At 33.8% G+C, this 72089-nt stretch overlaps 3 protein-coding genes and 1 long non-coding RNA gene across 6 annotated transcripts; 2 read left to right on the top strand and 2 right to left on the bottom strand.

The window, feature by feature from the left end:
* Positions 1–17209: 17209 nt before the first annotated feature.
* LOC120087305 (NADP-dependent malic enzyme 4, chloroplastic-like) lies at positions 17210–23145 on the bottom strand. 2 transcript variants are annotated; one of them, XM_039044260.2, is made up of 20 exons: positions 23123–23145; positions 22554–22686; positions 21922–22042; positions 21750–21824; positions 21241–21392; positions 21046–21151; positions 20850–20915; positions 20511–20606; positions 20355–20426; positions 20178–20261; positions 20002–20100; positions 19866–19913; positions 19674–19727; positions 19474–19572; positions 18589–18678; positions 18422–18499; positions 18244–18318; positions 18060–18150; positions 17628–17756; positions 17210–17546 (listed from the first exon to the last, which is right to left on the bottom strand). In XM_039044260.2, the coding sequence occupies exons 2-20, from the start codon at positions 22649–22651 to the stop codon at positions 17458–17460; spliced, it is 1722 nt and encodes a 573-aa protein (XP_038900188.1). In that variant the 5' UTR covers positions 22652–22686; positions 23123–23145; the 3' UTR covers positions 17210–17457. The 2 variants fall into 2 exon arrangements, with proteins under 2 accessions (XP_038900188.1, XP_038900186.1); XM_039044258.2 differs by lacking the exon at positions 23123–23145 and adding an exon at positions 22975–23105.
* A 7511-nt stretch (positions 23146–30656) lies between these two features.
* LOC120085824 (protein SAWADEE HOMEODOMAIN HOMOLOG 1-like) lies at positions 30657–35750 on the top strand. Its single transcript, XM_039042035.2, has 9 exons — positions 30657–30847; positions 31009–31094; positions 31198–31243; positions 31319–31511; positions 32100–32160; positions 33151–33202; positions 33401–33544; positions 35175–35294; positions 35382–35750. The coding sequence occupies exons 1-9, from the start codon at positions 30785–30787 to the stop codon at positions 35442–35444; spliced, it is 828 nt and encodes a 275-aa protein (XP_038897963.1). The 5' UTR covers positions 30657–30784; the 3' UTR covers positions 35445–35750.
* A 73-nt stretch (positions 35751–35823) lies between these two features.
* On the bottom strand, positions 35824–41300 carry LOC120085823 (casein kinase 1-like protein HD16). 2 transcript variants are annotated; one of them, XM_090317598.1, is made up of 16 exons: positions 40462–41300; positions 39099–39230; positions 38931–39004; positions 38780–38849; positions 38626–38681; positions 38480–38551; positions 38304–38398; positions 38159–38222; positions 37911–38040; positions 37534–37752; positions 37272–37414; positions 36911–37085; positions 36673–36763; positions 36409–36566; positions 36133–36321; positions 35824–36048 (listed from the first exon to the last, which is right to left on the bottom strand). In XM_090317598.1, the coding sequence occupies exons 1-16, from the start codon at positions 40897–40899 to the stop codon at positions 35989–35991; spliced, it is 2166 nt and encodes a 721-aa protein (XP_090173724.1). In that variant the 5' UTR covers positions 40900–41300; the 3' UTR covers positions 35824–35988. The 2 variants fall into 2 exon arrangements, with proteins under 2 accessions (XP_090173724.1, XP_038897962.2); XM_039042034.2 differs by having other exon boundaries at positions 37272–37402; positions 40462–41294.
* Positions 41301–55097: 13797 nt separating this feature from the next.
* Positions 55098–56432, top strand: LOC150033564 (uncharacterized). The gene is made up of 2 exons (XR_016532408.1): positions 55098–55404; positions 55846–56432. It is a non-coding gene; the product is annotated as an uncharacterized LOC150033564 (long non-coding RNA).
* The last annotated feature ends 15657 nt before the right edge of the window (positions 56433–72089 follow it).

The following is a 72089-nucleotide window of genomic DNA, read 5'->3' as shown; positions in this document are numbered from 1 at the left end:
TGTTTTAACATTACAAACTACAAGTTTTCTAACATACAATCCAACAAACTCCCACTTGGACTAAAACTCCAGAGGATTTTACATATATATAGATACAATATTGAGTAATGAGGGAATAAATACAATAAATTAGGGCATCAAATACCCAGTATTTCTCCCACTTACCCTAGGTCTATCTATCTCACAATCCTAGTCCCACTAGGTGATCTTCAAACACTTTAGCTGGGAGGGCCTTCGTAAATGGATCAGCCAAGTTGTCTTTTGAGGCCATCTGCATGACGATCACGTCTCCTCTAGTACAATCTCCCTGATGAGATGGTACTTGCGCTCGATGTGTTTTCCGCACTTATGGCTTCTAGGTTCTTTTGAGTTGGTAACTGCTCCACTGTTATCACAGTATAGGGTGTCAGCAGATGCATATTTGGAACTACTTCTAAATTAGTCAGAAACTTTCTGAGCCATACTGCTTCTTTAATTGCTTCACATGCAACGACATACTCAGCTTCCATGGTGAAGTCAGCAATACAACTTTGCTTGATACTCCACCATATTATTGCTCTTCTATTCAGAGTGAACACTGACTGCAAAGTAGATTTCTTAGAATCTATATCGGTCTGAAAGTCAGAATCAGTGTATCCAGTAAGGATCAGTTCCTTAGCACCATACACGAGCATATAGTCCCTCGTTCACCGAAGATACTTGATGATGTTTTTAATGGAAGTCCAATGATCATATCTAGTGTTGGACTAATATCTGCAGAGGATTCCAACTGTATAGCATATGTCAGGACGAGTACACAACATGACATACATTAATATCCCTACTACTGATGCATATGGAATTCGTTTCATAACCTCAACCTCTTGAGGTGTCTTAGGATATTGTTCCTTAGACAAACGAATTTCATGTCTGAAAGGTAACATTCCTTTCTTGGTGTTTTGCATTTTATATCTAGACAACATCTTGTCTATATAAAATGCCTGAGGTAATGCTAAAGTTCTATTCTTACGGTTCCAAACTATTTGAATCCCAATAATATATTGTGCTTCTCCCAAATCCTTCATTTGGAATTGCGTAGCAAGCCATCTCTTAAAGTCAGCCAGAAATTCTACTTCATTTCTTATTAGTAGAATATCATCAATATACAAAACCAGAAAAGCTACAGTTTTGTTAACAATCTTCTTCTAAACACAAGGTTCATCAACATTCTGTTCAAATCCATAAGGCATGATCGCAGTATAAAATCTCATATTCTAGGATCAAGACGCTTGTTTTAACCCACAAATAGATCTATTAAGCTTGCAAACCTTTTGTTTTTTACCCTAATAAACCCCTCAGGTTGAGACATATAGATACTCTCATCGCCATTTAAAAAAAAAGTTGCTTTGACATCCATTTGCTAGATTTCATAATCATAAAAGGCGACAATGGATAATAGTATCCTAATAGACTTGATCATGGAAACCGAAGAGAAGGTTTTTTCATAGTCTGCCCCCTCTCTTTAGGTAAACCATTTTGTCATGATTCTAGCTTTTTAGGTATGTACCTTACCAGCTTGGTCTCATTTTCTTTTGAATATCCACTTGCAACCAATGAGTTTTATTCTTTCTGGTTGATCTACAAGATCCCAGACTGAATTAAAGTACATTAACTCCATTTCGAGGTTCATGGCTTCTATCCATTGGTTCTTATCCACATTTTTCATTGCTTGTTGAAAGTCAATGGATTTTCTAAGTCATCATCAGGGATGACGACTTGAGTTTCGGTTAAACTCATGTACCAGACAGGCTGTTGCACAATCCTCCCACTACATCGAGGCATTCTCAACTCTTAAGAAGGATGTGAAGTACTAGTTTCATCAACAACTCTTGTTGTAAAACCTGCTCGATCAACAACTCTTGTTGATTTATCTGTAGTTTCTTTGGACATCTCACTTAATACTAGCTTACTGCGAGGTTGATGATTTTTAATGTGGTCTTCCTCAAGGAATGTTGTATTTGTCGACACAAATATTTTCCTGAGGATCATAAAAGTAACCACCTTTTGTCTTTTTAGGATAGCCTACAAATAGACATACTTTTGAACAACATTCCAGTTTCTTTGGATTTTGCACCAACACATGTGTTGGACATCCCCAAATCATGAAGTGATGTAAACTACCTTTGCATCCTCTCCATAACTCGTAAGGTGATTCCGAAATACTTTTCAAAGGAATCATGTTCAATATATACACCGTAGTCTCTATTGTGTAACCCAAAAAAAAAAAAAAAAAAAAATGACAACTGAGCATAAATCATTATAGAACGAACCATGCCTAACAGGGTTCTATTTCTCCTTTCTGCTACACCATTCTGTTGAGGTGTGCTAGGTACAGTGAGTTATGACTGAATTCCGTGTTTTATCAAATAGTCCTAGAATTTTAAGTCCATGTACTCACTACCTTGATCTGATCGAAGTGTTTTAATCTTTTTATCTAATTGGTTCTCAACCTCTGCCTTATATTCCTTGAATTTTTTAAATGTTTTGGACTTATGATGCATTAGATGAATGTAGACATATCTTGAATAATCATTGATGAAGCTAATGAAATATTTATACCCTCCTCCCACTTTAACATTCATTGGACCACAAGGTCTGAATGTACTAGCTTTAAGGGTTCTTTGGCTTTAAGACCTTTTCTAGTAAAAAAATTTTTGGTCATCTTACCCTCAAAACAAGATTCATATGGTGGTAAGGAGTTATCTTTTAACTAGTTTAGAAGTCCATTCTTAACCAATCTCCCAATCCTATTGAGATTAATGTGACATGGTCTTAGGTGCCAAAGATAGGCATTTTGAGAAATTTTTCTTTTCTTGTTATGAGTTTCAGCTGTTTTAAACATCTCTTATTTAAAACAACTTTTGTCTCAATCGGTTTTAACGCGTACAAGTTATTTTCTAATTTTGCAGAACAAATCTTAGTATCTTTCAAAGTAATAAACACTTCATTATTTTCAAAAAAAGACTTTGTAATTTTGTTCTAGCAAACATGAGACCGATATTAAATTCCTTTTCATAGAAGGAATGTAATAAACATTTACAAGTAAAATGTATTTATCTCCTATAAATAACTTCATATCTCCCACTGTTTTAGCTGAAACAACCTCTCCGGTCTCTACCTTAAAGTTTGCTTCGCCTTCTGTAAGCTATCTCTAGGAACTAGTTTCCTAAGCGAAAGCACTTATATAATTAATGGTACCTGAATCTACTATCCAGGTATTTTTATCATTTTCCACTAAGTATGTCTCGATAACAAGCAAATCATATTTACTTTATTGTCCTACTTTCGTATTGTTATCTATATTGTTCAAAACTTTTTTATTTTTAGATGAGTTAGGAGATAGAGGACATTCCTCTATTAAAAAAAATTTTGAATCATCACCTGCTAGTATGTTTAATTTGCATGTTGAATGATGAAAACCGTTAACTAGACTGGAAGCGTGCGATTTTGAAGAATTCGACATGCTGAAAATTTTAAACACATTTTAATTAGTAAATTGCAATTAAATCAATTCAATTTTTTTTTTATAGAAAAAGCAACAATGTACTCAAATCTTATTATTTATTTGCAACGATACTATAGTAAGTCAGAATAAGTGCTACCAAGGGGCAGCCAAATACTCTTTCACTAAAGTAAGACATTTTTGACTAAATACTATCTCTAGAATAACTTTTATTCCTATAGTCATTTAATTATCCTTTTTTTTGTCACGAACTTACTAACACTTAGTAATTCTGTAAGTGTAGCCCTCCATTTTTAGAATTTAGAGGTTGGCCCCAACGATGCTACCGAATTGGAGAGTCAAAGTTGGAAATGAACCTAAGAAATCCTATCCATTTATGGAATTTGAGTTGTTCCGAATCCTATATTACAGCCCTCTGAGGGGATAGTCGTGGTTAATGACTAGCTAATTTCACCTAAAAACGACAACAGGTGCAACATAGGAATCTTATGGTCTAAACTAACGAAAAAGACCGTAGGACACGTTGACACATATCCTTCACCTACTTACTATGAATTACTTTCCCTATTCACCTTGCTATTGACTCATGCAAATACTTTCCGAATGGAGATCACTCCCAGGGTGACACGAAGTCAAACATGAATCTCACGGTGTGAATTCTTTAGGGATGTGAGAGCTAAAGATTAATACATCGTATATATTTTAATTTTATTGTGAACTACTTCCTCTATTCACCTTGATATTAACCCATGTAAACACTCTCCGAATGGAGGTCACACTCAAGGTGACACGAAGCCAAACATGAATCTCACAGTGTGAACTCTTAGGGACGTGAGAGCTAAGAACAACATATCATATATGTTATTAATCTCCCACTGAAGTGTTTAAACAACATATCATATATGTTATTCATCTCTCATTGAAGTGTTCTACTTGTTTGGATATATTTTTACTTAGGTTTATTCCAACTAATTAACCAACCTAAGTCTATGTGGTTTATCTAAGTATGACATTTATAATTGGATTTAACATACGGTGTCTAAGTGATAAACCGATTTTATTACCTCACATCGCTCATGCATGCTCATAAAACCGGTTAATAACGCTCAATTATGTGGTCATAATCCCCATGTAGGAGGTGTTCCATAGACTGCCAACTTAAATACCTTCAGCCTTAGACAAGATTATATACCAGTTGAGTTTGAAACCGTATTTCATAAAATAACGACCTACTTTAACTATTAAAATAAGTGGTTAACCTACGTGAGCATGCAACTTATCTTTGTTATGAATTTTAATATCTAATCCAATTTTATAACAACTTATAAAATAATAGGCATGCATTGCATCCATAATATTCATCAAAGGCATTCAAAATTTAATAGAACACTTATATTAAATTTTAGAAACCCTAAGCATGCATACTATATATTATAACTCTTTATAACATATATCCAATGCATGTAACATGCTTCCTGAAGGGAAAACCATAGAAGGTTTTCGTAGCAGGATGTGGGGATCGATCCCAATTTCGTTTTTCACAGAATTTATGAAATTACAAAATTAAAAGAAAATAGATTATGCATTCTAACCTAAACTTACATCATGCTTTTTAAATAAAAAAGGGAGAAAAACAAATACCTTTGAAGAAATTCTTCACGATCTCCCTCGAACGGATCACGATCTCTTATTCCAATTGGGACACCACCACAATAGGAGCCTCTTGTATTCTTTAGGGTTGAGAATTGGCAGGAGTTTTGGCCTTTGCCTTTGATTTGGACGATGGAAATGAGAGGTTGAGAGGGAGGAGTAAAGAAAAAAAACTCAGAGAACTACTCTTTGGGATTTTTCTATAGAAAGCATCAGGGAGAGTTTTTTTCAGAACCACAAATTGTGGCAAGACGATTAACCCACCATCCCTTTCACACTACACGCATTAAAATGGAGAGAAAATAGGGGAGGAAGTTACCTTTAATTAAATTTAAAATAATTTAATTAAATTAACAATAATATATAATAAATACTTTATTATATATACATGTATATTATATGTTATATAAAATATAACATATAACCCATAGTTTTATATTGTATCAAATACAATATAAGCTATATTTTATTTTCTCTCATTAATGCATGACATATAAATCATATTTATATTAAATTCAATCATATGAATCTCATCCATATAATTAGTATTTGAATCATATTCAAAGTTCTCTAAAAAATTATATACTATAATGTATCAAATACATTATATATTTAATTAATTATATCATATATAATTAATTCTCTCAATTAATTTGAACACTTCAAATTAATCCAAAACTAATTATTAATTAAATCCCAATTGAGCTACAGAGAAGACCTTATGGACCTGTAGATTGAAGCTCCAATGGTACTTGGATAATTAATTAAACTCTTTAATTAAATTACCTAACTTCCATGAACTGTCATCATTCCACCAAAGACGGAGAGTTGCACTCTTTGCACTACAAATATATTTCTGTGTCCATTGGATATAACTAATCAATAGTGTAATTACCCTTCATAAATTGCTCGTAAATACAGCTGGACCACGTTTTGCCCCTGTAATTACATCTAACTCCTTACGTACCATGAATTTCTCTAATGAACAATGAGTCATAGTCCAACTATGACCAAGTCCCTCTCAGGCCAGGAGAGGGTATGATCACTATGTTCAAACCCCGGAATCAGTCCTTAAGAGAGCAATTTATCTACTTACCCCGACATCAGAGAATGGGTGAATTCTGTCTTGTGTAGTTGTGTTCCTAGCTCCTTAGTCAGACAAATCCCTAAAATTGTAGGCTTATTGAGTTGGCAATTTGGCCACTCTCACCCATACAAATCAAAAGACCGCCTTCATGAGCAAAAGTTCACAATTCATTCAATATTCAGGTCATATCACCTATGGTCATCCTAGTGAAATGTATGTCTCTATTATTAACGGTATTACATAATGAGACTAATCATTTTGTGGTCCGGTCTTATACAGACTCTTTGTATAGGATACTGATAACGGGCAGAAATGCACGCAATTACAGTGCAAAGATATAAAACAATGCAAGATTGTGATGGTAAAAATATACAATATTGTGTCCAAAAGCATTAAGTTCACAACATTGTGATCGCATGCGTCCATCACATTAAAACAACTAACTTATATATTTTGTGCAAAAATGCATTGGCGCAAGGCAGAAATGCGATCCGAAGAAATTAACGTTCGAGCGCATTAAGAGATTGCGACCGCAAGGCTATGCGATCATATGCGCTCATGAAAATCTGCTCGAGAAGGTGGCCGTATAAAGCCGGCGCATCAAGGTGAAAGTGTAATAAACCATGATGGGACAGAAAGCTGATGACGGTCGATTCCGAATTAAGTTAACAAGCCGTTAACGACATACTGTAACAAGTACACTCAACTTTTCGGTGAAAAATATTCGACGCATCAGACAGATAATTAATGACATCCCATCAGTGCAATCATTCGAGAGAAAAAGTTCTTCACCCTAAAGCTCTATAAATACCAAAGGTCACCTTCATTGAAGGAGTTCGGTTTTTCATTCCAGCTGAGCCATATAGAAGATAGTTAGCCTTTGTTCTTAGTTTCCTTATACTTCAAAGGTGAAAGCGAGAGAAGGAAAAAGACGTCAGAAGATCGCCCTGGTCAACTCGAGAGAGTGCCAAGGAATGTGAAAAACAGTGAGAGGGCCGACTCTTGCGAGAGCAAGAATATCTTTTGAGCAGGGTAAAGAAGAATAGTGTAAAAGCCTTGGGAAGCAAGAGATTGCTACCAGACTCTTTATCTTTATTTCACATTATCATTCAGTATTTTGATTTCATATATAGAATGGAACTTGCATTTCTACATCTATTCACTCTCTGTACAATTCGCATGAGTAACTAAACTTTTGAATGGGTTGAGAAGTACTTAGCTAACATGACCTAGGATCTTCATTGCATGCGATCATCTTGTCTTATGTTGCGTCCATCACCCTTTTAGAGCTACTCGAGAGAAAGTCTAAAGAAAGAACCTAAGACTTGAGAGAGCTAGGTTAGAATCTAGACTTGAGAAAGCTAGATTAGATTTGCATAAGCAAGAGATAGAGACTTAGAGATAAGCTCTATTGCCAACATGCATCGCATGCACCCTAAAGATAGGTTATGGTAGTATACGGTTGCCTTGTGTATGTGTGTGCCATTCATCATTTCATAGACAAGAATAGAGGCTTAGATTTAAGTCCTATAGACATCATCGCATACATCGCATGCATTCTAAAACTAGAAGCCGTACCATTTGCATTGAGAGATGACTTGCTGTTGTATGTATGTAGCGTGATCACATAACATGAATGCAATCCTAGGAAATGTTAGCTAAATCCCTTCTCAACCCGTTCCCCCACATACTTATTGCATCTTTCGTATTATTAACTCTTTTCTCAACTCCGCCGCATAAACTTTATACTTCAAACATACCAACCAACCCCTTGATTTATTTGTTATCGCAAAGTGATCTAAAATTACCATCGTATACTATTTTCCTTAGTCCCTGTGTTCGACTCTGGGCTTACCAGGTAACTCAGTAGGATTTATACTTGGATCTTGCTGAGAAAACTTACATGCACAACGCAAACTCCACCATCGCATTCTACACCATTATTTCATCGCATTAAACAACACATCAGATACCCCCACTCATATGTCTTCACATGGATTATCAATATCAGATCATTTGTAGCACTTTACAACACTTGTAACATCTACAAAGCGGGTTGTATCCATAGTGTTATCAGGATAAGGTACCCAACCTTATCCATCTACTACATACCGTTTAGGTTATTATTTAAACAAGATCCACTTGTATGTCTCTACTGAAGGAACTCTTAACGAAGTGCATCCTTGAGCGCATTCAGATCTTTCTGATTTCATTGTGATCGATATACAACAAATACATTCCAACAAATAGTTATGCAAATTAACACTAATTAACGGCATGCTTCGGACAATAAAACACAAGGGAAAGAGTTCTCATACTAGTTGAAGACTCTCTTCAAACGTCGAACTCAAAGCAGCGGAAGAACCTCTACATGCTCTATCGCCTAGCAAATCAGTTGGTTGAGACAACGTCTACATGAACGGCAGCAACATAAACAGTCACGAACAAGTAAGAAGCGGGGACGAAACCACCAGTTGGAGCCCTTGGTATTCTCGAAGTGAGAATCCAAAGTGTGGTCTTTAGTGAATCTGGTAGAGGTAAGAGAAAAGATAGATCGTGTAGACAATAAGCAAGTCGGAGAAAGAGCTATCGTATAACAGGGATGCTTATCGTTTAGATGAAGTTACACAATCGTGTAGGTTTTACTAAGTGATCGTTTAAATAAAAGGGAGACGATTGTTTAGAAAACGCGACACGCTATGCAATCATTTAGGAAAGCTAAGCGGTCGTTTAGGGAAAGGCGTGCGATCATTTAGACGCTGGTGTGCGATCGTTTAGATGATGAGATACTATCAAATAGGCTTTCAAGCTAGGTGATCGTTTACGTTTCCACACTAATTGCGAATTTTCGAACTCTTTTTGCCAAATGAAAACAATTTTCATTTTATTCATCAGTTACCATAACCGAATACGATTACTCCCACTAACGTAGGATTGAGGAGAATAATACAGCCAATTATCTCATAATTAACCAATTTAATAACTAATGAATATAATCATATTATATTCTTACCCTATAATTTGATATCACATATCTACTATAATAATCTCTCCTCTACTTGATATAAATCATATTTATATCTAATTTCCTCCAAAATAATGTAACTCATACATTTAACCAATTATATCATATATAATTAACCAGTTCAATTATATCATATATAATCAAACTCTCTCTTGTTAATTTGAACATTTCAAACTGACCCAAACACTGATTCTCGACTTTATCCAAGCTACCTAAGGGACCTAATGGACTTATGGCTCGAAGTTCCAACGGTCTGTGAATAGCAGACTAAACTCTTTAACCACGAGATCCACCATCCATTAACTGCCAAACATTCTACTAAAGACCAACCGCTGAACTCTTCTTACCATAAATATATTTCTGTGTCCATCGGATATAACCAATCATGAGTATGGTGACCCTTCACAGATGCTCATAAGTACAACTGGGCCAATTTACCGTTTTGCCTCTGTAGTTACATCTCACTCATTAAGTACCACTGATTCCTCTAATGAACAATACAACATAGTCCAACTATGTGTGAACACCTCTCGGGCCAAGAGAAGGTGTGTGGCGCCACATCGTTCAAGCCTTGGAATCAACCCTTAAGGGAACTATCTATCTACTTACCCTTGCTTTGGGGAATGAGTGAATTTCATCTTGTGTAGCTAAGTTCCCAACTCCCAAATTTGACGAATCCCTAAAATGGTAGGTTTGAATCAGTGACCTGGCTACTCGCACCCATACAAATCAAAGGACCGCCCTTAATGGCAGGAGTTCCCAACTCACTCAGGATTGAGGTCATGTTACCTATGGTCATCCTAGTGAAGTGAAGTCTCTGTTATGAACGGTATTATATAACGAGATGTTAACACTTCATGGTTAGGTCTTATACAAACTGTTTGTATAGGACTCCCTCACTCGCATATCCCCTACACAAATGATCAAGATCAGACCATCTGTGACAAGTCATAACACTTGTGACCATTCCATAAAGCAGGCCGCATCCGTAACCTTACCAAGATAAGGTTTCCCTCCTATATCCATATACTACAGACAATTTTGGTTATCACTCAAGACATGATCCACTTGTATGTCACCACATACATGCTTAAGTTATATACAGATAACTAGGGATTTTATGTTTATTGGTTTATGGTGAAGCAAATAAAACATACAACTGAGTAAAATCAAGATGTGAAGTAAATATCATATATTATACAACACAAGGATTCGTACAAACTGTTTACAAACTATAGGACACGAGACTTTAGGGCATTAACCTCAACATCCACGTACTTGTTTAAATTACATAAAATAACCTAGGATCTTTAGTTTATTGGATCGAGTGTATGCTTATAATATAACAATTATTTTATTAATAACAACTTGTTTATACAATGTTTACAAACTATGAGAATATATGAGATTTAGGACACCAATCCCAACACTTCCTATGGTGGAATTTTAAATCTACATGGCATATATTATGCACATACATGTTTAATTTAAATATAACATATATCACATGCATAAATATTTAAACACCACTAATATGGTTCAACTTTAGCATCCTAAGCAAGCAAGAATAACTAATTATTATAAATATAACTCAAAATCAACTTCAAAATGAATCTGGACCACTCGAACTGACTGAACCCAAATCGCCCGAATCGACCCTCCAAGGCTCCAAATGAGGTAAACAGACCAAAGTGGGTTTAATCGGACTCGGAGGTGGCTAAACAGAACCAGAAACCAACCAAACTGGTCAAACCGGCTTCACCCACATGAACCGGTTCACGAACGTGCACATCTTTCTAGGTTGAAATGAATAGCATCATGACACTGCATCCCATAGTTGCAACGCCATGGGCTCCATGATGAACAGTGTTGTGATGCTCCATGAGCAGTGTCACGACGCTACGAGGGTAGTAGCTGAACTTCCAGATTTTGCAGCTCACCAAGTTTGCTTCTATCTTCGATTAAAGCCTAATTTTAACTTTATTGACTTCAATAAAATTACAGACTCTAGAGCACACATATAAGCTCATTAACCAAGAGCCAACTACGAATTAAACTTCATAATCATTTTATGCCAAAGTTGAAATTCAACCATATCAGTCAACCAAACATGCATCCATAGAAATTCACCTACCAAACTCAAATTAACATTAATTGAGTGCTTAAATCATGCTCTGATACCAATTAATGGAATGTACAAGTGAAATGCAGAAGCAATCAGAAACAATAAGCATTATAATTACACTTATTTTGAATTCTAAAAGCATGCATGAAATCAATTTCAAAGAAGAAGTTTCGAGAAAAGATGCCCAAAAAACCCATGGGATCGGGGCCCCGTGGGAACCCGCCCCAAATGGGGCGGGAAATCCTTGAATATGTGGGAAAAGGGGAGGGAGTGGAGATTTTTTTTTTCCCCGTTTGCAATTGGGGAATATATTCCCTAACCCCGCCCTCACCCGGATTTTTGTATATAAATTATATATATATATATATATTATAGACTTGTTAGGATAATTATGGAGGTTTAATTATTTAAGTTTAAGACTTTATTACTTTAATTCCTTCGATGTTGTAATATTTAAGATATGATGTTCTTGTTGGATTTTATGTCCTAAAACTCGTAGTTTTTAAATTAATAAACATATTCTGTTTTGTTTTTCGATAAAATTGTTATTGAAATTGTAATCTTGAATCCAATAAACTAAGGTCCTGAGGCTATTTAATGTAGTTTGAACTTTATGTAGTGACATAAATGTGGATCAAGTTCAAATATATAGCCAAAATGGTCTATAGTATATGAATAAGGTTGGCCGTCTTATTCTGGGGACACTATGGATGCGACCCATTTTGTAGTTAATTCAAACGATGTGATCCTAAATCGTTCATGTGGAGACATGAAAGTGGGGGCATCCTATGTAAAGAGTTTACATAAGACTGAACCATGAAATAGTCATTTTTTTATGTTCTAAACGCCGTTTTAGGTATAAAACTGACTATTTTGTTAATTGATCACCTAGGTAACTTAAATCTTAATCTTGAGCTAACTATGAACTCCTATTCACTCGGAATTATCCTTAGATCTGCATAGGTGAGGGCAGCTCATTATTGTTGGCCCAATAAGCCTCCCATTTCAAGGGTAAGATCAGGTGGATAGCTGGGAACATAAGGTGCAAGACGGAATTCACTCCTACCCGTTATAAGGATAGTATATAGGTTGTTCCCTTTAGTACTGAATCCAGGTCTTGAACAAGGGGCCCCACCCTTTCCTTTTCCCAAGAGGGGTTTGGTTTATAGGATGGACTTTAAACCAATTGTTCATTAGAGGATCAGTGGAACTTAAGGAATAAGATGTAGTCTCGGAGTAAAATGATTTTTATGACTCAGCCGAGATTACGAACAACCTGTGAAGGATTAGCTTACTAATTATGGTTATATCATATGGACACAAATATATCTATAGTGAGGGGAGTGCAACTACGGAACTATAGTGGAATGACTTGTGAGTTAACAAATGTTGATTAGCTCCATCTAAAGAGTTTAGCTAGCTAATCTCGGATCGTTGGAGCCCATAATCTAGGTTCATTAGGTTCCCCTACTAGCTCATATGGAATAAACTTAGAATAATATGATAGAATAATTCGAATTGTTCGAATTAGGTGAAGAGAGAGAAACCGACAAGTATATGTGATATAATGGTCGGTTTTTTCAGTTTAGAGATACAGTTTTAATATTTAAATATGATTTAAATATCAAGAATATGAATACGTTCATATTTGGAAGCTTGAAAATAATGGAAATGGTCAAAGATGTAAAAAGTCAAAGAGTTGACTTTTGACTTTAAAAAGTCAAACTTTGACCGACTTTATATTCAAATGTGATTTGAATTTCGAGAAAATGAATGCGGATTCATGCTCGGGAGGCCAAAATTAGTTAACACGGAAAAAATCACAAAAAGTCAAAATGTTGACTTTTTGTCAGAGTTTAACTTTGACAAAATGACTATTTTGCCCTTTGACTAAAGTTAATGGAAAAATCCAAACTTTTGTTGGATAATTTCACTAACAAGATAGTGGGCTAGGTGTTGGCTTATAGTGGAGACATTAAGCCCACTTAGATAATGGATTCTAGGTGTTAGGTTTTTATGAATTGGTTTCATGTAATTTTTGCAGGGAAATTTTCTATAAATATGGGCTTTCAATTTAGATTACAAACTTTTGCCACTTTTGCTAAAATAGTTTTCAAAATTAGGCTGAAAAATAAAAACCCAAACCCAACCCAAAATCTATCTTCTAATTCCATCTCTTTCTCTCTCTTGGGTTCTTCATCCATCGGGTCCCACAACCTGGTTCTGAGTCCAGAGAATAATAGGTCAGCTCTAGTGGTGGTTCGTTCGTGTTCCGGTGGAGATGAAAACGTTTGGGGAGCTTCAAAGGTAATTTCTTCAAAAAAAAAACCCTAATTAATTAAGTAGGGTTGCATGCTATTTTCCTTTTAATTAAAAGCAATTAGAGTGTAATTAGATTCTTATTCCGCTGCGTATGTCTCGTGTTCCATCAGTTCTAATTGTTGAATTTTAATTTATAAAAATTATGAGAATTTAGCATTTTAATTACATATTTTAAATTGAATGTATATTATTGCTTTTATTACCAAAATTGATAATATTTTATTTAAATGAAAGTTGTATTGGATATGTTTAAGGAATTGTTAAAAATATATATTTAATTGAAATAAAAAATTATTAAAAAAAATGATGGCAGGGAAATTTTTCTCGCTGGAAACCTGATCCCTGTGAAATCCCTACAGGGTCTGCCCCGTTCCCCACAAAAAAATTCGTGGGGATGAGGAATGGAATAGGGGGCAGGGATGGGGACGGGGAGCTGTCCCCGTGCCACTCCTTGGACATGTCTAGTTTCAAGAACTAATACCTTTGAAGAATTCCACGAAATCCAAGCTGTTCTTCATGAATTTGAGCTTCAAAACAACAGTAGACCACCAAGAGTGTCTTCTCTACTATTCTCCAACTTGGATTTGAGTGGTGTAACTCACAATTGAGATCAATCAGGTGAAGGAGGTGATGGGTTTTTGAGATTTCAGAACTTCAGCAAGTTCTTCAGCAAAACCAAAAATCTCTCTCCAATTTTTAATAAATTGAAGTATTTAAGCACTTGATACATGCAAGCACTACCTCTTCAGCCACTTTGATACTTCAAAGGGTACTCCATTGAAGAGCTTAGGTGTTCAAAGGTGGATTAATCCACCAAATGCTCAAAGAATGTGGATTTCTCCACTTTGTCAAAATAATTTTTAACTTTTCAATTGATTTAATTAAAAAATGATTAAATACAAAATTCAATTTCTAGAGCTGAATTTTAAAATTGAAAAGATTTGATTTTAATTAATTAAAAAAATTAATTAAATAATAATTTAATATCAAATATTAAATTAATTATACACCTATATCATACATGAATCCTATTCATGTAATTAATTATTTAAATAAATATTTAAATATATTTTAAACTCTCCGATTACGTTTAATTTTGATAATCACTCCTCACTGTAGATATATTTCTGTCCACTTGATTTAATTGTAATTAGTAAGTCGACCCTTCACAGGTTGTTCGTACTAACGGTTGAGTCAAATGTCATTTTACCTCTGAAATTACATTTTTCTCCTTAAGTCTCATTGATCCTCTAATGAACAATTCGTTTGCGATCCAATCACTAAACCGAGTCCCTCTCAAGCCAATGAGAGGGTGGGGCCTCTTGTTTAAAACCTGGATTTAGTACTTAAGAGAACAACCTCTCTACTATCTCTAAATTAGGTAGGTGTGAATTTCATTTTGCACTCTATGTCCCCAATTATCTACCCGATCTTACCCCTAAAATGGGAGGTTTATTGAGCCGGCGCTATTGAGCCAACCCTCACCTATGCAAATCTAAAGATCCCGAAGAAACAAAAGTTCATAGTTAGGTCAAGATTAAGGTCGAGTTACCTAGGTCATCGATTTGAAATAGTCAGTCTTAAACAGTAAACAACGTTATAAAGTAAGAGTGATTTATTTCTTGGTCCGATCTTATGCAAACTCATTGCATAGGATGACCCCGTTCCTCATGTCACTACATGAACGAATCATAATCACTTTGTTTGTAGTACTTTACAACAAATTGTAACAACTACAGCGTGAACTGCGTCTGATAGCCTTACCAGAATAAGGCACCCAACCTTATTCATATACTATAGACCATTTTAGCTATTTACTCGAACTTGATCTATCTTTATGTCGCCACATAAAGTTCAAGTATTCATATAATAGCCATGGATCATAGTTTATTGGATTTAGTCTTTACAAGTGCAATCTACATATTCAACAACAGTTTCATTGAATAAACATTAATAACATCTTTATTGATAATAGAAAATGTTTAACATTACAAATTGCGAGTTTTAGAACATACAATCCAACACACCTTTGCCGAATTTCGACAACCACCAACTCTAGCCACATCCGACCACTACTGTCGATGACCAATTCCGACGACTACCTCCACTAACTCTAATGACCATTATCTTAAATACTAGTTCATAGTATTTTATAGTCGTCTTTATAATAATTTTACATTAATAGAAACACATTTAACATATAACAGCCCAAACAAACTTGTAAATAAAACACTATTGAGAAAGAGTTGTTATACACATGATTATTTTTATTTTAAACATTTTTTAATTAGAAGTATTTAAATGAAAAATGATCTTTTGAAGAACTTTTTTTCCAAATTAATCCAAAGAGAAGCTTGTACCATGACAAAAAAGAAGTACGAACTAGACTTTGGGAGGTGGAAGAAAGTTATCAAATATATCTATCAAATGGAGGATTTTGATGAACGTTTATGTAATTTTTTTTTTATGTAAGTGAACTTGGCCATTTGTTGGCCCATATCGTATAATTGGGCCAGAGAATAGGGTCATTTTTTTTACATATTTTTGTGCCAATCATGTAACATGACTATTAATAAAGTCATTATAGTACAATTACATTTTGAGATATTCCACTTATAATATATAATCCAAATTTGTTTTTTTTTTTCAATAAATTCAATATAATTTTGTCTAACTTATTTAGGAACGTCATATGCACAAATGTATAAAATGATTGCTTAAATTAAATTTTTTTGAATTGCATGATCCAAAAGTAAACCAAAACTCCATTTCCCAAAACTCCAAACAAAATAACTGTACTAAAAAACAATACAATAAAATGAAATCCTTAGTTTATTTAAATAAATATGTAGTATTATTAAATAAAAAGTTTTCAAACGAAAATAATCCTCATACAAACAGATTAGGCTATTTTAAAATATAAGAAAATGAACAAAAATATTTACGAATAATAGCAAAATATCACAGTCTATTTGCAATAGATAACTAGACTACTATCTGTGTCTATCATGATACATATAGACATAGATAGTAGTCTATCACGAACCATCACGATCTATCGTAGATAAACTGTGATATTTTGCTATTATTTATAAATATTTTCAGCAATTTTGTCTTATAAAATAATTTTCCAACAAATTTTTTATGTTAGAAAAAACTGCATCAGATACTACTGACATATGAACTTAACTCCGCATCTCAAACACATATAATCTTAGACAAAACAACTATGTACTTCAAACACAAACATGCAAACTTCACAGATATATGAACTCTACCAATATATGAACTCTACAGACATATAAACTCTGGACATCATATCTCAACATAGTGCTCCAAAGAGCCCCTTAAAAATATTGTTTTGACATAAAAAAAAAGTCATTTCAAACAAACTCTTAGTTTAGTATACATAAGCATATACGAAGAATATACACAACAACTAGAGAAAGTTGAACCGGGAAAGTCATTGCCACAATGGCATGTTCTTATTGAGCCAGGTTTTGAAGGGAATAGTAAAATAATTAAAGGCCTTTATTTCTCACAAAACAGGTGGATGTATGAACTTTTACAGACTATCTATGAGTGCTTGATCTCTCAATCTCAATTATAAGAACCCACATACTTCTCATCCCTTCAATTAACTTACAGGACAAAAGTTGGTGGGATGAACAAATGATTAACAAAAAAGCTAATGTGTAAGTGATTTGAACACAAAAAAAGGGAAAACTAGGAAAACCTCGACAGCTTCACCGATAATTTCGGTAAGAAGGATTGTACATACAGCTCTCGGCATACTTCACCAAGTTTTTCGGTTGAGGAAGGCGAGTCGCCAAACCTACGAGCACCAGTAGAACGGCGAAACATTTGGTTAGTGATAGTAGTGAGAATGATGGAAGTAAAAAAGAGTGGTGCTAACCAAGTTCATAAGCTTTTTCAGCTACTTTAGCAGCAATATTTGTTGAAATCTTTCTAATGTTGGTAAATGGAGGGTATATAAGTCCATTATCGAAGTTCTCTTGCGTAACCTGTGCAGCCAGAGCTTCCGCTGTTCCAACATAACAAAGGAGTTAAAAACAGATTGTAACTGTCTGAAAGGATACATTACTGTCCTTGAACTCTTTTGGCATTGAGAATCAGCTTCAGAAGAGACCAAAGGTAACTCAAAGCTCTATCCATATCCGATCTTGGTCTTGGATGGCATGGTCAGAAGATTCAAAGGAGGGGGCAGGAAGGATTACTTTGATGGAAATGAAGGATAATCAATTTAAGCGACAACTTTATGTGGATGGTATCATAACTAGAAATTCTATAGATCCTTTTGAATTGTAGAAGTCATTTTTGCACTTACAGGCTGCTAGGAGCATGTCATCGCGAACGCGGATGGTACCGGACATGATCAATCCAAGACCAAAGCCAGGAAAAATATAAGCATTATTTGCCTGAGTAATAAAGGAAAACAGTAATAACGTGAGACTCAGACAATTGAGGGAAAAAGAGAACAGGGAAGTTAGGCATGTGGGTATGTATGAGACCTGTCCAGGTACAAAGACATTTCCTTTGTATTCAACAGGGTCAAATGGACTACCGCTAGCAAAAATGGCGCGACCCTGGAAGGGGGAAAAGGACCATATAAAATGAGTCAAAATAGAGGTATTGTGTTAATATCGACAAGACGAACGACTAGGACATGGTATTGTGTGTATGTAGTACCTCAGTCCATGTATAAGCCTCTTCAGCAGTGCATTCAGACTGAGAAGTGGGGTTCGAAAGAGCAAGAATTATTGGTTTCTGCAAATCCACAATAAAATTACGGTCAATATATTTTCTCTCCTGAATCTACACAAAATGAAAATTGGTTGGCTTTTCAAATAAAATACCTCGTTAATGGCAGCCATGGCCTCCACAACGTCTTTGGTAAATGTCTTTCCTACGCCTGATGTCCCAATCAACGCTGTTGGTTTGATATCCTGAAATGAGATAAAAGGATAAAAACTAGGAAACCTTTGTGTTATTACAGTTATGTTGGTTGCTCATACTGCTCTTGGACTTGTTGCACATTAAGGATGTTTTTCTGTCTGCAAAATATTCTTTCCATTTGTGTTGCAGATTTTCTGGCGGATGGTTTCTGCTTTTGGTTGCTGCAAAGATTTTCTACCGTGGGTTGTTTTGTCATCTAAAGCTAGTCGTATTGCTTTTACAGAACATATTTTTGCTTTTAGAAAGAAAAAGGCGTGCGGCTCTGTGTAGGAGTTTTTGTCGAACATTTGTTCATTCTTTCCGTAAAATCTTCTACTTGTCAGTAACTAGTGATCTACTATTGAAGTTTTTGGATGGTCATTGTGCTTATTGAGAAAACAAACGTGTTTGAAGGTTTTTCAAAACATATGATGAAAAGAATAGTGAAACTTCAAAAAAAGAAGTATCAAGTGTTGAAGGGAGGCTAAACATGAAGTGCAACAAAAGAGGGAGTCTCAAGTTTAGGAGAAGCCTAAACTCTTCATTGAGAGTAAGTTCTTTGGGAGTCTAGATAGTGTGTACTATTAGAAAAGTGTTCCTTTATAATTGCTTAAATCTACTAGTGAAATTCTTTTCATTCCGGCATTATGCCCCGCAGACGTAAGTGTGGTTTCATTAACCACGGTTACCAAGTGTGTTTTCTCTCTCTTATCATCTACTCATTAGTATATTGTTTCTTAGATTTATCTATTTTCACTTTGCCCTAGTACTATGCAATTTTTTAAATGGAGATGGAAGAAAGAAACCTTCACAACATCTAGAAGATCCTTAATTGGTTCATGTTCGTGTGCCCAAGGTTTCTTGAAGTGTTGGAGTGATTCCTTGCGAGAACTAACAATTAGACCCTGCATAACAAAAAGATTAACACTAATACAAGAAAACATGGTCAATAGAAATATATATACAGTAGCAAAAAGAGAAACTTCTTTCATTTTCTTTAAACTACCTTTGAATCGACAAGCCAGATTTTCTTGCGAGCATCTTCCAAAGTGGTATTTGTCTGCAAAGGGAACTCAGAGTTAGATTTGTTATTGTGATAACCTTTAGTGGTTCTCATAACATCTGCTCGATGATATCTTATTCAGTATCTCTTTTCAAGTTGTAAAACTATGAAGAGTTAGCAATGTATGGCCATTACTTTTTTTGACATCTCTAGAGCAATGAGTTCTGCAATCCCAGTGCCTGCCTATAAGCAACAAAAGCTAGAGAAGTCAATCAAGAATAAAATGAGTGTATATATAATAAGATTTCTATAACATTTTATGAAAGACAACCTCCCCAGCACCAAGAAATAGGAATTTATGGTCAGCCAATGTTCCACCAACTAGCTTCAGAGCTGCAACAATCCCTGCAAGGACCACAGATGCTGTCCCCTATTCGGTAGTAATTTACACATTAGAATGCAAGATTTGAAATATTAAGTAAAACATTGGAATCTTTGAATAATAACCTGAATATCGTCGTTAAAAACAAGGTGAGTCTTGCTGTATTTTTCTAACAGATCGAAGGCATTGTGGTTGGCAAAGTCTTCAAACTGGCAATGTGGCAGGCCATTATCAGGGGCAGAGAACCAAAAGTAGAAGTAGAGGAAGAATTAGTTTACATTGGTGTATCATTACAACTATACCTGAATAAGGATTTTTTCTCCATAATTCTGTTTGACCGCTGTCATGAATTCGTGGACAAGCTCTGTGTATTCCTAAAGTAAGGAACAGAAAGGTGAAAACTTCATTGCATTATCACAAAACACAAAGCATAGGCTAGTTAACCAAATACTACTTACCTGACCAGTAGCTCTTTTTTGCCTGAGCCCTATGTAGAACTCGTCGTTCAACAACTTCTCATTGTTCGTCCCCACATCAATGGTCACAGGCAAGCACTGAAACAGTTCACCTTTGTGATAAGATAATTTTTATTTGTTCCCAAATAGAAGGTCAAAACATGTCATGCACATTAGTTGAAAATCATCTGTACAAATTTTTCCAAATCCAGAACTTTTGTGATTGTATTACTGGAATCATTTCAGTAAGATCTGATAGAATTAAGGGAACCACCATTTTAAAATGAAGGAATTAGATTAAAAAAAATTGATAGATATTTCCATGGAGAAAGGAATACTTACTGCAGAAGGACGAACACCACCAAGGGCACTATAGAGTGAAAGCTTTCCAACTGGAATTCCCATACCCTATGAATTATTCCATCGAATATAAGAAATTACAAAACACGGATCTCAAAAGAAAAAGGTAACGATAATGTTTAATAAAAGACACAAAAGGTTCATAGTTAAAAGAGAAAATGCACTCAATTAATTATACCTGGCAGCCAAGATCACCCAATCCCAAGATCCGCTCGCCATCAGTGACAACGATGACTTGAATATTCGTCTCCGGCCAGTTTCTTAAAACCTCTAAGATCTTCCCTCTATACAAAAACTTCTTAGTTTCAACAAAAAAGGGTAAGGAAGTCTATGTATAGCTTTGAGTAATGTAAAAATTTGAGAAAGACTATACTTCTCCTTCAAAGTAATATAAAGACCCTGAGGCCGTCTGAAGATGCTTCCATATTTCTGACATGCTTCCCCTACAGTTGGAGTATAGACCACTGGAAGTAACTCCTCAACATGCTCAATCAGAAGCTTATAGAACAAGTTTTCATTGCTTTCCTGAACAAAGTAAATATAATTGACCAACTTCACCTTCATCATATATAATTGAGAGTTCAAATAGTTAATCATCGTAAATTTTCACAAACAAAGCAATATACAAATACATGCATGCATATATATAGATACAATACACATACATAAAATAATGATGCATTCAAAAATCAGTTGAGAAAACAAATTAATTGTTCGACCGGAGAAAAGTTTGCCATTCCATGCATCTAAAACTATTTTTCAAAAATATTCATATGAGTCAAAATATGTAAGAGCTATATTATTCCTTGCAGTTGCACGCCATGTAGAATGAAGAATTAGACAAGTTTTCTAGGGCTACAGTGAAAAACAGGTCATTATTACCTGAAGATCCATCATGGCCATGTATTTCTGCAGAGGAACTTGATATTGTCGTAGGTTGTTTAACAGCTTCTTTACCTAACATTCGAGAGCCAAAGAGTTACTAATAATTTTACCAAAAAGCTGATTGACCCAATATTGGACTTGGAAAATGATTGGAGATGACATAGATAACCTGAAGATCTTGAGAAATGACAGTAGGAGGCAAAAGACCACGCAAGTAATGGGCATCTCTCTCTTTCTCTGTGAAGGCTAGACCTTTATTGTGATGTGGATCCCGGAGTAAGTTATATCCACTACATAAAACAGGGAGAATTATGATAATAAATCAAGTGAGATCATGATTAAGGAAAGTAAGGAGATTTTTTTTTTTTTCTTTTCTTCAAAAAGGGATTTAAACCACTAATCTCTTGATCAAAAGATATATGTAGTGTAGTAATCAAATGAACAATGATTAGATTTGCAATACAAATTGAGAAAAAGTTTGTCCTATCGATGGTTGAAAAGGTAAACCAATCATGTCTCATTACCTTATCACAACCACCGATGAAACAAAGTTTTCTTTCAAAAAGTGAAACAATGAATATCTGTTTTCCTTTTAATGTTGTACGAGGGGTGAGGATTCACATTAAAGCATTAACAATTGACTAATTATACACGTTTAACAAAGTAACAATCAATGATTAACAAAGTTAAAAGTAAAAATGAGCAAATATATAACTTAAAATTTAATTAGCTTTAATTGAGGCAAAAATTAGAACAAAGATATAATATTATTATATTATAAGTTAATATGATTTCTCTCACCTAGCAACAGAGACGGTCCAAGGAGTGACACCCTGGTCCTCCGTGGCCCTGTTCTCATTGTAGAAATCAAGAACCGAGTCCTTCAATGAGTTCTCCATCAAGACGTTGTGGTTCCTTTCGATTGCCCCACCGTCTGATCTCACAGAAGAAATCTTCAATGAATCTGAGTGCCTTCTCAAAGATATAGGACTACAAGAACTAGAAATGGCCGTCTTGTTCTATTCAAAGAAAATCTAAAAACAATCCCTATTGTTTGAATGAAGAAAACCAACAAATGTGAAGCTGAATATAAAATATGACAAATTGACGTGAGAAATGGAAGAAACTTGTGGCTTAGAAAGAAGAGGAAAAAGAAAACATTCGAAAGTGGGTAATGGTATAAACTAAAGTTAGGTGGAGAAAGAGTTGAATGTGTTGATACCAGAAAAATGCATCGATTCAACAAGTCATGGCTAAAAAATGGTGAAGGGAAAGAGTCTTAGATGTGAAAAAACAAGAAACTAAGAGAAGCAAATGGGAGAGTCTTAAGGAGGAAGACAAGGGAGAAGAAGCCTCTAATGTGCACTTACATTCACATGCTCCGAACTATCAAATTGTTGTAATAAACTCAATTTTTTCGTATTATTCTTTTTCTTAAATTGACATGTCACTGGAATCTTCTTGTGTTTTCCCCCTTTAAAATGTCAAATTTTGAACATATTACTTGCTACTAAATATTTGTCAGCTTTATGTTATCTTTTAGAAAAGGAAAAATATTCATCTTCCCTCCTTTTTTGGATTACTCTTTCTTATCTATAAAACATTAGCGGCACATAATCATCATGTTCCCTACCTCTTTACCACATAAATAAAAAAAGATTAAAAATATATATTTAAAAAAAATACCACGTGACACATTCTAATTAGATGACAGTCGAGACTGCACCAAAATTTTTCCTAAAGATTTAATAGTGATTCTAATGAATACTTATGTATTTTCATAACCATGTAAAGGATAATTTTTATTTTCTTTTTCTTTCTTTCTTTTATTTTTTTTTACAATAAATTAAAGTTTTTATTTTGACAATATATAAGATAGAAAAATTAAAGGGGTAATTGCAACTTTAATTTTTTTTTTTTAAAAAAAAAAATTAGACACGTGTCCCTAGGTTTTGTTTTTTTGTAACATGTCAAAAAAAACTTTCGCTGAAAATTTGATTACTATCTGATTTCTATGTGATTATTATGTGATTGTCACACCTGCAATTATAAAATAGTTGAAGTCATGACTTTGATTTCTTAAAATATTTTTATCATACAATGCAATTTTCCAAAATTAAATCTCTCTATCTCAAGATGATAATACAATCTCTACTGGTTGAGTCATCCTCTTTTGACTTTTTTACGATAAAGATGAGTACTTTATCATTGATGCGGATAATTATTAACTTTTTTTCCAAACATAAGAGATATATACAAAGGTGTATATATATATAATTTTACTTAAAAATATAGCTGTCGAATTTGTATTGTTCACTTAACAAGAAGATTCTTATTGACCAACGAATAATGAAGTATTTTTTTATCCATATATATTATGGCTTTTTTTTAAATATAGAAAAATAAGTTAATTTATTTACAAGTATAGCAAAATGTTATTGTCCATCAGTAATAGACATTGATTTTTGAAAATATTTTCAGTAATTTTACCATTCAAAACAATTACCCTAAAAAAAGTTTTCAATGTAACATAACTCAACATGTTAAAATATATACTATCGACCACGAAGTCATAAGTTCAAAATCTTCTGTATTGAACTAAAATAAATAATTAAATAATTACACATATCATAGTAAATTGGCATGCATTGCAACATAGTCGAATAGGACAAGTATGTGTAGGCACATATCATAGTAAACTAGGCTAAAATTAGCATAGGTAACTTGCGTGTTTGGATAGATTTGTATGGGTTAGGATAGGAGTTTTAAGTGGGGGAAAAAAAAAAAGTTTAGGATGAGTATAGCTTAGTGTTTGAAGACACTGTTGTTTAGAATAAAATTTCTTTCTATATTTATTTATTGTAATTAAAAAACACAGTTGAATTTTAGATGAAATTGTGAAGGGGACTGTTGGGTTGGGGCAACGGGTTGAGTTGGCAGGCTTATAATTTGGGTTGGCTTATAAGCTTAATCCAAATTAGTTGAAATAGGTCGAAGTAATAATTAAGACAGAATCAGCATTTTATTTTATTTTATTAGGAAACTTGGTGAGAGGTCGTGCAATTTTGAAAGTTAGATTTGATAGGTCACATACTCACAATTATTTTATTTGTTCTCTCTCTCTCTCTCATCTCTTTCTATCATCTCCTTCATTCCCACATGGTTCTTCACCGCCACCATTTCATTCTCATGACTCTGCTACGTTGAGGGAGGATGATATTTCCGGTTGGATATGGGATTTTGGATAAATAATTTTAATCTGTTCATCTCCATCAATGAAATCAATTGAAAATTTCCAACAACCACATATTCCATCTTTTCCTTTATTGATACTTGAGTTTTTAGATAAAATATTTTCCTCATTTTATTAATGTGTAGAGGAGGCAATATATACATTTAGATACAATGAGTTAGAAACTAACTCTAGTTAAAATACAAAGAGTAAACTAACTCTAATACTCCCCCTCAAGATGGAGTGAGGAAATTAACAACACCCATCTTGAACAGCAGAAGAAGAAAAACAGAAAGAGGAAGTGACTTTGTAAAAGCGTCAACTAGCTGGGAAGAAGACCGAATACGCATTAGCTTCACAGTCCCTTTGGCAACATGATCACGAATAAAATGACAATCTAGTTTAATGTGCTTCGTATGTTCATGGAACATCGGGTTAGTGGCAATGTGAATAGCAACGTCATTATCACAAAAGATCATAGTTGGCTAGATTGAGGATATCTGTAAATCGGACAACAACTAATGTAACCAAAGAAACTCACTAGTAGTGGCAACCAATGCACAGTATTCTACCTCAGCTGAAGATCGAGATACCGTACTTTGCTTCTTGGCCTTCCAAGAGACAAGAGACTCTCCAAGAAAAATGCAAAATCTTGTAGTAGATTTTTGTGAATCAAGGCACAAGGCCCAATCAGCATCAGAAAAAGCCTGTAGTTGAAATGATGATGAAGCTTGTAAGAATATGCCTTGCCCAGAAGATGACTTGAGATATCTCAACAGAGTGTGAACAACATGTAAATGAGACTGTCTTGGTTTAGCAATGAACTAGCTAAGCTTATGGACAGTAAATGTGATCCAGACGAGAAATGGTCAAATATTTAGCTTTCCAATCAGGCGAGGATACAAGCTTGGAACTTCCAGCAATGTGCTTTCATCAGTGCTCAATTTTACATTAGGATAAATAGGAACATAAGATAGCTTAGCTGCTAGAAAGCCTGAATCTTCTAATAGATGTAGTGTATAGTTATTTTGGGATAAAAATATACCCCTTACTGATCGAGCAAGTTCTAATCCAAGGAAGTAGCGTAAAGATCCCAAGTCTTTAAACTTAAACTTGCAATGATATCATCTACATAGATCAAAAGTGCAATGAAAGAAGTACCATTACCACAAACAAATAGAGAATAGTCACTCTTGGATTTCTTGAAGCCAAGTTGTAAAATGGCATGAGAAAACTTATCAAACCATTGGCGAGATGCTGTGAAGCTTGCATACAAGTTTCTCCCCTTTAGATGTAACATGATCATGTTTATAACCCAAAGGAAGTTCCATATATACCTCTTCAAGAAGATCACCATGTAAAAATGCATTGTTTACGTCGAGTTGGACTAAGGGCCAATTGAGTGAAGCATCTATTGTTAGCAAAACTTTGACAGTTACAAGCTTTGCTACTGGTGAAAAGGTTTCAATATAGTCAAGCCCTTCTTGTTGAGTATACCCTTTTGTAACCAAGCGAGCCTTGTACCTTTCGATAGTTTCATCTGCTTTAAACTTGACTTTGTAAACCCAGTTGCATCTAATTGAATGTTTGTCAACTAGCAGAGGAACAACAGACCTGATGTTGTTTGTTTCCTTGGCTGTGAGTCCTTCAGTCATTGCCTTACACCAATTTTCATGGGGAACAGGCTGATAGTAGAAATCAGGTTAAAAAACAGAGTAAATGGATAAGGCAAAGTGTTTATAATTAGAGGAAAGCTTATCATATACTAAGTATTTATGTATGGGGAACTTAGTTGTTGAAGACGTAATTGGTGAAGACTATAAAAGACTGCAATAATAGTCTTTTAGGTATGAAGAAGGGTTGATAGTTCAAGTATAACGTCTAAAGGTAGGTAACTGGTTGCTGATAACTTGTGAGGGCATATCTAGAGAAATGTGGTTTTGGTTAGGACATGAAGACGATGTTGAGGTAATAACAGGCTGTGTAAAAGAATGGTTGTGATTTGAAGGAGGAGCATCACTTTGGATAGAAAATGGATAGGATTCATCCTCATTGGAATCAAAAGGATGACTGGGGCATGTTTCAGTTGGGAGATCATGTTCATTAACTGCTAGAGTAAGGAATGTAGAAATGCTAGAAAAATCAAAAGAGTTAGGTAGAACAAGATCTAGAAATAAGTCGATGACATGGTCTTGATGTGTGATCTTATGAAAGAGGTATATAGTTTCATGGAATACCACATCTCTTGAGACAAAATATTTATGGTTTTCAATATCATTAAGCTTGTACCCTTTCATGTTAGGAGGATATCCCATAAAAACCGATGGAATAGCTCATGGATGAAATTTAGATCTATGCGAAGGTAGAGATGTAGCAAAACAGAGACAACCAAACACTAGAAGCATGGAATAATCAGCATGTGACTAGTTGGGATGAAAATAAGGAGTATGACAATGCAATACAGGGGAATGGGTTCTGTTAATCAAGAAAACAACTATCAACAAATATTCTCCCCAAAACTGGATGGGAATACGAGATTGAAACATCAAAGCCCTTGCCACATTTAATAAGTGTTGATGTTTCCTTTCAACCACTGAATTTTGTTCGCTCTACACATGGAAACTGGTGAACAACTCCTTTGGATGAAAAGAAATCTTGAAAAGATAATTCAGGAGCATTATCTGATAAAAAAAACATTTGATCATGGTTTCATACTGAGTTTCAACTAAAGTAAAGAATTGTGGAATAATTTTTAAGACATCAGATTTGTTCTATATTAAGAAAACTCAGGTATACCTTGAATAATCATCAACAATGGTTAAAAAATAACGACGACCAACATGTGTGGGAGAGGGATAGGGATTTTAAGTGTCACAGTGAATCATTTCAAACATTTTATTTGCTAAATGTTGAGTACAATAGAAACTCAAACGTTTTTGCTTTGCTAAAGGACAAATCCGACAAGGTTCATGTGTAGAGATTCTAAGAGGATCAACAGATATCAAATTCTTTAAAGCAGTCAAGTGTTTATGAGAAGGATGTCCAAGTCTATCATGCCAAGTAGAAATTGAGCAATGAGATATATTACAAACAACAGCATCTGTAGGAACCTGCTTATTTTGTTGTTCAATGTGAAATAGGTAAAGTTCTTGTCACAAGCTAGCCTTGTCAATCATTTTCAAAGATAACTTTTCCTATATCATACAAGAAGATTCAACAAATTTTACAACAATAGGCAATTGTTTAATGAGAGCATTGATAGAAATCAAGTTGAAGGAGAAATCAGGTATAAACAGAACATCTTGAAGGATAAAGTTGGAGGATAACTGCACAGTCCCATATATTGAACATCAATCTTAGACGGATTTGGTAAAGAAACTGAAGCATTAGCAATAGGGATAAGAGATGTAAAGGCATATTGTTGATAACATATGTGAGTCGTTGCTCCTGAATCTAAAAACCAAGAACTAGACGTAATAAGAGAAGCAGGAGAATCAGGGCAGATACCTGCAACATGTGAGGTAGTGGCAGTTGATTGAATGTCAGTTTTGGACTTGGCCAAATGAGACTATAACAAGGATAATAACTTCTGGCACTATTCAGATGTCAAAGAAGAGAGTGAATCAAATGGAACTGCCTTCTTGGATGAAGGATTTTTCGGATGAAGTTGATGACCTGGTGAATAGCCATGGAGCTTATGGCAACGATCAACAGTATGTCCATGCATGTTACAGTGTGAACAAATGGGCTTATCTTTCTTCTTTGGTGTATTTGAACGATTGGATGAGCCATTGGGATTGCCATTGGTTGTTGAAGAGTTCTTGACCATGAATGCAGTAGTGGAAGAAATGGATGGTGTTAAGGTAGAAGAAGGAATGACATGCTGCTCTGCTTCTTGAACAACCAGAGAAAACACTTAATTAATGGTTTATTCAGGCTCCATTAGTAACAACTAAGCTCGGATTTGACTGAAAGAGTCATTGAGACCCATAAGGAAAGCCATTAGTATTCGGTTTGGAAATATTGAACAAGGTCTTTGACACCACCACAGGTACAACGACCACAAGAATATATTGGTCGATAAGAAGCTAATTCATTCCAAAGAGATTTCAATTTTGCATAATATGCAGTAACAGAGGTTTGATCTTGAGAAATATTCGATAACTCACGTCGAAGTTGGAAGACTCTTGGATGATTCTTGCGTTGATATTGTTCTTGAAGATCAACCCAAATTTTGCGAGCAGAATCAATGAAATTGATGCTTGCAGATATCTCCTTGGATAATGAATTGAGAATCCAGGTAATGACTACACCATTGTAGATAATCCAAGAACTGAGCAAATCACTTGTTGGACGTGGAATGGATCCATCAACAAACCCTAATTTGTTCTTCACAGTGAGACCGATGACCATGGCTTGACTCCAAGATGTGTAATTCATTTTGGTGAGTAAATTGGAGACAAGAACAAGATTGATGCTATCGGAATGGTGAAGAAAGTAAGGGTTGGTGTATTGTTCAAGAACAGTAGGATTAAGCAGCATTGATGGTTGAAACGAGGAATCGAAGGTAGAATAAGTAGTTGGGATGTTAAGATTTCGTGGAGAAGGGAGTGGATCTTCACTGACCATGGCACAAGGTTTAAAGAAAGAATGGAAGAGGAGTAGAGCGCGGGAAGAATGAACTCAAGAAAGAAGTGCGAAATTTTCATCTAATACCATATTAATACTTGAGGTTTTAGATAAAATATTTTTCTCGTTTTATTAATGAGTAGAGGAGGCAATATATACACTTAGATACAGTCAGTTAGAAACTAACTCTAGTTAAAAGACAGAGTAAACTAACTCTAATATCCTTCTATCATTGAATTTCATTGTCTAAGTCTCAGTTTTGCCCACTTCTCTCATCTATCCTATTCTTAATTATAATGGAATATGCATATGAATTTTAATAATTTTGAAGCAAGTTTTGATTTTTTATCTTCAAGATTTGTCAGATGCATTAAGTTTGATGGTTTTGGCTTTTGAAGGTTGAAGACAAAGCCTATTAGTGACGTTGAGATGATCGAAGAAGAGGAAGATGAAGAGGGAAGGATGGTGAAGTGACGATTTACGGAAGAGAGAGATGAGAGAATATATATATATAATTTAAAACTATTTAAAAATAATAAAAAGTACTTAATCAATGGAATAAGGACCTCTTAAATCTATTTAGCAAAATTAAGGAATTAAATTGGACCAAATGCACGTAATTCTAAAAATTTAGGGATTAAAAAGAATTTTTCTTTTTAATTATAAACCATAGTGTTTATATTCTTACTTTCTCCCGATTATAAGACTAGATTTATATTTTAACCTATATTATTCTATTAGATATATATATATATAAACTCTTTTGATGAAAAATGATAAGTTTATGATCTAAATGTGTTATTTTTGTAAGTTAATGACTAGAGAGACACATGTTCATGTATTTTACAATAAAAAAAATCAATCAAATCTTTAATGAGGTGATATTTTAATTATATAAAGACTATTTTATTTGCATTGTTAATACTATAAAAATCCGTATAAAAAGTAAATTCGGCACTAAAAATTAAAAAAGACAATGAATTTTAAAATTATAAAAACCAAATTCGATTGAAGTTAAAGAACAGAGGTTAAAAATGTCATTCAACATATATTTTTTTAAAAGTGTAATTTTGTTGCCCATGAGCAAAGTTCTCAACCCCAACAAGCGGACCTCTCACTTCCAATCACTTCCTCTTTCTGCGCTTTTGCATAATTTCTTCTGTTTTTGCCGATGGATTATCGAAATTCGTCAAGCGTATTAGATGATTCTCCATTCGAATTCACACTAGCTGAGGCAAGTTCTTATGTTATGCTTGAATTCATATCTTTCAATCGACGCTTCCGAGTTTAGTTTCCCTGTTCGAGTTATGTGCAGAAATTCATTACAGCATTTTCTGTTTTGTAATTACCGATTTCGATTCTGTATTTCGACACATTCTGCCGTTAATTTTGCAGATTGTGGAGATGGATAATATCTTAAAGGACTCTGGAGATCAAACACTTGGTCAAGAGTTTTTCCAAGATGTCGCACTTCATTTCAGGTTATAGAGATAAATTTTCTAAGAGCTTCGATCGCTTCTTCGAACCAGTATTTGTGCTATCAGTCATCGTATCTTTCTTTCTCATGTTCGACCTTTCTTGCAGTTGCTCTCCGTGGCGCGCTGGAAAATCTCCCGTCACTGCGGAACAGGTATTCGACTTTTCCTTATACACATTCCACTTGTTCATTGTTTTATTGATATGTGGTCATTCTTATGTGCCCTAGGTGCATGGCTGGTTTGAGAATCGGAAAATGGAATTGCTAACTAGTTGTAAAAAAGCTCGGCCTCCACCGCCACCTCCACTTCCACCTCCGCCATCACCTCCACCTCCGACTCCGCCACCCAAACTTTTGCTTTATCATTCGGAGAGTGATTTTTTAACTGACGCGCCTTCGTCTGAACCACCTGAATTCAAAGGTAAATTCCGCATTATTAGCTGACGAGTCTTAGAAATTCTATCTGAAGTTCTCCTTTGCACTGCCAATGCAGCAACCAGTTGCTGCAACTATTGGTATATATGTAGCTTTATATATATTTTCTCTACGATGGTTTTCTTTTATTCTATTGCACGATACTAGGCTGGTAGAGGGAGGGGCTGCACAGTGATTGGTAACTCATTCGTGCCTAGAATTACTAAGTAGCTGCGTGCACGATGATTGGAGATTTAGTCGTGCTTAGATAATCGTCTTTTATCAAGAGATTTTGAGTGGAAAGATCCATAGTCCTGAAGCATGTTAGTCTAAGCTTAGTAGAGTTGTGGATCGCAGTAATTCTGGTTAGTGCTTCTTGCATTGAATACCGAGTACATTTAGAATTTCTTCATTGTGAACTGAAAAGTGAAAACTGCAGTGTGTCCTTGCATGATCCAGGCTTTGTCCAAGATACTATAATTTGCAGTTCTGGAGTAATTTTCACTTTTTATGTGTGTTGGAAAACTTAAAATCTGTGTCGTTCCAAATTAAACTATTAACCTTTTGTAATATTATTACTTGAAATTTAACGCAGGCAAGGCAACTGATCTTTCAGAATTAGCATTTGAAGCCTTTTCGTCAAGAGACCATGCCTGGTGAGAAAAATATAGAGCAGAGAATACAGAACTGTTAGCTTGATCTGTGAGGGAATCATATGTTCGTATTTATACAAGCACAACTTCCATGGATTTTAATCTGTAAATGACATCTTGAATCCACTGGAATTCATAGGTAGACGATGAGTTCTCCCAAATGAAATCAGATGTAGCACCTCAATTAAGCTACCCATAATCCTAGCTAGCATTGTACAAGTGCCTTGAGTTTATTTTCATTTTACACTTGGAATAACTAGTGGAAGACAAATCTCCCTATAAACAATGCTAACTTCTCAGACATCTATCACTTGCAGTCATTCAGGATGTTACACCCTTGATAATGATGTGCCGACTGACATTCAGTTCAGATCCTTTAAGAAGGCGTTGCGATAGTTGGGATTTGGGTTATTTAGCTCCACAGAGTTGGAAGAAAAAAAAAGTTGAAAAAATGGTTGAAAGTTGACTGCAATGATATTTACATGCTAACTCTGGTACAAATGTGTTAATAATCGGTCTTTGATTTTTATCATCTTCATGGAGTTTTATACTCAATTTTCTTACCCTGATACCAGTGTAAAGTTGATGTTTCATGGATGCTGTTGGGTGCTATACATGTCCAAACCATTAAAAGCTTTAGCACTATTTCCTGCTTCGACTAACCCATAATGTTTATGTTGTGTTATCTTGCTCTATGTACAGTCAGTGTCATCATGGAGATGTATCCTTTACTTTTGTTGATGTATGGTATATGGGCAATGACATAGATAATGGACCTATCATATATATATCATTATCTTATGAGAAGATGTTTTTAAAGGCTTGGTCTGTTCAAGTATCAACATGATGGTTTACAGAAAAGCCATTGATATTTGAAGATTCACATTACCCTGCTTTCAGCAAGCACTGTTACTGCATAATCAGTTTTGATTAAGACTCGTGTTTTTTGATATTGAATTGAGAAATCTTACTATTTTTCTTTTGATTCCTTAGGTATGACGTTGCTTCCTTCCTCAGTTACCGAGTTAATTGCCATGGAGAACTAGTAAGATTTTTCCCACACAATTCATATACTTCTTTAGACTGTTGCTGTAGGTTGCAAATGCACAAAATAAGTCACCACTCTCTATGGTTTATCATTATGAAAACACCGGAAAAAAGTCAGCAAATGTTTAGACGTTGAAGAGAAAAGCCTCATGATCTGTTGTGCTTTTTATGCTATTGCATTGGAACAACTTCACAGGATGCTCGAGTTCGATATGCTGGCTTTGGAAAGGATGAGGATGAGTGGGTTAATGTTGCTAGAGGAGTGCGTGATCGGTCCATACCTTTGGAATCTTCAGAGTGTTACAGAGTGAAAGTTGGAGATCTTGTGTTATGTTACCGGGTAATTCTATGTTCCCAGTTTTATTTATTTATTTTTTATTATTTTATTGATATATGAAAAGGAAGAAAAAGGTAATAGAACTCAATAGGTCTGTGAGAACGGAAAAGAAGGGGCTGTTTGATAACGTTCCCATTTTTTGTTTTGTGTTTTGTGTTTCTTGTTTTGTGTTTCTTATTTTTTAAGAACTAGAAACAAGAATATGTTTGTTAACTATTTTTGCTTGTTGTTTCATTAAAAAAAAAAAACAAAAACAGAAACTTGTTTGATAACTATTTTTTGTTTCTCGTTTGTTGTAATTTTTTTTCCCCTTACCTTTTCTCTTATTCTATAGTTTAAATACAATTTAATTACCTTTTCTCTTATTCTATAGTTTAAATACAATTTAATTACCTTTTCTCTTATTCTATAGTTTAAATACAATTTAATTACGTTAAATAATAACGTACATTAAAATATAAATTAATTATAAAACATTTACATTATCAAATGCAAATAATAATTGTAAAAAATCTACATGATCAAATACGAATAAGTCTCAAAGCAAAATTAACAACAATAATACAGTTATTGTTTTATCTTTCAAATGTTTCTAAAATTTGATATGCAATATTATTTTTCACTTGAGTACATTCATCTTAAATGATGTCGACTCAAATCTAACTTAATTATATATTATGTAAATATTGTGGTTATAAAATATTAAAGTTAAGCTAAATGAAAGTCTTATTGAACAAAATTTATATATTGTAAATTTCAGTCGGTTTCAAATGTACTAAAATATCAAAATTAAAATAATATATAAACATGCATGTTACAAATTTAAAATAATATATAAATCTAAATATTGGAAAATTCTAAAATCCAAAAATAAAACAAAATATAAATATAGCAATTTTTAAATAGCAAAATTAATAAGGAAAATGAATAAAATATAAAAGATGGAAAATAAATAAATTTGGCCCTATTTTTAAAAACGTTTCTGAAATTTAGAAACAAGAAACAAGATGGTTATCAAACAAGTTTGTTTTTAAAAAAAATGAGAAACAAGAATTTTTAAAAAAAATGAGAAACAAGAATTTTTAAAAAAAATGAGAAACAAGAATTTTTAAAAAAAATGAGAAACAAGAATAGGAAACGAGAACGTGATAAACGTGTCTGAAGGGAAAAAAAAAAAAAAAGCACAAGGAAGAATACAAGGACTAAAGCAAGCTGCTTACGAGAAATCAAAGAAAACCAATACTGGATTGGAACTGCCACAAAACAAAACAGACGAGCCAAATAATAGCTGACTAGAAAACCAAAGCCAGAGAAAAAAAAAAAAAAAAAAGGGAAAGAGAGAAACAAAGCCCCTTAAAGCTGAAGAGGAGAAAATGTCTTCAGGTGTGACCCTTGTAGAAATTTTTCCAAATTTTCTCCTCCCAAATTGATGCAAATGTTTCAAGCAACAAATAGACTGGCTACAAGAAAAGTTTTGTACTGAACTACAATTGCTCATTAGTTATTATTATTATTATTATAAGAAAACTAAAATGAACATAATATATAAGGAGAAAGAAGTTCCTTAGTGCCACAAATGTTTCAGATCATGTAACCTTACCTTGGATAGTTTTTTTATGGCTTATTTAAACAGGAAGGACAAGATCATGCGCTCTACTTTGATGCATATGTTGTGGAAATTCAGAGGCGGCTACACGATATTGGGGGTTGTCGATGCATATTTGTCGTACGCTATGACCATGATGACTATGAGGTAGAATGGCAACCAATAGAAATTTGTCCAACTTTACTTCATTGAAGCGAATACTCAAGAGATTCTTATGCTGCCTTTTTTGCTTAGGAAAAAGTGCATTTGGGGAGATTGTGCTGCAGGCCTTCGGCGTACAATTCAGACCAAATTTAATGTTATATATGGAAATCCCGAATCTTCATCCTTTGAAATTTAGAAGGCGTTGTCGCTTAGAACTATTAGTAATTCTTATGTAACCTACCTGCCTGGCCACAAAAAGGATATATATGTTCTCATTTAGAAGGGTGAACCGGCCATTGAAACCTGTTTGGAGCCTGGGGCCACTTAAAAAGTGAAGAACAAGAGTGGCCCTGCTTCCTGAAAATTAATCAATCAAGTGGTTCAATTTTTCAACATAGAGAACCACAAACTGAAATCCTGTGGATCAAAAATTCAGAGGTACTTGTTTTATTTTCCTTATACTTTGTCTTCAGATGAGAATTCGTGTATTATCTTCACTTGGGAGGGGGCGAGATTTGAAACCAAGTTATCGTTGGCCGACAAATGGGGCATATTTTTCTATAAATGGCATAATTCACAAACATTCTAACAGATAATAACTTAATTACATTTAATTTGACTAGGTCATCAAAAGCAATTCTAAGCTCGGCTCTCTCCATGTGTCTTTTTTTGTTTTTGTTAGAACGGATATAGAAGATCACGAAACTGTTCTTCCATAACATACGGATGCAATATAAAGATTCTTTGCCCATTTCTCCTGCAGTAGGAATGACAACAGATTTAGATAATTTAACAAGAAGCAGAACACTCATCACGTTTTCACAGGTTTAGAGTCCTATACCTTGACATGGGTGCTCGGAAATGCAGATGTTCGGAGAGTCTCTTGTGTTTCATCAGTGGGTTTTCGCCTCGGCACGCTAAGAACCAAGGCTGCTTGGTCACTGGTTGCTGCAGTTGCAGTGATTCGATATCCGCAGTCCCATCGTCGATGAATACCTTCACTCGGGTATAAGAAATCCAATTCAACCACCTGAAATTTAAGAACCCTGTCAATTACTCCGTGTACTTTTGTATTACCGTGTAGACGACATAATTTTTTCAAGATACAAAAAGTAACCTGATCGGAAAATCCTGCACCACGGGACATAACAACGCCCCACCTACTTCCCGAGGTGGCCATTGCCGTTACAAAGAATCCCTCCCTCCACTTTTTGTTTATCCATTTGAATGGAAAAGAATCACTGACTTTATATGACTGTTGCAAGTACTGTGTGCCTGGAATCATTAAATTGAGATTCGATTAACTTTTTTTAAAAAAATAATAATAATAATAAAATCCAGAGAACCATAAAACTGAAGATGGTAAAATATTCTAACCGACCCTTTGACATTACGACCAATGAGCTCCCATTGATGACTCCGGCTACTGCTGTGATGTAATAGTTCTTTTCCCATTGCTCCATGATCCATTCCTTCAGTCACAACCAAGTCATCAATAACTGACTTCTAACCCAACATACACATTGGACCCATAGGTTTAAAGGTGAAAATGAGATAAAGTAAGTTGGTGACAGTAAAAGAATTATAGATGTCATTCTGAGGGGGAAAAAAACAGTTACCTTGTGAAGAAAATGGGGTGAAAGTTCATAAACTTGTGATGAAAACCCAGTGCCAGCATCCATTATCAAGGCCCATAAATTTTGACATGAGGCTACACTACTTATAAACAAGCCATCCTCATTCCCTTTCTCGATATGCTGAGCAAGCCTTGCATCAGCTACATTATAGTGATACCTACACAGCAAAATAATTCATTATTTCAAACAGTTAGATCAATCTTACAACCACTTGTAAATGACACAGTATATAGCATTTCAGAATTATGTAGCAACCCAGAAGGAAACATGGGGTCTAATCTATGAATAGTTAATTTATCTAAATGAGGATAAAAGCACAATCTATCATTTAATGCATGAATACCTTTGCTTCATAGGCCGCCGAGCATTATAAACACTGATCCATTGTGTTGCAGGCATGCCCATACGAACCTTCTTCTTTGGCTGTTCATCATCCTCTTCCTCCAAAGTCAATCTGCCTCGCTTATGTCCCACCTGACAAATGAGCTTCAGAAGAACGAGATTCAGTAAGATAGATCGATCGATCCTTGCCCACGCCAAATTTATCTTTGTTTGGGGGGGGGGGTTGCCTACGTTCATTTACGTGCGCTTATGCTATGTCATACCTTTTGAGCACCATCTGTATTTATTGGCCTAATATCAGGATTTAGGCCAATGATTCCATCAAAAAGTGAAATATATTTTGCATAATTAGGTTCTTCATCAAACTTCAAGTTCACTACATATTCAACAAACTGTTTGAAGGGCTGTGGACAAAAGCAACATAAAGTCTCCGGAGAAGTAGCCATCTTCTTCTTGCAAACAAGGAATCCTTTGTTCTCTCCCTGAAACCAGCATTGCGGTTAAGTCTTACATGTGTGTGTGTGTGTGTATATTCCCAAAAAAAGCAAAAAAAAAAAAAAAAAAAAGAAACAAACATCATCATTATAAAGAAAACTATATACAGGGCATAACAGACCATCCAGCTTAAGAAAGGGTCAACCTGATATCCTTGCCATGGAAGACGACCCCGAAGAAGGAAAACTAGTGTGTAGGCAAGAGATTCTAGATCATCTCTCCGGCTACCGGTCCTCCCTAAATGGGCATGTACACTAGCATAGCGCACTGTTCCTCTGTCAAAGCAGAACACAAATGAACCAAGACTATAAATAACAGAGTATCAGGAAGACAAAAACTTGAGGATGGAAAAGAAAGAGAAATGTATAAAGTAAAAACAAGACAAAGGTGCACCTGAATACATCAGGTCTCTGATCATATTCAACGTGCTGGCCAGAACCATCGCGCCATCTAGTTGCTGAAAATGATAAAAACGTAGAGTAATGTAACATGCTGCAAAACGAATATTAAATCACAAAAGATGCAAGTCCTACTATACCTAAGCCAAGATCAACCAGAAACAACTTTTTTTCATCCGGGGTCCCTGAAGGACCAAGCAGAAAATTTTCAGGTTTGACATCACCGTGAATATACCTAACAGAGAAATAATTAGAAATTAGGTATATAAATAATAAAAACAAGATTTGCAAAAGTGAGACATGTTGGCACCCTTACCCGCGAGAGTGCATCTTTTCCAATATGGATATTGCTTCAATTGCAATGCATGCAACCATTTCAACAGACATTCTGAAATAAGAAAAGAAAAATTAATACTAAACAAGGTTCAAAGGAAAGTTGAGAAACGATTCCTTGTTACTCACGTGTGAGCATTATTATTCCAGACGTCCCACAAGCTTGGCCCCAGCATATCCATAACCTGAAACATTAAAGTTACGTGTAAAGACCAGAAAATATGGCCTTCAAAACAATGAAGATGTAACCAAAAGGAAAGCCAGAGAGAAACAAATAACATACCATAATATAGTAGTCACCTTGTCTGCCCTTGTAATGCACCCGGGGTACACCATGACTACCACCAAGAGTACTGTGGGATTGATGTAGTATAAGAATCACCAAAAAAAGAAATAAAGAAGAATCGATGAAGAGAGATTATAGAACCACTCACTTGTAAACTTGCCATTCATAAGGTGGTCCATAATTACATCCCTTGCTACTTCTATGCTCAAATTTCAAAGCCACCTAAATATAAGAAATTTTGTTCATTGTAACACATGCAGGGAGAGGGAGAGAGAAGGGTGAGAACTTATATGTGAATCGAAATTCCGATGCTTACCTCCACAGCACCAGGGCCAGTTCTCTCATTTGTATTAACAGTGGAAGCCCGCCGTCCAACATAAACCTGTCCAAATCCACCTTTACCCAGCTTTCTATCTATCCTGTAGAGTGGGGAACCACCCACCTGAATCTGCAGTATTTTTTAGGGAGAAAATTTATTATGAGCTAACAACAAATGAAGCTCCTCCTAATTAAAAAAAAAAAAAAAAAAAAAAAAAAAAAAAAAAAAAAAAAAAAAAAAAAAAACTTTTCTAAAAAAGCAGAGACCATAAACTCTGACTTTGCCATACCATTGCTACATTATTTATAAAAAAATAAATAAATAAAAAGAAACGAAAGAATGAACGAAAGAAGCTAAAACTATACATTTAAAATTACAACGCGAAAAGACCAAAGCACATTCTACGAGAAGCCAGAAGACTGTCTTGCAGAGAAAAAATTAGCACAAGCACGAAACAGTACACTATTTGACCATGTTCGATATTTCTCAAGCTGGTAAAGTAATGACGTCCTAAGGATGGCAAGGTGGATGAAAATGCACATTAGTGTTGAAATCCAGACTATTAATAGAAGCATGATGAATGCTAATGACTGAAATGGAAAGTAATGTGGAATATCCACTTCAATAAAACTCGAGAGAGCTCATGGAACATTGCAGCTGCCAAATGACTACATTCAACCTTGTCAGTAGGATATGATCAGAGATGAGCCGACAAAAAATTGGTTGGCATATTACATATCTAAATTATGGAAAATTTTCCAAACATGATATAAAGATAACTAACAAGCTAAAATTAACAAGTAAAAAATAGTGAAACAACTAAATTAATTATCTACCGTTACTTGCCCAAGTGAGCATAACTCAATTGCCACATAACATACGTTAGTGACCAAGATTATCTCCATAATCCAGCATCAAATGAAATAGTATGGACACTAACTTTCTTAATTCTTAAAGGATATATAGCGCTCCAGAAAGCCCTAATGGTAATTAAATTTAGAAACTATCAGAACTCTATACGGAACCCCAAGTGTTCGAGCTTCAACTCCATATTGGTTATGAGGAAATAGAGAGACGACTTTTTTTTACCGAGCATTGTGTCGAAACATTTTCCCATGAAATCCACTATCACGAGACATCATATAACAAAATTGAGATTGTAAAATAATATGGCTCCTAAATTGAGTGAAATATGGACCATTTACGCATTTTCGATTGGAGTGTCTGTTCCAATACATAATCGTCCATCCACTACAAAACACTTAATGCAACATTAACCCGCAGAGAAATCAATGCATGCAGCAAACATCGTACCCAGTCCGCATTTTTAACTCAAAACTGCAGCTGTATAAGTACTAACCTTTTCAGGAAGCGGTGTTGTGCTTCCCTCTTCTTCAACGGCGTGAGCTTTATCATTGCTTCCTGCTCCACTGTCGCGATCATTCATTTTCTTCTCCCCTATTTCTTCCTTCTTAGCTCCACCGGCAGCGCCTCCTACCTCACCAATACCAAGCTGGTCTCCACCTCTGACACGAAAATCTTCCTTTGACACCCAACGCTCCTCCTGAGTCGCTATCACAGCAGCTACCTTATCATCGACCGGTGGCTGCTGCTGATCGTTTCTTTCTTGCAATTGTTTCTCGTTAGTATTAGGCACCACTTCTACTGCTGCCGCTGCCTTCCTCCTCCTCCTCCTTGTTCTCGTTGCAATGGCCTCCCCTTCCGGTTCGATCGGACTCAACACGTCTTTCTGCTCCTTTGCCCGGCCCCTGCGCACTCCGCTACGCAGTACCGGCATCGTTCATCCTTCAAGAATCATCTTACCCTCAAAACCCCAAACAGAGACCAAAATTCTCCTCATAAATCCACAAGAACGGCAAAACCCTAGTTTACTCCTCAAACCACACACCACCGAACTCAAAACCACGACCGAAACAGGCAAAGATGCAACCCTAGAACGCCGATCTCGACAATAAAGGAAGAGCCGTAGAGAGAGAAATACAACCAAAAATTCAGATGAATGTACCAATCGCCGAAGTGAGCATAACAAGAGATATCTCGCAATAGAACCGCCTGGTCGTGAAATTCCGTTATCAGGGTAATTTCAACGCGGGAGGAAAGGAGAGAGAGAGATCGCGACGGTGACCGAGAGGGAAAAGGCTTCAAGTGCCTGCGCAGTGGAAAAGCGTACGACGTGTCAGTTTATCATTGAACCGGGTCTGGCCTATACCGGAACCTCGGCCCAGTACACAGTTTATGGGCCTAAACATCTGTTTCAGCTTGGGTCAGTCCAGCCCATTTTATAAGGCATAACCCAACTCATTCTTTCTAGCTGGGTCATTGAATCGTGGGTTACAGTAATGAGGTTTGTACGTATAACGCCTAAAGAAATGTCCCATATTTTAGGAAGAGATAACAATACATAATATATATTTCAATTATGTCAATCTTTTCTATTATTTTTACAAATATTTAAGTAGATTGATTAATTACACAAAAATTAGGACTCAATTACTTTTTAGTCCCCAACCTAACATTATACTCTATATGGTAGACGGTTTGAGAGAAAAAATACATTTATGATACTTTTCCAATATTTACGAAACATTCTTCAATGTTAGAGAAAAAAAAATTCATTCATTATATTCTATTAATTACTTGAAATTTCTTCTCATTTTCATTTAGAGAGAGATAATACATTTAATATGTTTCTATTTTTTATTTAACAGGTTTAGATATAACAACCAATTGGTTTTCTGATGGAGTTATTTTAAATATATCTTAAAACATTGTTTTAAATGTTTGTAAATATTCTAATCAATATATGAAATATACCACAAATATAAATAAGAAATTGACTCAATATTCAACATTAATCTCAATATATATCGTAAATTTCTTTTATATCATAGTATGTATAATCCCAATAAATCAAAATTTAACATTCCCTAACAGAAGTATAAATCAAAATTAATTTAACAATTTCAATATATCGTAGTATATAAATCACTCAACATTCAACATAAATCATAGTATATATCATAAATTTCATTTATATCACAGTATATATCATAAATTCCATTAAATTAATTAGAAATCTCAATAAATTCCATTTAAGCTTTAAATGCACTTATTATATATTCTTAATTAGTTGAGATTTTTTTTTCATTTGAAATTAATGTGATTTTTGGTCCCGAGTTTGACTTCAAACATATATATCTGTGCGCGCGCGTGTGGATATATATAGATATATAGATATATAGATACATATATAAATATATATATAGATATAATCTGATATATTTATTCGTATATACCTTTGGTTATTTGAAAATATGACATGTATGATATATACTATGATATAAATGAGATTTATGATATATTGTGATATATTATGGTATATTGAAGTTGTTAAATTAAGTATGAATTACACTTCTCTTAGAGAGTTGTTGTTAAATTTTGATTTATTGAGATTATATATAATGCGATATAAAAATTTACAATATATATTGGGATTTATGTTGAACATTTAGTCAATTTCTGATTTATATAATGCAGTATATTTCATATATTAGTTAAAATATTTGCAAAACATTTAAAAATGGTCTAAGATGTATTTAAAATAACCATGAATTCGTCAGAAAAATCAATTGTTTGATACATCAAATACGTTAAGTGAAAAATAGGATCATAAATGCATTTTCTCTCTCCAGCCGCCCCCCATAAGGGGTATTTTTGTCCGAAAATAGCATTAAATCCCTTAAAATCGAACCTCAGACGTCGAGGTCAATAGTACAAGCACTATGCTAGTTGAGCTACGCTCTTGTTGGCATTTATATTTGATTTTTATATATATTTAAGCTACCTTAATAATGAAGAGAGAAAATACATTTATTATAGAGAGAGAAAATACATTTAATATAATTTTTTTTTCATTTTTAATTGGAGAGAGAAAATACATTTATTGTAATTTTTTCCTATTTTTCAATTTGAAAAAAATGCATTTAATGACATTTTATTTTCTATTTATGTTTGTTTTCACGTAATCGACTTATTGATTTTTTTAATGGATTCATGGTTATTTTAATTATACCTTAGAACATTTGTTAGGTATTTGAAAATATTTTAACAAATATATGAAATATACTACAGTTTATAAATTAGAGATTAACTCAATGTTTGACATAAATCCTAGTATAAACCATTATACTATATAAATCTTCATAAATTTTATTTACATCACAATATATATATCATATATACCATTTAGGTAATAAAATATCACAACGATCGAAATTTGTATACATATCATAATACATGAAGTCAAAATAAAAGAGAAAGAAAACATCGTTTATATCAAATAAACGAATGCATATATCACAATATATATCCAATTAAAAAAAAACTAAAAAAAATGATATATATATATCACAGTATATATAAAAAATAGGAAAAAAAAAACTAAAAGTTGAATCAAATTTGTCGTTTGTCTGTTGCGAGTTCGTCATCGCCGTTCGCTCCGAGTCTGTCATCGTTGTCGGGATCGCCCCATACCATTTGTCTCCTACCTACAACTTAAGAAAAGAGAGGGAGAGGAAGGAGAAAAGAGAGGGAGAAGAAAATGGCATCGAAGCATGGGGAGAGAATAATATATAAAACGTAGGTGAGAGTTAAATTGTAAATAGCCATATATGAGTGAGAATAGGAATGTTAATAAGTCTTTTTCTTTTTTAATATAAAGTAGAATGTTTAAGATCTTAATGTAATATGGACATATTTTTAAAGGGTTTTACGTAGAAATCGTAATGAGAATATATAGTAATTTTGAAGGTTGCATTGGATTTTGGACATATAGCAAAAACAAAAAATGATAAGAATTATGGTAAACCACCATTTTTCACGTGTAGAGTGCTGAGGTTATTCCCAAAATCTTGTTTTTCCAATTTGCCTTTTTAATTGCAAATCTATTATACAAATACAAATTTAAAAGTTTTCAGCCCTAATAGAAAAACCGATCTCAATGGCGGCAACCACAAACCAATCAACAATGATGATCTTCAAAAAAGTAAAAAGCCAATGAAGAAGCCGCTGTAAAATATACAAAAATTAAAATCACTAATTTTGCATTCTCTTAACTGGTTGATGCTGATGAAGAACTAAGGACTTGGCATTGTCCAGCGCCAACAATTTAGATTTTCTTTGATTACCAAATCAGAACTTGAATTTTAGATTTTTTTACTTACTAAATCTTTCTTCATTTGCTATTTTCAAATTAATAGATTTTGGGTGTTCATGGGATTTTTTTCGTTGTTTTGATAATTAGTAATTAATAATCCTGAAAATTTGCTATTTTTCTAATTTTGATTTTTTTTTGCTATTTTTAAAATGAATCTTTAAAAGAAATTTATCTCTTATGAACCCTTAAATTAATTGGACAAGTATATATTGGGGAAATGTGGCTCAAGCTAAAAGAAGAAAGTCATAACGAAAAATGACATTGTTGCAAGAGAAATTTTGGATCAATCGCAAATTGTCGGGTCATTTACTAAATTAATGACGAAATTCCAAATAATTGAATTTGAGACTAATTAGACATTGACATGTGTCCCGAATTGAAGTTGGAGACATAAATTGGTGAATTTCGATGATGTCACTCGTTTCTTTCATAACCCTTGGATTGAATAAAATTAATTCGGTCCAATTTGATATTATTATTTGGGCTAAAAGTCCAATTGAGTCCAAAAATAGACTCAATTTGATTAAATATCAAATAAGGGTAAAATCCAATTAGTTGGGCCCAAGGGTCAAATCTATGAACCAACCAAGTCTCCTCATTTCCAGGGTTGATAATTATACAGTTCAGAGAATCTAGAGAATTCTCAGAAGACTCACTAACTCTCTTGAAGCTATACATTCCTTGAAGACACAAGTCTCCTGACAAGTCTAAGATTCAAAATTTCTTCCAAGGCTTTGACTTCAAGAACATCACGTGCTTTGCTTCCATAACTCAAGCGTACACATTCAACTGAGAGAGAATCAAATGATTAAGTACTAGAAATCGAACCATATCGTATCTAATCAACATCAACATCAATCAAGTTCAACTCTACTAAATAAGTTTATGTGGAAACCTTAAAATTATGAGAGATGAGAGTGAAATATTTAAGGTCTATTTGGTAGAGAATTTGAAACAAGGGATTAAATGAAAATGAGTTGTATTTTATGTTTTCAACTATGTGTTTGGTAGCAAATTAAAAAATTGGATTCTAATTTAAATAATTGTGAACTAGTTGTAATTACCCGTTAATATTAGTTGACAATAAACTATTGTTGATTTATTTATGAAAATGTTCTATGTTTAAGAAAAATTGTATAATAATTGTTTTGTAATATTATATAATTTATATGATGAATTAAAATTTTGGTCCCTATGGTATAGGGGAAGTTAGAATTTAGGTCTTATGATTTATAATTAGAATTTACCTCTTGATAAAAGTTTCATAAATAATTCCTATGGTAGGGACTATTTAAGAGAATTTAACAAACTCTAGGCACTATATATGAAGTTATATCAAATCATAAGAATTAATTTCTAAATTTTAAAACCATTTGAACTAGCTTTTTACTTTATACAAATTATCAGGATCGAATTTAGAATCTAACCTAATTTATAATACACAAGATAACACATATTTTAATTTTTAAAAATGAATTGAATTTATAACCTAACATATTGTATTTCTAAATGTTTCTTATCTTTGCATTTTGAATTTTAAAATTCAAATTATGAATACAATGAAAACATAAAAATATTATTTTTAGAATTTACATTATTTAAATCACAGAATCCAAAAACAATTTTCAGTTGAATGAATTGAAAAAATAAAACACAATCCAGTTTGCGATTTCTCAAAGGGGTGTGCAGTGTGTTCATACAACATTCTCTTTTTCATATCTCTTTCGTCACTAGCACTGCAACTCTTGTTGTCGGTAGTTTGTGAATTGTCCTCAGATGGGTATACCATGTTATAACTTCTTCTTCTTCTTCTTCTTTTTCTGCTGTCCTGACACCATCTTTTTCTTAGGCGACCTTGATTGATCATTCTTGTGATATCCCCGATTTTTGCCACTTTCTTTTGCTCCCTATTGAAAGTGTATATACATTATTTACTGCATTTTTTAACTTATTATATCTAGCTATATTTTACTATATATACTACTTTATCTTGTTGTATTTTTCAGTTTGACCACTTTTCTTTAGGTTTGAATTGAGAGTATATATACACTATTTAGTTTTGAATATATTAGAAAATTTTATTTATTACATAAGTCATGTGCCCGAAGTTACCTTTGATGTCTAGTTTGGTTTTTTTTACGTCCTATCTTTGAGCATGTAAACACCCAAAATTTTATGATGCTCCATTTAATATACTTCACCACAAGTTGGCTCAATAATGATGCCAAAGCAACGTTGTAGGTCAACAACAAAGATACGATCCCATTCTCTCAAAAGTAAACATGAGAATCACCATATCGAATCAAATAAATTAAACCATTGGTTCATTCATCAAAGATGTTTGGGTATACATTAATAACAATTATTGTACTCTCTACTCCGAACTCAGAATGCCCATATAGAATGCACAATCAACCCGCAGAATAAATCGAAAGCAATAAATCATAACGAACACAAGGATGTATACGTGACTTAGTTACTTTCTTTGTATCTATAAATGCATCTGGTAATTGATTTGCTATATTTTACAAATGAATTGTTTTCTTAACTTCAAGTTCACATTGATCTATATGAGGATCTAAATAAGACAACAACAATACATTCCATGTAATTTCTTTTTCTAACTTTTTAATTCATTCCCCTAATGTTGGAAATTTTGTCTCATTAAAATGACAATCAACAAATCGTTTAGTAATTACATCACTCGTCAAGGGCTCAAGATATTGAATAATTGATGGGGAATCATTTCCAACATATATTCCTAACTTTCTTTGAGAACTCATCTTAGTGCGTTGTGATGGAACAATTGGAACATATACTACACATCCAAAAATTCTCAAATGGAAAATATTTGGTTCGCCATAAGCTAATTGTAATGTCGAGTACTTACGATAAGCTATTAGCCTAATACGTACAAGTGACGCTGCATGCAAAATAGCATGTCCTCATACAGATGAAGAAAGCTTAACTCTCATAAGTAATGGTCTTGCAATTAATTGCAAATGTTTTATAAATGATTATGCTAAACTATTTTGTGTATGAACATGAGCTACAAGATGTTCTACACTTATCCCAGTTGACATACAATAATTATCAAAAACTTGGGATGTAAATTCACCAGCATTATCAAGACAAATGGTCTTAATTGTATAATCAGGAAAATTGTCCTCTTAACTTAATTATTTGAGCAAGTAATCTTGAAAATACAAGATTTCGACTTAATAATAAGCACGTGTGTGACCATCTACTAGATGCATCTATTAATACCATAAAATATCTAAATGGTTCACTTGGTGGATTAATGAGTTCACATATATCACCATGAATTCGTTCTAAAAATGCAGGTGATTTAGTCCCCACTATAGCTGGTGATGGTCTAGTTATCAATTTTTCTTGAGAGTAAGCAGCGCATGATAATTCATTATATTGAAAAATCTTCTGGTTCTTCAATGGGGTGTCCATTTGAATTCTCAATAATTCTCCTCATCATTATAGATCTTGAATGACCCAATCGGAAATGTCAAATTGTAGATATGTCTGGATTCATGAACTTCAAGATCATTCTTGCATATGTTTCAATTATTCGTATATGAGTATAATACAATCCAAAAGATAAAATAGACAACTCTTCCAATATAGTTTTTCATTTGAGGCAGTAGATATGATATATAGATATTCCACATTATTCTTACTATCAGTCTAAATGTGATAACCATTGCAACACATATCTTTAAAACTTAAAAGATTTCTCTTTGATTAACTAGATAACAATACATTGTCAATTATAAATTTTGTTCCTCTAGGCAAAATAATATTTACTTTTCCAAAACCTTCGATCAAATTTGTAGAAATGATATTGTATTTACTTTTGCTTTAAGCATTGTTAATTTGGAAAAATATTTTTTATTTATAAGTATTGTGTATGCAGTTGCATTGTCTGCCATACATAGATCTTCTTTACTCATTTTTTAAACAACCAACATATGAAAATGATCCATGTTTCTTCATTAAAAGAAAATAATTACAATAAGAAAAACAACACTTAAAATATACAAAAGTTACTAAAAAAAAATATGAAGATATATATAAAAAAAAACAATAACATTAAGTCTATATTCTTAAAATCAAAAGAAGCACTTGATGTTTCATCAATTGTGCCAATCTTCTCTTCAGGAGATTCAAAAAAATCTACCACATCTAAATTTGTCATATGGGATGGGTCAAATATGTCATTATCTTGTTATTCAAAATTTGCTTCCACATTTTTTTCTTTTTCCTTTAGGGAGGCTTGATAGAGGTCAACTAAATGTTTTGACATACAACATGTATGTGACCAATGCCCAGTCATTTTGCATCAGAAGCATTTATTTTCAACCCCTTTTGAATTCTTATCTTGTGGAGCTTTTTCTTTGTGATCATCATTTGATTATTTTGAAAATTGAATGATTAAAACGACTATCATGAAAATAATTATTATTTCTTCATTTGTCACGGTCTCGACCTCGACCGCGACTATGACCTCGACCAGGATTATTATTAAAATTCACAACATTCACTTCAGAGAATGGTGTCGTTCCGATTGGTCGAGATTCATGATTTTTATCAATAACTCATTATTTTGTTCGACAATGAGAAGACATGAAATTAATTCAGAATAATGTTTAAAACCTTTCTCTCAATATTGCTGCTGCAAGAGTATATTCGAGACATGAAATGTAGAAAATGATCTAACATATCGGCATGAACAATTTTCTCTCCGCATATTAACAAATTTGAACTGATTTTAAATAATGCGGACTTGTAATCATTTACTGATTTGAAATCTTGTAGCCTCAAGTGCATCCACTCATAACGAGTTTTAGGAAGAACATTTTTTTTTTATGATCATACCTCTCTTTTAAATTTTTCCACAAGATACGGGGATCTTTTATTGTAAGATACTCCATTTTCAATCCTTCGTGGAGATGATGACGAAGGAAAATCATAGTTTTTGCTTTGTCCTAACTGGATGTCGTATTTCCTTCTTTAATAGTCTCCCCAAGATTCATAGCATCCAAGTGGATTTTGACATCAAAATACCCATGACAAATAATTATTGTCCTTAATATTAAAAGCGACAAATTCTAATTTTGTGAGATTTGTCATGATAGCACTATCATAAAATATTGTACTTATCTTAGAAATATAATAGATATTGAATATGCAAAGTAATATTAAATTCGTTAATTATAACGAAGAGAGAACAATCGACACAAAAAACGACAGGAACTCGTACTGATAACGTGTTGTGAATTTGAGGAGCACAACGAGAACACAGATATAGGGAAAATATAATATAATAGTATTAAATATATATAATATAATATAATATAATATAAAATAACTAAAAACATAAAATGACTAAAATTATAAAATTGGATAATATGAAAATTAGTGTGGAATTTGAAGTGGAATTCTCACCAATGTATGTGATTTTAAGATCCACCAAATGCAGCAAAGTGACAAGTAGGATGTGAGTTTACATTGACACCAAACATGAATAATTACAAGATACATGGACAACATGAAGAATGAAACATGGCTTTGGGACAGTAAGCCATAAACATCTATTTATATTATAATATTCATAATAATTTGTATTTAGTGGCAAAGTAAGACTAGAAGATTAATGGTTTGGTTTGGGGCCGACATGTCGCTCAAAAACAAAATAAATAAATTGATACGCTCATTCGTACGTTGATGGTGATAGCAGCGTATGTAATGCGAGTATTTTATTCCTCGGATTTACGCACACCAAAATTATAATGATTTTAAATAGACATTATTATGATTATTACATTAAAAATCAATTCAAAGTGAAAGTGGCCCCAAAAAGCTGAGGCTTTTAAAGGAGCTTTTCGAGAAAAAGAAAAGAGTTTCTTGTTCAAATTGTGTTTGCTGTTTGCTTTGTTAATCTTTCCTTGCAAACCTAAGGTGGGAAATGTCATCGCCTCTTCTCTTTTCTTTTTCTTTTTCTTTTCTTTTTTACAACCCGCGTCTTGTTTGTTTTGTAATTTTCTTTCTTTCTTTCTTTTCTAGATTATCTCACACACCACATTACATGTTACAAACAATAATGTTATGAAAATTCTAAGAACATCAGAGTAAACACACATTGTAAGGCAACAAAAGAAAATACAAGATTTGGTAACCTAGTTCCATACAATACCATTTATATCTGGGGATAGTATATCTAGGAAATATACTTTCACTAATACAAATTCAAGCAATACAAGGTTATACTATAAATGACGATTACAGTGACACACAAATAACCTAACTTAGTGAATGAACACTCAGACCCCCCTAATTGTAAGACTTCCCCTCAATAAAAACTTCTATCATTTCAACTTCAAATGAAAACTACTTCACTTTGAATATTTAAGCTCCTCCTAAATATGAGAATTTCTTCATAAGATGCAGTAGATGTTACAGTACGATCCAGAGAACCTCCCAAAATTGACAATTAGTAAAAAATTTACAATCACAAAGATTGATACACACTTGTGGTTTACAATGAAAACACAAGACAATGACACAATTCTTTTTCAAAAGCGGCAGCTCCAAAGGGGCAAAGCTCTTAAATATGCACAACAGAAAAGGAGAATTAGAATCATACCATAATATGTTGAGCTCATAGAAGGAAAAAAAAATCGTTAAGAATAAACAACTATAATTTTCCCAATAAGCAAAGGATTTACAAAAGAATCAGTAATGTATGGGACAACTCATAAAACATCTCAATAGACAAAGATGATGAACAAGATTACCATAACAACCATACTTAAAAAAGTATAGGCAACACTAAAGCTCTAACATTTTTTAGGATTGTAAATTATAATTAAGGTAAACAATACCAAGTGGTCCTAAATTTGATCCTTAATCTTATAAAATTCTTAAATTTACTCCTAATGTATTAAAAAAAATCAAATTACGTCCTTCATTTAAATAAATTAGTTAATTTAAAATTAAAATTTTATTTTATTTAACGGCATGTCAAGAACATGTTAATTGAAAAAAATTATTGTGTGAGTTAAATTTTATTCTCATGATAGATTAGACGTCTCATGTGTAAATCAACATTAGAGTAATATGTTCACATATTTAATAAATAGTTAATAAAGAATAATATCATGATATACCAACAACTTTTGAAATTTTTTTTAATTAAATGATCTAAATGAAAACGAGTAAATTGATGGTTTATAAAAGATTAGAGAGAATTTTGTTTCCTATTAGCCTCCCAAGCTATCAGTAAAACTAATTAATTTGTAATTAATGACAAGACCAAGTTTTCCATACTACTAAATAATTTACTCAATAATAATTTTATAAAATAAAATTCTAGAATGGTCTTTTAACATCTTTCTAGAAGCAAAAGATAAAAAGACCATGATGAGCCCACTTTATGGATGTAGAAAAAAATTAAATTATTGGATTAATGGTTGGAAATTTCAAACTTGCTTTTTGGCTGTCGTTGGTTTTTCAACTCTTTAAGCTTAAACATCAAAAAGTAGGGTTTTGACATTTTACTCTCTTCCAACTCCATTGCTTAGCCAAGTTGTAGTCTCGTGTGAATTTGTGGAAACTCTTTTCAAAACTATTTTGTATTTGTTTTCACTTTTACAGAGGTTACGTATATATGGCAAAAGCTCACAACTTTATTTAAAAAAAGAAAAAAAAAATTAGAGACAAATTAATAAACAAGGCAAAACGAAGCAAATTAAAAGATATACATATTACACAACAATGATTAATAAATGGTTTATATACACAACATAATATTTCATGGTGTGTTATCAAGGGCGTAGCTCAACTGGTTGTGTTATATTCATCTTAACAGTCATATGCAAACAACATGTTTAGCCCCACCTTAATAAAGACATCTTTGATCATATATTTCCAACTCGTACCTCAAACTCACTTCTATACATTCAATTATTCTACCCCTATATTGAAAGTAAACCAACATGTGATAGCACGATGACGTAGACTTACATACGAATACTTATATAATCTAGTGGCACAGTCATGTCTTCGAGTTTCTTATAAATAGGCTAACTCATGCTCCAAATACATGATATTCCTTTTATAAGCTCGATTTAACACCAATTAAGTATTAATTATGTATGGAGCAAGCACTGCCGATAATAATAGAGAAATCAGGTAAAATAGACTCAACTTTAATTTAGGGTATATTTTAAAAAATATCTCAAATAACTTTTTTTTTTTTATTCATGGATTTTCACATTTTTATTATTTTAATCTTACCCAAATATCCTTATCACAATCAGTTATTAATATTGTTTTTTATTATTAATTTGGAAGTTTTGAATGTTGTTATTATGCAATGATTTATTATGAATACGGTAGGTTTGAGAAGTAGCATACATGGGCATTGTTTTTTTTTAAAAAAAAAAGAAAAAACTCAGTTGGAAAATTCCAAGCACATTATTTTCTTTTTAGATCTTATTTTCCAGTGGGAAAATGATAAAAATTGCAATGTTGGAAGGTTATTATAGTAATTATGTTATGTATTTTAAAATATATGAAAATTTGTCCAACTCAACTACCTTTGATTGGTACTTCAAAGAAAAAAAGAAAAAAAAAAAATCCCTTTGATTGGATTCCAGCCGGGCTCCCTTGATTTAATTCAACATCAAGAAGAGCATGTAATTAAGTGAATGTAGATTCATGGCTGCATAAAACAATAATTAACATTAAATAGAAATTAGGGTTTTGGAGGGTTTTTTAATTAGGTAAAGAATTCAGCCAATCTTTACATGTTAGTGGGTAGATGGGGGAAAGGAGAGGAAAGGCCTTTGCATTAATCAAATATTTGAGCTTTTACGAAAGCCACAACTTTCCCTTTAAAATTTTCACGCTTTTCCATTTCAGCTGAGCCAGAGAAAGTTGCAATTAGCTCAAGGTTTTCAATAAGCGTACCGCAACGTTGGGGCCACCCACCTTGTTTTCTTACCATTTTTTTCTTTATTCTTATTTTTTTTTTAAGGTACAATCATAAATATAACAATCAGATATAAAGATATTAACAAATATAGTACAATGTAAAAAAACTTGCAGAAATAGCAAAAGTTAAATTCAGCTCTCGAAGTTTGTCAATGATAGACTATATTATTGATAAGAATCTGCCATGAATAAGAGTTTATCACCAAAAAGCTCTATCACCGATACATTTTGCAATATTTGTAATTATTTAGGAATGTTGTTAACACTTAATTTTTAACTAAAAAAGTGCTATCAATTGATTACAATTACTGTTGGAATTTGTGTCCTAAATCTCTCGTATTCTCGCAATTTCTAAATATTATATAAACAAATTGTTATTAACAAAATAAATGTGATTTTCTGAGCATATACTCCATCTAATAAATTAAGATCCTAGGTTATTTTATGTAATATAAACATGTATGTAAGACATACGAGTGGATCATGTTTAACTTATAATCTAAACGGTCTGTAGTAGATGGATAAGACTGGGTACCTTATCTTGGTGATACTACAGATACTACCCGCTTTGTAGATGTTACAAGTGTTGTAAAGTGCTACAAATGATCCCTAATAATTTATGTGGAGACATGTGAGCAGAGGTATCATATACAAAGAGTTTGTATAAGATCGGACCACGAAATGATTGGTCTCGTTATATAACGCCGTTAATAATAGAGACTTACATTTCACCAGGATGACCATAGATAACATGACCTAAATCCTGAGTGAGTTGTGAAATCCTGCCTATGAAGGCAATCCTTTGATTTGTATGGGTGAAAGTGGCCAAATCACCAACAAGCCTACCATTTTTTGGATTCTTCTGATTGGGGAGCTGGGAACACAACTATACAAGACATAATTCACTCCTTTCCCAACATCAGAGTAAATAGATAAATTGCTCTCTTATGGGCTGGTTTCGGGACTTGGACAATGTAGCGCCACACCCTCTCCTGGCCTGAGAGAGGTTTGGTCGTAGTTAGACTATAATTTATTGTTCATTAAAGGGATCATTGATACTTAAGGAATTAGATGTAACTACAAGGGCAAAACAGTAATTTTGGTCCAACTGTACTTACGAACAATTTGTGAAAGGTCATTGCACTGTTGATTGGTTATATCCAATGGACACAAAAATATATCTATAGTGCGAAAAGTGCATCTATCGATCATTAGTGGAGTGTCTGACAGTTAATGGATGTTGGGTATTAAAAAGTTTAGTTAATTATCTAAATATCATTGTAGTTTCAATCTACAGGTCCATAAGGTCCCCTTTATAGCTCAACATAGATTATAGAGAATTAATTTTGGATTAATTTGAATGGTTCAAATTAATTGAGGGAATTAATTATATATAATATAATATAATTAATCAAATTAATTATATGCGATATAATTAATATAATGTATTAAATATATTATAAGATAAAGTATTTTGAGAGGAATTAAATATTTGAATATAATTCAAATATTAGTTATATGGATGAGATTCATATAATTAAATTTAGTATAAATATGATTTATATTAAATGTCATGTAATGATGAGAGAAAATAAAACCATAAATTGATGATGATGATGATGATGATGATGATGATGATGATGATGATGAAGAAGGAGGTAGTTATTTTATATATATATATATATATATATATATTAAATTATTTTATTTTATGTTAATTTAATTAATGGGACCCTGATCTTTCTCAACCTGTATGTGGAAGTTTAGGTTTAGTTGATTCTTCCACAATTTGGACTTTTGACAGAGCTCTCTCTGTGGTTCTTTCTCCCTAAAAAAAGAAAAAACACATACAAAGAAGAAAGCTTCTTCTTCTTCCTCATCACATCCTTTCTCCCCTCTCTTGAATTCAAGCAAAGCAGACAACTCTTACTTGAATTCTCAATCCTAAGAGGATATAGAGGATTCTCAAGTGGTGATGTCTTAGTTTGGAGATCAAGATCTAGATCGAAGCGTTCGTTATTGTGGATCAAGGGAATTACGTGAAGGTGTTATTCAAAGGTAAGTATTTTTCTTCCCTATTCTTTATTTAATCAACATGCTATAATTTCAACTTTAAATGCATAATAGTCGTGTGTTTTTTTTTTTAAATTCTCTATTATGTAATTTTTTGAATTTGGGTCTAATCCTCGTTTTCGCTCACGAACCTTAACCGATTCCTTCAACTGGTACCAGAGCTGGGTTTTTGGGCCTAAATTTTTCCAAATTTTAAGAGTTAACTTTCTAGTTTAGTGGTGGGATTTAGCATTCTGTAAATTTTTCATGTTGATGAATGATTTTTTAATGTTTTGCAGTTATGGATGCTTCGGGGTTGGATTTTAGTTTATTGATTTTATTTTACAAATTTGGTTTTTAAGGGCCCATGTTTTGGGGCATTTAATCTCTATCAAGTCTGTATTTTAAATTCTTAAGTTGCTTATGTTGTTCCCGATGTCGATCTAGAGAAAACGATGCAAAAATCGAAAGCGTTTCGAAGAATTTCAAAACTGTACAGTGGGCGACTGTACAGTAGTGTCGCAACACTGCGATGCGGCAGATGAAGTCTTTTTTCAGTAGCATCATAATGCTAGGGCACAACATCACGATGCTCCAAGACAGAGAAGACACCGCGGTCCAGCTCCGGTTCGCACACAGTTCGTGGTTTGCTAGTCCGCTTCAATCTTGAATTCTTCGAATCGGGTGGTTTGGGTTATTCTGGACCAGTTCGTGGCTGGTTAGAACAGTACATGGTCCAGTTCGAGCAGATCAAGGCCCAATTCACCTGTTTCGCACCGGATGACTATTTATTATTGTCATAATTAGTTTTTGATCAATTAAATTAATATAAATGTTATATTAATTTAAATAATAGCTTTAAGAGCCAATCCCGGTCCATAATTACTGTTTAAATTATGTATGTGATGTATGATTTAAATTTTGATATAATTTGCCATAATTGTTAGAGTTAAATCTCGTAGGGTTCTATAGTTTATAATTGTAATGTACAAACATCTTATTTATTTAATAAAATATATGATGTTTTATTTCAATTTTAGTTGCATTAACCACAATCCATTGAACCAACATCCAATGTGTCATCTGTAGCTTAAACATGTCTGTAGAGACATACAAGTGGATCATGTTTAAGTGATAACCTACATGGTTTGTAGTAAATGGATAAGGATAGATACCTTATCCTAGTGACATTACAAGTATGACCCACTTTGTAGATGCTACAATTGTTGTAAAGTGCTACAAATGATATGAACCTCATCATTCATGTGGAGACATGTGAGTGAGGATATTCTATACAAAGAGTTTGTATAAGATAGAACCACAAAATGATTAGTCTCATTATATGTCACCGTTCATAATAGAACTTATATTTCACTAAGATGACCATAGGTGACATGACCTCAATTCTGAGTGAGTTGTGAACTCCTGCCTATGAAAGCGATCCTTTGATTTGTATGGGTGAGAGTGGCCAGATCGCCGACTCAACAAGCCTACCATTTTTGGGATTCTTCTGATTGGAGAGCTAGGAACATAGTTACACAAGATGGAATTTACTCCTTCTCCAATGTCGGGATAAGTAGATAAATTCTCCATTAAGGATTGATTCTGGGGCTTGGATAATGTGGCGTTGCTCTGTATCCTGGCCCAAGAAGAATTTGGTCATAGTTGGACTATGATTTATTGTTCATTAGTGGGATCAGTGGTACTTAAGAAGTTAGATGTAACTACAGAGGTAACCTGACAATTTTGGCCCAGCTGTACCTACGAGCTATTTGTGAAGGGTCATCGTAGTGTTGATTGGTTATCTCCAATAGATACATAAATATATTTGTCGTGTGAAGTGTGCAACTATCAATCTTTTGTGGAGTGTCTGACAGTTAACGGATAGTGAATAATTTAATTAAAGGAGTTTAATTAATTATTCACGTACTGTTAGAGCTTCAAGCTACAGGTCCATGAGGTCCCCTCTCTGTAGCTCAACAAGAATTAATGAGAATCAATTTTTGGATTAATTTAAATTATTTAAACTAATTGAGAAAATTAATTATATGTGATATAATTAATTCTACTTAATTATATATGTTCGGGTTAAAGTATGTGTCGTTAATTCTATCAACCCAAAACAAATGAAATTTATTATACCTCTAACTACAACTAGAACTAACATGTAGTAATAGTGGAAGTAAGAGGTCGATCCCAAGATAACCGTAAATAATTGGCCTAAAAATTGACTATTTGAATTCCTAAATGCAAAAGATTAAATAGGGGGTTTTGTTTGTTTTAAGAACTAAAAGAAATTAATTAAGCAAAAGACAAGAATTGATATAGAAAATTTATTGATGAGATAGATAAGAAAGAGATTGTGAGATAAAATCCAATAGAAAGGAAATCTCGGGGATTTATATAACAAGGCAAATACTATCATTGACTTAATAAGAAATCATGCAATTAGATTATTCAATAGTTCATTAAAAATAAATTTCTAGTGCCCTAATTAGCTAATTTCACATTTAACTCTAATCTAGGTCTTAATTGCTTCTTAAAGACATTTCACAACTAATCCTTAAATTGCATTGAACTCGTGGGTTTTCTTAACTATTCCAATATTGAAATAAAAAAACTGAAAATTCAAGATTGACTACATGAATGTTCTAAATTAATAGATTCTTTCAAGAAAAGAGGAAAAGAAGTCCACATTTTCTATCAAGACTACTAATTCTTGCAACTACAATTACAATTTTTGTTATAGAACCATGTAATTTTTGCATAGAAAAATTGATTAATCTTGATTCATCAATTCAATCTTAATCAATTTTATTCTAAATCTCAGCAAAAACATTCAAAAGAAAGTAATTACATGAAATAAAATTCAAGAAAATGCCTAATTACATAGTACCCCAAGAAAAAGATTTACCTACTCATGGAGGTTGATGTTCTTTAAGCATTCCATTGATAGTTACATGTTGATAAAAGTCTGAGTACAAATCGACTCAATCTCACAGAAAAAACTACAAGAATCGCTCTTGGAAATCGAAACATCTCTCTAAAAAAATGGGTTTTTCTACTTCTAAGTTTTTGTTTCAAGAAAATGATTGATTTTCTCAGAAAATGATTTCTCTCTCTGTCTTCTGAAGAACTGAACTCATTTATCCCAATAGAAAATCATCGCGAAGCACAAGGATAGGTCGCGTCAAAATTCGAAAAGAAGAACGAGTTCGTTGAGTTTTTCTGTTTAATACTCGTTCCTCGACACTCGTCAGTCAATACTCGATCCTCGACACTCTGAATGCTCTTTACTTGATTGCCTTAACTCAATGGAAAATGAGCAAAATGAAACTCGATGACTCGATGGAAGATGGTTGAATACTCTATAGTCTTTTCTTGATGCTATTTGACAGTAATCTGCTAAATGCTCGATGGTTGATGATCCAACAACCTTACTCGATGCTCTCCTGGGTGTTTACCCGATTCTCTTCAATTTGTTGATTTTCTTGGTCATTTTTAGTCTTCTTGGCACAATTTTCTTGTAATGACTCCAAAATGCTTCGAGGATCGTTTAATCCTACAAAAATAGCAATTAAAGCAAATAATCAACACAATTTTGAAGGAATTAACACAGAAAATATACAACCTTTAAAAACCTAATAATACATGATATAATTACTATAATGTATTTGATACATTATTTGGGAGGAAATAAATATTTGAACTTGGTTCAAATATTAATTATGTGAATTTGATTCATTTAATTAAGTTTATTATAAATAGGATTTATATTAAATATCATGCATTGTTGAGAGAATGAAAACTATATGTTATATTATATTTGATTCAATATTAAGCTATAGGTTATGTGTTATATTAGATATAACATATAGTTTAATATATATCATTTGATAAGGTAGTTATCATATATTTATATGTTAAATTATTTTAATTTATTTTGAAAATGGTTTTGGGAGGGAGTTGTAACTTCTTCCCCTTATTTCTCTTTATTTTAGTGCATGTGTGGGTGTAGTGCTCAATAGACTTACAGAATTTCCGAAAAGAGATAGAAGTTTCTCCCTTGTAATCATGTAAAAGGATCTCCACTGCCTGCTAGCTCCAGTTACCGTTTTACCCCTGTGAGAGCTCTTGTAAAGAGCTATCTTATTAGTACTAATTCCCCCAATTATACTTCAATATTTTGCTTAAAATGTTTGTTTTATAGGTAAATTCCAATCCTGACACAAATGGAGTTTTTTTTTAAGAATTTGGAGCTAAATCGAGCCAAATGAACCCAAAGAATCACCTTAGAAGAAGAGCCAAGAAAAATTACCACTTTGCCCCTTTAAAGGTACAAGTCAAGAAGCTTCAGTAATGTTCGGAGCGTCGCAACGCTCCCCACAACACTAAGCTCAACGCTATCTTGACGCTGAAGGACAACCTACACCATTTTGCTGCAAAACAGGGCAGCATCGCAACGCTCTACGTAGCGTTGTAACGCTCTGCAAGTCAACGGAAAAATAAAAACGCATGTGCGTGCCTGTGCAACGCAGCGTTGGACTTCTCATTCGCAGCTCACTACGCTGTGACCCTCTTCGAAACAAAAAGGCTTCAGTTCAGACTTAATAGCAAGGAGAAAATTCATTTTTTTTTTGTTGACAGAAAGAGTTTAGATCGAAATTAGAGAGAATTTGATGAACTTACTTTTATCTTGAGGGAATTTCTTGTAAAATTGACAATTTCCAAGTGAATTGTTTCATGGATTTCATCATATCTTCAAGGATTTCTTTCAAGATTTCTCAACTTTATGGCTAGGTAATTGTATTTCTTGGGAAATCTTAATTCTAAGTTTAAATTCTTGAGTTATTTTGTATATTTTCCTGAAATTTCTGCATTCTTGAATATTATTGGGTTGAATTTGATAGAAATTAATGGAGGATAATTGATGCTTTGATTCCATTGAATTCTTGTATGTAATTCTTGCTTGGCACTATTGCATAATGGTGAGATATGTTACAAAATTAAGTTTTCTTGTGTTAATTAGGACTTTTTCTGAATTTAACTCTTGAATTTCTTAATTTAGAATATTCATTTCAATCATTCTTGAAATTTACTATAATGTGTTTCTTGAATGTCATAATCATGATAACCCATGTCTTTAAAGCAATCTAAGAAAAGAACATGATAAATGCTATATGGAAGTGTTTTTTACTTAGATTACGACTAATTGATATGATTCATGTTAATTGACTATATAGGTCTTTAAATCCCTTATTGGATTATGGGATGTTGAGTTTTCAAGTAATTGTTCAAGAACAATGATAGGATAAAACCTAGTAACAAGATTTTCCAAGAATCTTTTTTATCAATTATTCTTTTTTTTTTTAAAAAAAAAAACAGTAAGATTGAGTTACAAATTGCTTCCATCTTCATTTTAGTTAGTTTTAAATTTTTTTACAAACAATCACACCCGTCCCCCCCCCCCCCCCCCCCCCAATTGCTATCTTTTTTAATTCAAAGGTTATTTTTGGCCAATTAATAGAGGTTCCCTTGTGATCAACCTCCTACTTCCACTTTAACTACGTAATAGTTTTAGTAGTTGTTTAAGCACTATAAATTTCATTTGTCTAGGTAAGATAGAATTAACGATACCTATTTTGCACCGATCAAATTGGTGTTGTTGTTGGGAACCATGTAATTGCCATTTTAGAATCTTTGAATTCCTTTTTTTAAGAAGAAAAGTAATAAAAATATAAAAGTAAAAAACAAAAATAGTCAGTTTGATTAAACTTTTCTTTTGTGCATGACTCGCTTTTCATGGAGTGTGCTTTGTGATTTTGTTGTAGATATTTATCGTGAGGAGAGAAGACTACGAAAGGAATGAATAAGAAGAGAAGAAGGAGAATTTGAAGAATCAAGTTAAGAAGAGGAACCAACACAAACAAACACTATAGGTGAAGCAAGGGAGCAAACATTAAGAAAGCTTGCTGAACCGGATTACACTCAACAACCATTATGTATAGTATATCCGAAGACTACAGTACCTTTTGAATTGAATCCGGTTTAGTTCATTTTTTACCCAATTTTCGAGGTAATCCAGGGGAGGACCTACATAAACTCATGAAAGAATTCCATTTGGTATGTGATGGTATGCGCCCACACGGGGTAACGTAAGAAGAAATTAATCTTAGGGTCTTTCCCTTCTCTTTGAAGGATATGACCAAAGATTGGTTGTACTACTTTCCGACAGGATCAATTACCACATGGAATGGTCATAAGAAAAAATTTTTAGAAAAAAATTTCCCTGCAAAGCTAATATTATTAGTAAAGAAATATATGGAATAAAGCAATTGGTAGAAGAGTCCCTATATGAGCATTGGAACAAGTATAAGTAACTTTGTGCTTTCTTTCCCCATCATCAAATTTCTAAACAATACCTTATCCAGTATTTCTATTCAGAATTGCTTCCATCTGAGAGGAACAATATTGATGTGGCCACCGGTGGAGCTCTAGCTGACAAAATGACCACTGAGGCTAGTGAGCTAATATCAACCATGGCGAAAAATTTACAGAATTTTGGATCAAGGACTCTCGAATACGATGTTGTTCAAGCTAAAGAGGTTAGTGAGTTGAGAACTCAAGTATCTAATCTAGTTTCCCTTTTTACTTAGGTTGCTTAAGGAGGACTACCTCAAATTAAAACGTCTGGAGCATATGGTGTGGTTGGTTGGGGTTGATGCCCTAAAGTCTCGTGTCCTATAGTTTGTAAACTGTTTGTACGAATGCTAGTGATGTATAATATATGATATTTACTTCACTTCTTGATTTTGTTTATCTGGATGATTTATTTGCTTTACCACAAACCAATAAACTAAAATCCCTAGTTGTTTTCATGTAACTTAAGTATGTATGTGGTGGTATACAAGTGGATCATGTCTTAAGAGATAACCAAAATGGTTTGTAGTATATAGATATAGGAGGAAAACCTTATCCTAGTAACGCTACTGATGCGGCCTACTTTATGGAATAGTTACAAGTGTTATGACTTGTCACAGATGGCCTGATCCTGATCATTTATTTAGGGGATATGCGAGTGTGGGCGTCCTAGTTTGTATAATACCTGACCACGAAGTGTTAACGTCTCATTATATAACATCGTTCATGACAGAGACTTCATTTCACTAGGATGGCCACATGTAACATGACCTCAATCCTGAGTGAGTTGGGAACTCCTGCCATTGAGGGTGGTCCTTTGATTTTCATGGGTGTGAGTAGCCAGGCTGCCGACTCAAACCTACCAATTTGGGGATCGTCTGATTTGGGAGCTGGGAACTCAGCTACACAAGATGGAATTCACTCCTTCCCCGAAGTAGAAGTAAGTAGATAGATAACTTCCTTAAGAGTTGATTCCAGGGCTTGAACAATGTGGCGCTATACACCTTCTCATAGTCCAAGAGGTGTTCACACATAGTTGGACTATATTGTATTGTTCATTAGAGGGATCATTGGTACTTAAGGAATGAGATGTAACTATAGGGGCAAAACAGTAAATTGCCCCAACTGTACTTGGGAGTATCGAAGGGTTATCGTACTCATGATTGGTTATATTCGATGGACACATAAATATATCTGTGGTAAGAAGAGTTCAGTTGTCGGTCTTTAGTGAAATATCTTGCAGTTAACGGATGGTGGATCTCGTGGCTAAAAGATCCCCTTGGTAGCTTGGATAAAAGTTGAGAATCAGTTTTTAGGTCAGTTTGAAATGTTCAAATGGACAAGAGGGAGTTCGATTATATATGATATAATTGAACTCGTTAATTATATATGATATGATTGACTAAATGTATGAGATACATTATTTTGGAGGAAATTGGATATAAATATAATTTATATCAAGAAGAGGAGAAAACACTATAGTTGATATATGACATCAAACTATAAGTTATGAATATGATATGATTATATTTATTAATTTAATAATTAGGTGGTTATGAGATAATTGGCCGAAGTTGTCTCTGAATTCGTGTGATAGTGAGAAGTTCAGTTCAATTTTAATAACTGAAGAATAAAATGAAAATAGTTTTCATTTTGCACAAGAGACGCATAATCACTCATGGTGTTATAAGTATTGTATTGCTTAGTGTTGAGAGCCTATACGATGGCGCCCACTTCCTAAACGATCACACACCTACGCTTTTCTAAACGATCGCTTACCTCTTCCTAAACGATCACTTAGCGTTTGAGGGTATCTAAACGATCGCTTAGCTTTTACTACACAATTGTGTACCCGCTCTAAATGATCAAGCACCCGACTATACGATAGTCTTCCTTTTCTCCCACTTGCTTGTTCGTAGTACACGATAGCCTTTCCCCCTCCCATCTACCAATTCCATCAAAGCCCACCCTTTAGATTCTCACTCCGAGAATACTGAGGACTTCGAGTGGTGGTGTCGTCCCCATTGCCTGTTGTTCGTGCACTGCTGTTCATGTAGACAACCATGGTGTTGCTGGGCGATCACTTGCTGGACGAGAAAGAGCGAGAGGAGTTCGTTCACGGAGAAACCAAATTTTTTTAAGAAAGTCTTCAATTGGTACATTCTTTCGGTCTTTTGTTTTTACATTTTAAAGCATGTCAGTAATTTAGCATTAACAATGCATATCTGTATGTTTGAATGTATATGTGTAAATTCTGTCCCAATGAATTGGAAAGATCCGATTTCGCTCATAGATACTCTTTCATAAGAGTTCCTTAAATTGGTATCAGAGTTAGGTTTCTGATATTTCAATTTCATTGATGCAAAGAATTATATTTACATTCTCGGTGGGTGCAACATGTCTACTCTCTATTTTAATTGTTAATTCGTTTGTGGATGTGTGGATTAATGGAGTTTTCTGGGATGAAACCTCAATTTGTTAAATTCTTTTACATTTCCAGTTAATTGTAAAGGCCTCTGCGTTTTTGGGCATAATTAATTCTATAAGTCTGTAATTTCAAAGTTAGTTTGAGTTTTGAGTCGTTCGTGAAGAAGTTCGAAGCAAGGGTTGTTGTTCTTCGAGGAAAAAGACGATTAAGTGTTGGTCGAATCGTGTAGACGATGGGGTAGACGATCGCTGAGTCTCGAATGTTCGGGTGTCGTTTAACGCGCGCACGCACTAGATGATCGTGTAGCTCAGCAAGCCTCATCGCTTAGTTACTAACTATATGATCGCGGAGTAAAGGCGGGGTAAATCGTTTACTTTTTCACATGTTAAGTGATCGTCTAGACTATCAGGCTTCGCAACTTCGTTGTCGTCTAAGTGATCGTTTAGCTTTTTGCGCTATCGTCTAGTGTGCACTACACGATCATTTACCTGGAGGCGCTTACTAAACGATGGAGCTTCGCCCGACGGTTCAAGACCCAGTTCGCCAGTGAACCGGTTTGCTCAATGGAAAAATGTAATGGATAGAATTTTTAATTCCGATTTTGTATTGGTTCATCCCGGTCCATTAATTTTTGGTTTAATACATGAGATTTATGTTTATTTATATGTCGTATGGTATGCACATATAGAAAAATCCCACCTTAAGTTATGCATTGGTCATGCATCATCTCTTTTTTATAAATGTTATGATTTAAAGAAGCATGATTTAAATTACGTAAGAGCATGCTCATGCATTATATAATATAAGAGTTATATTTATGCATGTATGAAGCTACACTTTCTTGTTTCTTGTCTTGAGAATAGTATAGGTTTTGATTGATGGTGTTCATTGGGTTGATTTCCAATATACATGCAGAAGAGTTCGTGTTGTTCTTGACTTTTGGAGAGGATTTACGAGAAGATGGAAAGTCTTCAAGGATATGTAATTTCTTCTTCCTTTCCTCTCAATTAGAAAGCATGCTTATAGTTATTTAACAATGTTTATTCTTTGTAATTCTATATGAATTTCTCTGAATTTTCATTATTTCAATTTGAAATTCAATTTCATGTCGTTCATGCACTTCGCAAAGGAATTTCATTCCTTTAGAATGTCAGGGAATTGAGACAGCAAAATTCCAAAGAATAACTGTGGAAGACAAAGAGGAAGTTTGATTGAAAAGGAGTCAACATGCTGAAGTATCTAATTATACATAACACACTAAAGTAAGACTGGGTCCTAATGTGATAAAGAAGACTGGCAAGAGAAGACTAGATCCATGGGTCGAAGAACACTAATTAGCATTACTAATCTAAGATGGGATTGCATATTTCAGGGTCGAAGAACACTAATTAGCATTACTAATCTAAAATGGGATTGCATATTTCATACTGAGGGTAAAGACAGATAATTCACCAAACTGAGGCCAAACAAAGCGAGTTTCTCCTATAAGCTCAAACACAAGATCTTAAGTGGATGGGTGAAGCGTCACAAGAGCAAAGGAATAATCACAACCAAGATAGGCATTGATAATCGCAGGAGAGATTGAAAAGCAGATTACCGTATTATGGACTTTATGATAATTAGAACTATTGAGATTGTTGAAAGAAGCTGGAAGATTAACAATAAATTCCCTCAACAACTGAGGATAAAAGGGACCAAGGTCCACAATAGTCTTAAGAAGTTTAGCAGGCTGAATTAGATCCATAATTTCAAGGTAGTATTTGGTCTAATTAGATAGAATTTTCTCATCAACAATAGCCGCGAAACCACATACTTTTCACTTTTGAAAATTCTCCTTACTATGAAGATATACCATCAAGGGAAACAATAGGTACATTAGAAAGAATTTTACGCCGACTAACTCTTGTGCGTGACTTGTCTTTAACAACAACAATGTCGTATTCAGAGCTTGATTCAGAGAGCTACTCAGAAGATTCTTAGTAAAAGTTAGTAACCTTCTTCTTGGAAGGGGTACCTTTCAAGCAAGTGCGAGTGGAAGAGCCACAATCAACAAACACATTCATAGAGGCACTTTCTTCAGCTTTCCCAAACAGGCAAAAGGAATCTTATCATAAAATAAATCTGACACAATCTCCTCAGAAAAACTAAAGACAGACACAGATATAACAACATCAGAATTAGCAGATGGGAACGAAAGCTCAACCTGGACGCCTTAAATTGGAGTAGAGACATTTGGAGAAGAGACAACGTGACTATGCATATAGGGAACAACTGAATCCCCCATGTTAAGAAGAATGTCAGTAAACCCTGGAATAACATCTGAATTTGTTGTAATGCCAGTAGAGAAAAACACAGGAGCAGAAACCGACTCAATAGAAGGATCAAGATTATCAGGTGGAAACTCAATGTGAACAACAATAGAAAGCAAAGTAGCCAACTTTTCCGAACCCACATCAACATGCATAGTCCATAGGCAAATTAGTCATATTGACACCAGGGACATGGGGAATAGGAACAGTACCTATATCTTCTTAGATAATAGAACTGAGGAAATATTGTCTTCAACAAGCGCCTCATTAGAAACAATAGAGACATGAGGGTCAACGAAAAAACTTGGTTGATTACAAACAACCTCAGAGGAAGAAGAATCTGAGATTATAGAAGCACCTACAATAGAAGCAACATGCACAAAAAAAAAAAGAGGATCGATCTCTTGCCTCATCAAGAGAGTAGTACTAACACTAGAAATATCACTTACAACATTTCTTTACACTAAGCACGGTTGTTTGAGGAATACACAATAAGCACGATTGCGCTTGTTAAATACACAATAAGCACAGCTGTTTGAGGAATATCCAAGAAAAATTCTTTCATCTGCTTTGGAATTTTATTTCTTCCTAGCATCTTGATAAGTGAGAATATAGAATATACTTCCAAACACATGAAAGTACTCAACATTTGGCTTACGTTCTTTTTAGATTTTGTAGTTTCTACTTAGAGTACCTGGGCGAATAGTAATTCAATTGTGAATGTGGCAAGCTATATTTAAAGCATTTGCTAAAAAATGCAAAGGAACACATTTAGCGTGGAACATTTTCCTAGTTGTTTCCTGGAGAGTGCAATTCTTCCTTTCAACTACACCATTCTACTAAGAGTTATAGGAGAGGAAAATTCATGTTGGATACCCCCAGCTTTACAAAAATTCTCAAATTGGGAGTTTTCAAACTCCTTACCATGATCAATCTTGATCCTTACAATTTGCACCTCTTGTTTTCACTGAAGTTGAAGACATAAGGTTTGACATACTTGAAATATATGTGATTTTTCTCTGATGAATCACGCCCATGCATACCAGAAAAATCATCAATACAACAAAGGTGTAACGTTTATTACCTAAGCTTTCCACTAGCATTGACCTCATCAATTCCAAGTGAAGTAATTTTAGTACACGATCGGTAGTATAAACAAACGCTTTCTTATGAGAAACTCTGACTTGCATTCCAGCTTAACAGTCACCACACATAAATTCACCCATCTCCAAATAGAGATGGTATCCCAAGAATGACTTCTTCGGAGATTGTCTTTTTTTACAGAATAAAGATTAACATGATCTAGCAGTTTATGCCAGATTACAGTATCATTGTTTCGAGCTGTATGACAGACATCATAACAAACATTAGAAACCCATATATAATAGTTATCAAATGAATGCATACCTATCATGATAGTCACATTATCTACGTTGGTCACCAGACATTTGTCTTTTAAAAAGTACATAGCAAGACCCTGGTCATATAGTGTACTTACGCTGATTAAGTTTACAGTTAATCCTCCAACAAGAATGACATTCTAATGTAGGAAGACCAGGATACGTCAATTGACCTTTACAAAGAACCTTTCCTGTTGCTTTATCTTCAAAAGTAACATGACCAGATCCACAAGGTTAAATGTTTTTAATAAAAGATCTTACACCTGTCATGTGTCTTGAGTAACCACTGTCGAAGTACCAATCCTCTTTAGAAGAGGCTCGAAGAGAAGTAAATGAAACTTGACATCTAGTATCAGACTGAGGATGAAATTTCTTCACCTTTCACTCCATTTTGTTTTTCCAAACATCCTTACAACGTATAAGGTTCCTGGGATAATTAAACAATAGAAAGTCACTAATTTTTTTCTTTAATTGATAACAGTAAGGTCGAATATGACCTTTCTTTCCACAGTGATGAAAAATCCACATTTTTTTCACAAACTGGTTAGGAGAAAGCCAATGTGTAAACTCCTAAACTCGATTTACTTGTTAATTATGAGTAAGTCCTCTTAATTATGTGTTTAATGCCATTGTGAGTGTATGTTTATGATAATTGTAATGTTTGTAATAATATGAAAGTGTAAAAGCATGTATGTGATGTTAAGGGAGAAGAAAATATTTTAAGTGTTAAATATTGAGCTCTCCGGTGAGTGAAAGGGGTTCACACTTAGAAGGAAAAAGGAAGGTCCATGCGAGAAAGTCATGTCAAATCATGCGATCAGACTTCCCAAAATGCTATGCAGCAAAGTTTTTAAGGAAGGGAAATTATGACTAACTATGGCCATAAAGTATGTGGAAATCTTGTAGAGAAGTTAGGTTAGCGGCCATATATGATGTTGGCCAATGCAGGTGGGAGAAGTATGCGACCAACTTCCTTTAAGGTTGGAGAAGGCTAGTATAAGCGGCATGCAAATAGCTAAGTTTCTTAGACAAATACCCATAAACCCTTGCTACAAAAATAATATTTATAAATCACCGAACAAACTAGTTATACTAACTGGTAGTACAAACGAAAAGTCCAGGGTCAAACCTCAAGGAAGCGCAGAAGATTAGTTCATCAAAGCTCATTTTCAGTTAAAGTGGTAAATGAGAGGGGTGATGTAGATTGGATAAGTCAAATTACAAGAAAATAAAATGCGAGAAAATAAAAGATAGAAATACAATTAAAGGGAACGACCTAGCTTCGGGGAATTGGAATTGGCCAACACAATTTTTGTTCATCGAGTTATTTAAATGAAATTTTAGTTTCTTGACTATACCTAGCCCAATTGATTCAAATCCAAATTAATGGTCCTAATTACCTTATTAATCAACATGCATAGAAAACGAATCTGGTGCATACAAACCAACAAATAACATTAAGTTCTAGGGATAACGTTAGAATGAGTGTTCGACTTCCAACGTCAAATCAAACATTCAATGTGGTTTCTCTCTAGGTTGATAGGAGCAATACTTTTTTTTTTAGGCGACAAATCTCAGGCCTAATGAATTGTAAGCTTAATTAACCTATTGCTTCCATTGAGATTAACCTATAATTAAATGTCACATATTACAAGTTATCTCCAAGCCTTCAAATTATACAATAAAATCATTGGTCGTCAATCAATAATTAAATCATGCAATTCATAAATGTAAAACTCAGATTAAAACCCATAGACAAGAATAAAAAGATTACATTCAAACAATACTCCAAAAAACTACATTGTTTTAAAAACTCCTAAACTAGTAAATAGCTAGAACTTACCTTCCCATGGAGATGGAGAAGATAAATCTCAACATCGTTCCATTAATTACATAAGATGGGAAGAAAAATGAAGAAAAATATAAGTGGGGATGGGAGAAGAGGAGAAAATGGCGTAGGAGCAGATTAGGGGTCGATTCTTCAACCCTAAATCGAAGACAGATATATAGCAATCATCACAGTGTCGCGACATTGCGAGCCTCACGTGCACGTTTGTCCATCATAATCTGGAGCGTCACAATGCTACATGTAGCATTACGACACTGGCTTGTTTCTTCAGCATCGATCAACAACTACTTTGTAACGTTGCAACGCTCCGTCCAAGGGAATTTTTATCCGTTCATGTCCTTTGGAAGTCTGATTGCTCAAATTAGCTTCTAATTGCTCCAAATTAACCCCGAATAGCTCATAACGACATATTCTACCTCCAAGATGCTATATACCTATAAAATCATTAAATAAACACATTAAACATAGTAACGGCCTAAAATTAGGAAGAAGAAGATAACACATTCTCGGTGCAATCAAACATCCATAACTTAATTCTTGATCGTCCTCGAGCAAGGTAGATCACACATTCACACAGAAAATTATACTTGCTCTATCACGAAGGTCGTTACTCTAGTCTCAACAGTCTATAAGGATAAGATTTGTAATAAAAAATGGAATCCAATTACAATCAATCAATGAAGTAAATTTAAAAATGATTCTAAACTATTCATGCATGAGTGAGTCAAAAGCCTTACTAGTTAAGCTCATAAAAATCCTGAACGGTTTTATAAGGCCCCTAATTCGTTTTCCCCCTACATTAGCTTGAAGGTTCAAGAGCCAAGCTTCCTAAACTCAACAATGTATGATACACTTAAGGAAACAAAACTTTTATTTATTATTTTTTTAAACTTTATTTTTTTCATTCATTTTTTTCTTTTCTTTTTTTTTTTTTGTTACTTTACACAAAAGAGGAAACCTTATCTTGACACGTCACCTTCATTTTGGCTTGCCCATACAGGTGTCATGCAGGTCATCCAACTACGAGCAATGTCTTCTAACAAGGTGCCGAAGCTTACTCATTCCTCGGGGTATTTTAGCTCAGAGGAAAACTATGGGTATCATAGTCGCCCTAGGTTAATCATAACCCCAAGAAATAGGAGTAATCCCCTTCAAAAATAAATACAAACTTGCTTTTACGTTATAACATGCTTTGCCTTTTACAAACTTGTTTTTTACATACTCTACACTAGGCTTTTACATACAAAATAAGAGTTTGGCAAAAACTTAGGCATGCATTACTAGGTCGAGCTTCCAGTCACTTAACATGTATCATCTAGGAATTTCGAGGTGACAACAAAAATATAAGCCCAATAATACAACTCTTTTCTCGAATTAAGAGGGTAATCTAGGGAAGGGTAGAGTTATATGTCATGGGGATTCAGGGTAGAGTTGTGTCAAGGATTTTAAACTCAAACATTTTATATCGTTATGTCTGTTATGTAAATAAATGTGAATTTCTATGAGTCGTAGTAACTAAGTTAATTAGTTGGTGTTGAAGTTATGCATACATTGAGTATAAATTTTGAACTATATATCCAGTTAACAGGTGCTCAGGAAACAGGATTACATGAGTATGTTGGGCAATAGTTGTCATAAGAAGGCTGACAATTGCTGTTTTCACATCTTTTCTCGGATTAAGAGGGTAATCTGAGGAAGGGTGTGACAGAATGTTCCTTCACTTGCTTTAGAAATTAGTGCAAACATCAAAGTATCTTTTGTAGGAACAAATCCTTTAAAATGAGAGGAGTCTTCTTTGAAGAGTCTATTTCCAAACTTGCTAAATCCAATGCCACTTTTATCAGAAAATTTCTTTCCTGAGGATAAAATCTTGTTGAGATCATCTATGCCAAAGTTGAGCATTCGAACAAATTTTGACATAGTTTCAAGATCAACCTTGGCATCTTGTAATTCTTTCTTCAGCTCAGGTATGGTGCTTAGTAGACGATAGTTATCTTCAATGAGTTTCTCAATTTTCTCATTTTGAACAGCCAAAGTTCTTTGAATCTTCAAGCCATATATGATATACTTCCTTATAAGATAATTTTTCACATGAGATAGTAACTTTATTAGACTAGTTTTTTTAGACTAGGATCAACATTACAAGATGATTATCTTCAAGACAATCAAAGGAAGGACTTACTACTAACTCACACACTTTGTCAAGACTTCCCACTAACGCACACACTTCGTCTTCTGACTCATTGCTAAAATTTGTTTCTGAAGGATCTCTTTCCGAAGAGTTT

This window comes from Benincasa hispida, chromosome 9 (assembly GCF_027475165.1).
Source record: "Benincasa hispida cultivar pf3 chromosome 9, pf3_genome.v1.1, whole genome shotgun sequence".
NCBI classification, from domain to species: Eukaryota; Viridiplantae; Streptophyta; class Magnoliopsida; order Cucurbitales; family Cucurbitaceae; genus Benincasa; species Benincasa hispida.
Note: the sequence above shows the minus strand (reverse complement) of the source record. Positions and strands in the feature narration are given on the sequence as shown.

What these genes read in the sequence shown, in the direction of transcription:
- LOC120087305 (XM_039044258.2), bottom strand. An exon ending in GAGAAAAAATCCTTATTCAG is followed by an intron (nt 20,262 to 20,354) that starts GTATAGTTGTAA and finishes CCACATTGCCAG; the next exon opens with TTTGAAGACTTTGCCAACCA. An exon ending in TATTTCTTGGTGCTGGGGAG is followed by an intron (nt 19,914 to 20,001) that starts GTTGTCTTTCAT and finishes TGTTGCTTATAG; the next exon opens with GCAGGCACTGGGATTGCAGA.
- LOC120085824 (XM_039042035.2), top strand. Translation starts at nt 30,785, where the DNA reads ATGGATTATCGAAATTCGTCAAGCGTATTAGATGATTCTCCATTCGAA. An exon ending in GATGTCGCACTTCATTTCAG is followed by an intron (nt 31,095 to 31,197) that starts GTTATAGAGATA and finishes CCTTTCTTGCAG; the next exon opens with TTGCTCTCCGTGGCGCGCTG. An exon ending in ATGACCATGATGACTATGAG is followed by an intron (nt 35,295 to 35,381) that starts GTAGAATGGCAA and finishes TTTTTTGCTTAG; the next exon opens with GAAAAAGTGCATTTGGGGAG.
- LOC120085823 (XM_090317598.1), bottom strand. Translation starts at nt 40,899, where the DNA reads ATGCCGGTACTGCGTAGCGGAGTGCGCAGGGGCCGGGCAAAGGAGCAG. An exon ending in AAGGTGACTACTATATTATG is followed by an intron (nt 38,682 to 38,779) that starts GTATGTTATTTG and finishes TTAATGTTTCAG; the next exon opens with GTTATGGATATGCTGGGGCC. An exon ending in TTCCGAGCACCCATGTCAAG is followed by an intron (nt 36,049 to 36,132) that starts GTATAGGACTCT and finishes TTCCTACTGCAG; the next exon opens with GAGAAATGGGCAAAGAATCT.